This window comes from Heterodontus francisci, chromosome 34 (genome assembly GCF_036365525.1).
Source record: "Heterodontus francisci isolate sHetFra1 chromosome 34, sHetFra1.hap1, whole genome shotgun sequence".
In the NCBI taxonomy this organism is placed as follows: domain Eukaryota; kingdom Metazoa; phylum Chordata; class Chondrichthyes; order Heterodontiformes; family Heterodontidae; genus Heterodontus; species Heterodontus francisci.
The window spans coordinates 45,094,586-45,166,674 of NC_090404.1; positions in this window are offsets into that span (position 1 = coordinate 45,094,586).

The following is a 72,089-nucleotide window of genomic DNA, read 5'->3' on the forward strand; positions in this document are numbered from 1 at the left end:
TGGAATCTATGGAATCATAGGAATCTCCTTTCTCTCGTCCAGCCACGCATTCATATGTTCTGTCCTCCCATTTCTATACTTACCAACACATTACAACTGGATGAAGCAGAAGATTCTTTCCTTTGAGGTCCTGTTTGCTCGTCGGTTTCCTGGTTGTTCGCCCTCCTCACTCAGAGTTGTGTGCACTTATCCTAAACTCACAGACTCCACTGCTTATGCTCTCAGTCTAATTCTCAGTGGTTCACTCCAGCTCTCATCTTCCACATTAGCTGCTGCTGACGGTTCTACAATGCCCGCTGCTGAGTCCAAGTGTCCCTTTTGCTCCTGGTATCTGACAACGCTATAACAGCTTTCCCCTCTTCACTCTTTTCTCCACGAGTGAAGCCGTACAATTGTTGACATTTCTCATATGACTCTAATGGTTTTAACTTCAATACCTACTGTGCGACCAAGTCGATTACGTTTCCTGATAGCACAGTGCAGTGCTGAGGACATGCTGCATTATAGAAGGGGCCTTTCCCAACAGGATATCATCACCTTCCAGTTTTGGTGGTTCAAATGACAGTAAACATCCCAGATGGCTATCAGAAGAAGAGCTGGGAGTTTTCATTGCGGTCCACATCAATTTTCCCTCTGCAAAGTCAGAAAGTGCCACTGTCCATTTGCTCCTTGCTGTTTGGAATTTCTTTTAGCTGGTTGACTTTCGTATATTCCAGCACTGAATAATTTTTCAGTAATTCATCGGATGAGGGTGCTTATAGTCCACAGTGGGATACAGCACGTTTTAAATGCAAGACTTTGTTTTCCTACTCTCTTGTTCGTTTCCACACTTATTGACAGTTGTTGTGCTATTTGCCCTCTTGTGTGCTTTCTATGATGTTTTGCTGATGTCATTTCTCCTGTCTATTTGATGTTCGCGTGTTTTCGATGCCTTCTTGTTCTCTATTAGGCTTCATTATGTTATGTTACATTCTGATGTCATTGATCTGTCTCATGTTTAATATGTATGATTTATTTAAACACAGAAACATAAGCCTGTAACGTAAGTGGTAGTGTCCAGTTCAGGATCACGTATCAAAGATGCGAATTTCACACAGAATCCTGTAAAACGGCTGATTTTGCGAGGAGTTGGACCAGTAACTCGCCTCTTCTGGCTCGCTAGCACACATACACTCCTATTTTCCATCACCCTTTCCTTCTCTCTGTTAACGGTAAATTGCCCTACTGGGGATTTCATGTTTGTGCTTTTGGCAAGGGCTATTCATTATTCACTAACACTCCCTCTGCACTAATGCTTTGTCTTTCACCGCACCATTTTCACATTCACTTTGTCTTTGCCCCGTGACCTCCTTGTCAGTTAACGCTGGCCCCCTGTCCTATTACACACCTTGCCTTTCGCTCTCTTCCACCCCCCCACCCCCCCCCCCGCCCACCCACTCTGTACATGCTCAAAACCGATTGCATTTCTAACCTTTGACAGTTCTGAAGAGAGGTCATCGACCTGAAACATTAACTAACAAGTATTTGAATCTACCTATAGCTTATCCAATTTAGATTTGCGGTCCACCACCTTCATTGGCTTTGTTTGCTGATCATTCATAAAGATGTTAAACTAAAGAGGTCCAAAACAGATCTCTGTGGGACATATTCTCCCAGGCCGGTGGCAATCACTGTATTACCACCCTCTGGGTTCTATCGAGCAACTTGTAAAACATTTCCACTGATTCCCAGGCTATTTCTTTTTAGTCCTTTGCTTTCCAGAGGACGTATATAACAGGCTGACTGAAATTCAAATGCACCATATTTACACCCTAATCCCTTTCAAACTCCTTTGACAAGCGTTCAAAGAAAAGGAGTGAATTAGATCGCCACTTCATGGACACTTAATCCTGAGAAGTATGAGATGATGCGTTTTGGGAGGACGAACAAGGCAAGGGAATTATACAATGGATGGTAGGACCCTATGAAGTACAAAGGGTCAGATACACCTTGGTGTACTTATCCATAGATCACTGAAGGCAGCAGCACAGGTAGATAAGGTGGTTAGGAATGCACGTGGGATACTTGCCTTTATTAGCTGAGGCATAGAATATAAGAGCAGGGAAGTTATGATGGAGCTGTATAAAACGCTGGTTAGGCCACAGCTGGAGTACTGTGTACAGTTCTAGGCACCACATTATAGGAAGGATGTGACTGCACTGGAGAGGGTGCAGAGGAGATTCACCAGAATGTTGCCTCAGCTGGAGCATTTCAGCAATGAAGAGAGACTGGATAGGCTAGGATTGTTTTTCCTAAAGCGGAGAAGGCTGAGGGGGGACATGATTGAGGTGCACAACATTATGAGGGACATTGACAGGATAGATAGGAATAAACTTTTTAAGTTAGGGGAGGCGTCGATAACCAGGGGGCATCAATTTAAGGTAAGCGGCAGGAGCTTTAGAGGTGGATTTGAGGAAAACTATTCACCCAAAGTATGGTTGCAATATGGAACACACTGTCTGAAGGGGTGGTAGGGGCAGGAACCCTCACAACATTTAAGAAGTATTCAGATGAGCACTTGAAACGCCATAGCATAGATGCATACGGGCCAAGTGATGGAAAATGGGATTAGAATGGATAGGTTCTTGATGGCCAGCACAGACACGATGGGCCGAAGGGCGTGTTTCTGTGCTATTTAACTCAATGACTGATTGACAATATTATAAGATCATATTTCTATCAAGATGCTCCACTATTTTACCTTTAGTAATTGATTCCATAACTTTACCCGCACTGAATGTTAAATTCTGTGGTCTGCATTTTTCTCAGCCACTTTTGCTGCTTTCTTTCTTTTTTTTAAAAAAAAGGGCATAGAATCTTCCTTTATCTGATCTCCCGGTATCTCCACAGTATTCAATATTTTCTCCTAGATTAACAGCCATGGCCCTGCAATTTTCTCCATGATTTCACATAGAATTCTCGGAAGCAACTTTTATAGCATGTCAGACTGATTCATCTGTAGTTTACACATCTGTTTCTTAACCATACTGGTGGTAATGCGAAAGGTGTTACAACGTCCCTCTGAAACAGCATCTAGATCCTATTTCTAAATTTAAAAACCACATATTTAGCACTTTTGAAGCCTGTGCAGCATCGGTTTGTAAGCGTTTATCCGATCACATTTTCAGTGGCTGCCACTCCATCAGTCGATTTACCTTTACTTTCACTGTAACAAAACATAAAACAAATTATTAAACTTCTCTTCTCTCGCTATAATCAAGCCAAAATCGTACCTTGCCATTGTTATGCCCCTTTTACACTGCAGGCATAGGATTTAGTATTGAATCAATCGACCCGACTTACTGTAATAAAAACAAGAAATGCTGGAATCACTCAGCAGGTCTGGCAGCATCTGTGGAAAGAGAAGCAGAGCTAACGTTTCGGGTCAGTGACCCTTCATCGGAACTGACAAATATTAGAAAAGTCACAGATTATAAGCAAGTGAGGTGGGGGTTGGGCAAGAGATAACAAAGGAGAAGGTGCAGATTGGACCAGGCCACATAGCTGACCAAAAGGTCACGGAGCAAAGGCAAACAATATGTTAATGGTGTGTTGAAAGACAAAGCATTGGTACAGATTAGGTGTAAATACACTGAATATTGAACAGCAGCAAGTGCAAACCTGAAAAAAACAGTGGGTAAGCAAACTGAACAAACTAAGATGAAATGAAATAAATGCAAAAAAAGATTGTAAAAAATGTAAAAAAGAATGTAGAAAAAAGGAAGAAAAAATAACTAAAAATGAAAGTAAAATGGGGGCTGTCATGCTCTGAAATTATTGAACTCAATGTTCAGTCCGGCAGGCTGTAGTGTGCCTAATCGGTAGATGAGATGCTGTTCCTCGAGCTTGCGTTGATGTTCACTGGAACACTGCAGCAATCCCAGGACAGAGATGTGAGCATGAGAGCAGGGGGGAGTGTTGAAATGGCACAAGAAATGCTGGAATCACTTAGCAGGTCTGGCAGCATCTGTGGAAAGAGAAGCAGAGTTAACGTTTCGGGTCAGTGATACGACTTACTGTGTCATGTCAGCAAACTTGGATATCTGACTCTCCATTCCTTCATCGCCAAGAATGTCTTTTGGTATTGGAACCATCTTACTCTGTACCATTTCCTTCTTGAAATCAAATGTTTTATTTCTAAAATGATAAAAACAGAAAATGCTGAAAATATTCAACAGATTCTGTGGGGAGACAAACAGAGTTAAATATTCAGCTCTGTGGCCATTCATCAAAACATTTTAATAATTGTGTTGCTCTCATGTCACCGCAGCTTTCAGGGCACGGTAGCATACAAACATTCGTGACACATCAGGGAGAAGTTACTGGGGAGAAGTGCATTTGTTGGCTGAGACAAAAATCATTAGTAATGCTTGATAATTTCGTAATTGACGATAAATTGCTCGTATACACCCATTGACTTACAATGTAAATTCATTCAATTGCTACATTAAATCCAGGCAAAATGCGATCAATGTGAATTTTCCTTAACAAAGGGGGAGAAATCTGCAAATATTACAGCAAAAGTGGGAGGGGAAAATACAATTGAATATTATAGAAATTCGTCAATAGGTTGTGAGTGCTAAATATAGAAAAGTCACTCGACCTGGATGGGATGGAACCTAGGTTGCTGAGGGGAGTAAGGATATAAATCTCTGAGATTCTGGCAACGATTTTTCAACTATCCTTGGATGCTGGAGAGGTTTCAGGAAACTGGGGGGGTTACAAATGTTACATCACTGTTCTGAAAAGGAGAAAAGAATAACCCCGACATTATAGGTCTATCAGTGTAATCTCAGTGGGAGGAAAAATTCTAGTGAGCAACATCCGAGACAAACTTCATTTTTTCTTGAAAAAACATAGGTTAATATATAACAACCAACACAGATTTGTAAAAGGAAAATCATATCTGACAAATTTGATTGAGTACTTTGAAGAAATAACAGAAATTGTTGATGAAGGTTGTGCGGTTGATTTATGAACTTCTATAACGTGTTTGATAAGGTGTCATGTGATAGATTAGTTAGTAGAATTGAAGCCTATGGGATTAAAGAGGCAGTGGCATAATGGAAATAATTTTTTCTAAAGGTAGGAAGCATAGAGTAACAGTGAAAAGTTATTTTTCAACGATGGGGAAGTATATAGTGATGTTCCACAATGTTTAGTACAATGACCATTTTTTTTCATATATGTTAATGACCTGGCCTGGGCTACCCAGGGAATGAAGTCAAAGTTTTCAGATGACACAGAACTTGCATGTGTCGCAAACATTGAGAAAAATAGTAGCAGGCATCAGGAAGACATAAACAGTGGGTGAAATGGCCAAACACAGAGCAGATGGAATTTAATGCAGAGAACGGTGAACTGATGGATTTTGGTAAGAAGATTTATGATGGACAATATTATATAAATTGTAAAGCGGATTCAGGAAGAGAGACAACAAAGTACATGTACATAAATTTCTGAAGGAATCAAGGCCAGTTGATTAGGCTGTTAAAAAATATGCAGGAATCTAGGATTCATAAATAGTGACATAGAGCACAAGAACAAGGAAGTTGTGCTAAACTTTTATAAATCACTTGTTAAGCATGTAAATGTCATAGTTTAATCTGACATCTAAGCATTTGCTTTATTTGACATTTATACAGAACTTTAAGAAGATCAGCATACCATTCACACCATTAATAAGAGAATAAAAACCCTACAGTCACCTGTGAATTCACTGGAGTGTCAGCATTTGATATGAATGACAGAATCACTCCCCCATACAGAGAATATTTCAATGTCTTCTCTCCCTTTTGAACAGCGGAATGGACCAGTTGAACCCTTTCCAACATATGGAGCAGGTGAACGGTCTCTCTCAAGTGTAACTGCGATGATGATTTTCCAGCTGGCATGGGCAATTGAATTCAGGATAGCCAGCACAGATTTGCAACAGGAAGATCATAATGACTAATCTAATTGAATTTGAAAGCGTTTCAATAAAGTACCAAATACAAGGCAAAAACAAAACTGAGACCCATCGAACAGGAGGGTCAGTGTCCAATTGGGTAAAAAATGACTTAAGGACAGAAAACTGCAAATTGTGGTAAATGGTTGTTTGTCAGAATGGAGGATAGTAGACAGTCGTGTTCCCCAAGAGTCAGTGTAAGGACCACTGTTATATTTTGCTATATATAAATAACTTGGATCTTGGAATACAGTTTCGAATTTCAATATTTGCCAATGATACCAAATTGAGAGGAGTGGCAAACAGTGAAGATGGTACGAATTATCTGCAACAGGACAAAAGGTAGCAGAATGGGCAGAAAAGTGGCAGATGGAATTTAACACAGGCAGGGGTGAGCTGATGCATTTTGGCACAAGGGATAGGGTGTGACAATCTAGATTCAATGGTACACATCTAAAAAGTATGCAGGAACAGAAAAACCTGGGGTGCATGAGGACGGTTCTTTGAAGGTGGCAGGGTTATCAAATTATGCGGCATCTTGCACTTCATACAAGAGGCATGGAGTACAAAAGCGGACAGTTAGGCTGAAACCTTATAAGCTTTGGTTAAGCCTCAACTAGAGTATTGCGTCCAATTCTGATCACCACAGGATGTGAGGGTCCTTCAGACGGTTCACAGGAGAATTAGCTGAATGGTTGCAGGCGTGGTGGATTTTAGTTCCAAGGTTAGGTTGGAAAAGCTGGGCTTGGCCTCCCTGAAGCAAAGGAAATTGAGGGGAAATTTGATAAAGATGTACAAGATGATGACAGGCTTAGATAAGATAGACAAGGAAAACCTGGGCCCATTAGCTAATGGTACAAGAAGTAAGGGACACGGATTGAAGGTTTGGGGAAAAAGATTCAGGTGGAATGTGAGGAAAACCTGTTTTTATACAGCGAGTGGCAATGACCTGCAACTAAAAACAAGAAACGCTGGAAATACTCAGCAGATCTAGCAGCATCTGTGGAGAGAGAAGCAGAGTTAACGTTTCAGGTCAGTGACCTTCTTCAATGACCTGGAACTAGCTGAGCACAAGGGTGGTGAAAGTGGAGACGATCAATGATTTGAACAGGAAATTGGATGGGCACTTGAAAGAAATACATTTTCAGAGCTACAGGGTTCAAATAGGGGAGTAGAACTGGCTGAATTGCTCTGCGGACAGCCGGCATGGGCTCGATGGGCCGACTGGCCTCCTTCTATGCTTTAAATTACTCTATTACTCTATGACCCGATGACAAGCGAATATTGGGAAAGGTGACCGAAAGCATAGTTAAAGAAGTTGACTTTAAGAACAGCCTTAAAGGAACGGAGCGAGAGAGGTAGAGAGGTGGCGTGATTTAGGGAGGGATGTTCAGAGCTTAGATTGCAGACAGCTGAAGGCACGGTCAACAGTGGCGGAGTGCTTAAAATCTGAATGCATGAAAGGACATGGTTGAAGCAGTGCAGAAATGTTGGAAGGTTGTCGAGCTACGGGAGGTTAAATTAATAAGGAGGAACGAGGCGAAGGAGAGATTTGGAACCAATTATGGGGAATTTTAAAATAGAGATGTTGCCAGAGGGCAGTCACTGTAGGTCAAACACATTGAGCAGGTAAAGTTGCAATGATCAGCTATACCTCGACTATCCAGACATCCTGCCCAGTTCAACTGTCCGGGGCCAGGTGATAGGAACATAAGAAATAACAGCTTGAGTAGGCCATCTGGTCTTTCCAGCCGACTCCTCTTTTCAATGAGATCATGGCTGACCTTTTATCTCAACTCCACTTTCCTGCACTATCCCCATATTTCTTAATTTCCTTAGTACCCATAAATCTAACGACCTGTCTTCATGAATATACTCAACAAATAAGTATCCACAGCTCTCTGGGGGAGAGAATTTCAAAGATTCACAACCCTTTGAATGAAGAAATTTCTCCTCATCTTAGTGCTGAATGGCCGACGCTACTTCTGAGTCTGTGAACTGTATTCTGGATTCCATTGGTGGAGAAATATTTTCTCAGCATCTATCCTGTGAAGGCCGTTAAGTATTTTATACTCTTCAACTAGATCACCTCTCATTCTTCTCAACTCCAGGGAATATAGACTGAGCCTCCTCAATCCGTCCTCGTGGAACAATTCCCTCATCCCAGGAACCAACCTCGTGAATATTCATTGCACTCCCTCTAGGGTACATATGTCCTTCAATAGGTACAGAGACAAAAGTTACACACAGTAATCCAAACGTGACTTCAAAGCCCTGTATAATTGTTGTAAGAAGTTATTGCTGTTATACTCCAATCACTCTGTAACAAAGCTAACATACCAATTGCTTTCCAAATTGCTTGCCATGCCTGCATGTTAACTTTTTGGGAGTCATGCAGAAGGAGACCCGAGTCCCTCTGAATGAATACATTTCCCTGCCTTTCACCATTCAAAAATATTCTGCTTTTTAATTTGTTTCCGAAATGATTAGGATAATTCACATTTCTATACTTAAGCTTCACAAAAGTGGTGTGGCTGACACCTGGAACATAGTGTTCTGGTAATTTTGTCCGACCCTAATAACCCGCAGTGTCTGCAGTTCGGACTCCAGCTCACCAACTCTGAGCCGAACTTCTGTGAGCTGCAGAAGTGCTTGGCTGGGAGCGAAATGCTCTTCAAAAACTCCCACTTACTGCAATTACGACATGACACCTGCTCTGTCAGGTCGGTCTACATTTATTTTTTATTTACAAGATTTGTTATTTTTTTAACTGAAACGTCTATTTTATTGTTTTATCAAAAAGGAAATGGGAAGGGTACAAGCCCATCATGTTCCTTCGAGGGTAATAGGTAGGAGCAACAAGCCCAGAGAAACACTCAGGGTACGATGAGAAGGAAAAGAGAGGCTTTTTTAGCAAATACAAGAAGAGCAAATCAACGGAAGCAGTAGCATTTGACTGGATTCACTGCATTTTAACACCTTCTCTCCCATGCATTTTAATTTTACTGCTCAATGCTCTGACCATCAGCCAGATTCTAGCACCCAAAAGAGACAGCAGGAGACTCCAGTCCCACAGTAATGGAGAGACTCAGAGTGACCCAGAGATGGAGAAAAGGAGGATGTCCATCGTTTTACTTTTTGCCATCTTAGGCAGATTCATCCTATTATATTTGTTATATTTTATAACGATCCTCTATGTCCGAATTGCGAATCTTACTTATTTTTCAGGTTCTGATTTCAGTGAATAAACATTTATTTTGGATGAAAATGGATATATGCTTCAGCTTTTGAGTTGCTGCATTAACCCATTTATTTACGCAGGGACCCAGAGTAAATTCAGAGAGGAATTAAAGAATGGGGTGAAATATCCACTGAGTCTAATTGTTAAATTAGTCAGAACATGAAAGCAATAAAATCCACCATGAATTACACTCGATATTCCACCCGTTCCTCTTCTTGTCCATGTTACACACGACCTCCCCTCCCAGATTCACAGTCACTCGCTTCGCTATCCTTTCCCTGCATCAGAATTTATGAATATATATGGAACACTGCATCTGCGTACTTTTCAGAGTTTTAACCTGCTCTCAGTTAGTTTTCAGTTCTGTTGCTGTTGCTGACTCAGGCCTGCTACTTTCCCACCAGTGCCGAGGCCCTCGATATATCTCCTCATTCATATGGGTGACAGAGAGTCCGACCTCTGATCTGTTATTGGATACCAAATTCTAACTGTTTAGTGAAGGAAGCACAATATCGCTGCTGGGAATGGTTTGGATCTTAATGTCAGATAGGCTCTGAAATGCAAACACATACTATCCCCATGTATTGTTCTCCGCTACTAAGCATTACATCACAGCCACAGTCCTGTGTCTGTAAATATAGCAACAGGAAGCGGCTGGAGAAAAAATACAAAACACCATCTAGCTCACATTACACTCTTCCCATTGGCCATATATGACAACATCTACCGTGTCATCGAACCAAAGAATATTAATGAAACAAAAACGTCCCCTTTTTAAAGGACACAACAATGAATAAAATGAAAAAAGGAACTTATAAAATTTAATGTGGATATTCTCTTCACTATCGACTATGTACTCTTGTCAATTGGCCTTCAACAATCATGGCAGTCCTATGATAGTGAACTTGTTGACTAAACACAACAATCGATCTCTATCAATTGGATACAACAGACCCAGACATGAGGTGTGGAATACCCCGCTCATAGATAACTTTTGGATCCATGGGACCACTGTTACCTGTTCCACTGAAGCAATGTTACACTTAGCACGTCATGTCTCAAATTACTAAGGTACTGCATCCCAAATTGGAAATCTGTGAATGAAATCTATTTAATTCGCATTGTAGAAATCAATATTAACTGCTTTCACCATATAGCTAGGGAGTCTTCTCCATAGATCGAGCAAAATATTGTTTTAGCAGATATAGTTTGAATTTACCGCCTTCAAGAGCAGCCTTGTGATCTCTGATTTTACTGTTCTGTACAAGGTGAGTTAACTTGTCAAGTTCAACATTATCCAGTCCCTTTAGAATCTAAAAAATAAAACAGCAAGTTTACCACTTCTCCACTTTTCCAGTAAGAACATGCTAATTTAGATAATAGTTCCTCAATTTACAATTTTTTTCCCAAGAAGATATTTTGTCCGTAAAATTTGTAACAATTACAAAATTACACAACATTACAAAACAATTAACATCGGACATTTAGGAAAGAGCACATAGTCCTGAGTTACAGAGATGCTCAGGATGAACCTCGACAAAGAGCACTCCATCTCTTTCCAGGCCTGCTTTGCACATTCCAGAAGGAGGTGGACGGCAGTCTCTTCCCCACCGCAGTCACCTCGAGGACAGCATGTGGAGACAGTGAGACGTGGGCGTGGAGGAGGATCTAACCGGGGACCCTTCTTACTGCCAGCCAAGCTACGTCTTGGTGTTGGTTTCAAAGTTCACAATACAATATAATCCATCCCATTAATCATTCTGGTTCCTCTCTTCTGTGTCGGTTCAATATCTGCAATCGCCTCTAACAACCAGAACCGTGCAACAATGGTTTATATAGTGGCAGGATTACCTCAATACCTCTGATCTCTATTGACTATTAATGCAACCTTATATAATACAGTCATATCTGCTGTACTCTTTCTTGCAATTGCTTCAATTTATCGGAAATAAGAAACTACAGATCTCTTTTATTTTCAATGTATTTCTTTTACATTCAGTAATACCTCCTATTAAATTTTTATCGTCATGTGCTGAACTTTTCTTTTCTCTACATTGAATGACATCTATCGCCTGCCTGTCCAATTTCCAAGTAGTTTAATCCTCCCGTAGCTTAACCTCATCAGCTTTGCATCAGCTTTGTTTCACGTACAGATGTAGTAGTGTTCTTGTGAATCATAGTTCCAAATCATTTATAAAGATATGAATCAAAAGCAGTCCAAAATAGATCTCCCTGGAAGCCACTGGCAACATTTTCCTCGGACGATGAGAATCCCTATATTACCATCCTTTGTGTTCTATCGATCAAACAATTACAAATCCCTTTCAAAATATTTCCATTGATTCCCATTATATTGCTTTTCAATCCCATCCTTTCCAGCGGAAGTTGGTAAAAGGCCGACAGAAATCCGTGCACTCCACGCCCACCGTCATTCCGCTATCAAGCTCCTCTGTAACATGCTCAAAGAAAGCTTGAGAACTAGGTTGGCAAAGGCTTCCCCTTCATGGCAACATATTGATAATATTTTAAGATAATATTTCTAACCAGATGCTCCATGATGTAACCTTTAATACGTCTTTTCCCAACATTTTCCACAATGGATGTCTAATCTACAATGTTCTGTGTCACTTTTCCAAACTTTAAAAAATAAATATAGACTCAGTAATTGCTTTTCTCTAATCCAGAGACACCTCTCCCGTATTCAATATTTATTTTATAGCGTTATGCCTAATGTCTTTCTATTTTCCCCTGACTTCCATATGGATCCTCAGATACATCACATCGGGATCTGCGATTGATTCATCTTCAGTTTGCACAGCTCTTTGTCAACCATGCTGGTGGTGATGTGGACACTGTCACAACGTCGTTCTGAAACACGTTCCAGATCACATCTATTACCTTTTTTCCCTCCTTGATAAAAGCTGAGATGATAAATAAGAGTTTATGTATGTATTTATTTATTTATTCTTGCAGCCTGTGTATCTGCAGTTGCCACACTGCATCCTTCTTTTAAATTTTTCTCTTAATGTAACTAAGAATAAAATTGGCCTTCTGTCCGCTTGTCATATTCAAATCCAAATTTTCTATTGCCATCTTTATGCCCTTTGTACACTCCATGCGTGCCTTTTGGCATTGAATCCATATACACTGCTAACTGTGGTTCCCTGTTCCCTCATCTCCAGGCATACCTTTAGGTATTGAGTCCATCTTAATTCTGTGTTATTTCACTTCATGAACTTATTATTTAATTCATTGCACTCATGGCAGCGCAGCTTTCTGGGCCATGGTAGCAAACAAACCTTCCCAGCACATCAAGGCACAGACATTCTGGAGTGGTATATTTGTTGGTGGAAACACAACTTCATTGATAACACCAGATAATTATGTAATTGACAGGAAATCGTTGTCAACTACACATTGAATTATAATCTAAAGTCATTAAATACTTAAATTAAATTCAGATAATATGTGATGAGTTTGAATTTGTCTTCGCAGACGAGGAGAAACCTGCCAATGGTATGGTTGAAAAAAAAAGACGGGCGGAGCAATTGGATATTATAAAAATAGTTAAGTGGCTTGGCTGTGATCAACATGGAAAAGTCACCGAGTCTTGATGAAATGGATCCTTTACCATTGAGGGGAGCAAGGGTGGAAATAACGGATACTCTGATCACAATATTTCAGCCTGCCGTGGATATATGAGAGGCGCCAGAGGATTGGGGGCCTGAAAATGTTAGTCTGATGGTCAAAAAGATGGAAAGTGATAAAGCCAGTAATACTGGCCCACCAACCTTACATCAATGGAAAGAAATGCTCCAGTGAGAAACATCCTAGACAAAGTTAATTCCCACTCAGAAGATCATGGCTTCACAAATGACAGCCAACACGGATTTGTAAAAGGCAAATTGTGTCAGGGAAACTTGCTTGAGTACTTCGATGAAATAATGGAAAGTGTTGCTGAAGATTGATATCAGTATGGACTTCCAAAGGGTGTTTGATGAAGTGTCCTCAAATAGACTTGTTGGAAAAGTTGAAACCAATGGGCTTAAAGAGGCAGTGGCTGCGTGGATACAAAATTGACCAAAGAGAGACAGCAGAGAATAGTGCTGAATGATTATTTTCAGACTCGGGTGAAGTATACGGTGCTGTCACCAAGGGGCTGGTATTAGGACCACTAGTCTTTTTGATGTATACTTATAATTTTGGTACTTGGGTGAAGGGTGTGCAATTTTGCAGATGCACAAAAATGTAATAAACTGTGTGGAGGATAGTAGCAGGCTCCAGGAAAATTTAGACAGACAGGCGAAAAGAGCAAACAAATGGCAGATAGAATTTAATGCAGAGAAGCGTGAAGTGAGGAATTTTGCTGAAAAGAATTAGCAGAAAGAATATTACATAAATTTTTCGATTTTACAGGCGATTTTGGAACGGAGAGATCTGAGGGTGCATGCACACAAATCTTTGACGGAGGTAGAACAACTTGATAAGATTGTTAAAAAATGCCAGGAGCTGGGCTTTATAAATAGAGGTACAAATCGCAAAAGCAAGGAAGTTATGCTAAGATTGCATCCATCATGGGTTCAGCCTTTCAAAGTTTGAACCTGACCCATTACCATTTACTTTATTTGACAATTATCCGGAATATTGAAGAGTCCCGGATACGATTAACATCATTAATAATAGCAAAATCCAACCTATGCAGTCACAGGTAAATTCTGCAATTGGTATAAAGGACTGAATCCCTCCCCACCCAAGGAACATTTAAATGCCTTCACTCCCTTGTAAATATGCTGGGGTGTGAGCAATTGGGAGGACTGTTTGAATCTTTTCCCACACACGAGGCAGGTTAATGGCTTCTCTCCACTATAACTGCGCCGATGAGAGTACAGCTCAGGTGGGCAAATCCCTTTCCACATTTCCCACATTTCCCCAGATTCTCCGTGGTGTGGGTGGCCTTGTGTCTTTCCTGTTGGATGGTCAGTTGAATCCTCGTCCACGCACTGAAGACATGTATGGTTTCTCTACACTATGAATAGTGTGGTGTTTATTCAGCCTGTGCAACTGGTTAAAACTCTTTCCACCGCCACTGCACTGGAACACTCTCAGTATGGTGTATATCTGTCGTGGTGCTTTTCCAGTCACACTGATGTTTGAAAGTGTTTCCAAAGACAGAACAGACAAAGCGTTTTCTTCTCTGCTCGGTTCTGCAGTACACGCAGGAATCCCTTGCCTCACCTTCCCCTGAAGGTACTGTGATGAATCAACATAGGAATGGAAGGAGACCACCTGGAGAGTGTTCTGCAATCAATTAGGTCATGGTTCATCTGTGTATTAATTCCATTTCCACACCTTGCTTTCGTAATCCATCAAATCCTTGACTAACCAAAGGTTTATCAATCTCATTGTTCAAATTCTCAGACTCAACAGATATGTGGGGAGAAAAGTCCAGATTTCCACTGACTTTTGTGTGAAGGAATGCTTTCTGGAATCACTCCTGAATGGCTTGGTTTTAATTGTATATTAAGCCCCCTTGTCCTGTACTCCACAATCAGAAGCAAGCATCTCTCTTTCTATTTCATAGTCATCGAATCATGGAGTCAAAGAGTTATTACAGAACAGAAGAAGGCCATTTGGTCAGTCGTGTCCATGCCAGCCCTCAGTAGAGCAATCCAGTCAGTCCAATTCCCCACGCCATCCCCATAACCTTGGAGGTTTATTTCCATTAAGTGCTCATCCAATTTCCTTTTGAAATCATTGATTGCCTCTACTTCCACCACTCTCGTAGGCAGCGAGATCAACGTCATTACCATTCACTGCGTAAAACAAAGTTCTTCCTCATATTCCCCATTCATCTCTTGATAGAATATAACTTTATGGAATCATTTGCGTCCATCTGAGAGGACAAATGAGGTCTTGGTTGAAGGTGTGAACTCAAAGACGGGACTTCTGACAGGGCAACCTACCTTTGAACCAACCTGCACAGGCCTGATCCAAATCAGCCCAGTGCACCCCTTTGTTACGAAACCGGTGGCCCCTTAGCACAATTGCTCACTCTTCCCAGTGCAGTATTGTCTGCTAATAGTGCCTCACCTCTCGGAGCGCCGTTGGGAATGTCTGCCACCCTCGCAAAATGCTGTTGTAGTCCCAAGCTGAATCTGATATACTTCCAATGTGCCTTAAAAGCTCAAAATCTTCAAAAAATATTAACTGCCACCACATTGAGTTTCCTTCTCATCTTCAAACACAAACTTTTGAATCAGTTAGCTAGCTCTGGTATCCTATACTGAGACTTCTTTAATCGAAGATGGTAGTAGTATACAAATATTGCTTGGGAGCTCTTACTTGTGCGTCTTGTTTGGTCAACTAACACATTCCAACTGCTGTGTCACCGTGAAGGACAACATAATTTCTGTCTAATAATGTAGACAAGTTATGGACATACTCATTGAAAGACAACGTCCACCTTTAGGGATCTGTGGACGTGCACACCAAGGTCGCTCTATTTCTCTCTACTTCTACCAATTTTATATATTCCTTGCCTTGTCACTCTTTTCCAAATGCATTCCCTCACAACTCTCCGGATTGAATTCCATTTACCAATGTTCTGCCCGTCTGTCCATTGATATCTTCCTGTAGTCTACAGCTTTCTCCTTCATTATCAACCACAAGGCCAAGCCTCCTTCGACAGCGCCTTCCAAACCCGTGACCTCTTCCACCTTGAAGGACAAGGGAAATGGACGCATGGGAACACCACCACCTCCAGGGTCCCCTCCACGCAATGCATTAACCTGACTTGGAACTGTTCTTTCACTGTCACTAGGTCAAAAGCAATAACTCCCTCCCTTACAAATCTGTGGGTGCACCTACTCCACATGGACTGCAGCAGTGGTGCAGTGGTTAGCACCGCGGCCTCACAGCTTTAGGGTCCCCAGATCAATTCTGGGTAATGCCCGTGTGGAGTTTGCAAGCTCTCCCCGTGACCATGTGGGTTTTTGCAAGGTGCTCCGGCTTCTGCCCACTGCCAAAGACTTGCAGGTGATAGGTCAGTTGGCCATTGTAAATTGCTCCTTGTGTAGGTAGGTCGCAGGGAATATGGGATTACTGTAGGGTTGGTATAAATGGGTGGTTCTTGGTCGGCACAGACTCAGTGGACTGGAGGGCGTGTTTCAGTGCTGTATCTCTAAATACATAAAATAAAAAAGGTAGTGACTCACCACCACCTTCTCATGCGCAATTATTGATGGACCAGCGAAGCTCATATCCCATGAACGAACATAATAGGGAAAGTCTTAGAACCTCAATTCTCCTGGGTGCCAATCAGTTGTTTGCTAATTTGAGCAAAAGGCAGTAAGCCAGCAAAAACATACAATATAGTTTCTGAATGGATTCCAGCTTTTTATATTCTTTCATGGGATGTGGGCATCACTGACAGGGCCAGCATTTGTTGTCGATCCCTAATTGCTCTTGGCAAGTGAGAGGTTTGCTAGGCCATTTCAGAGAGCAGTTAAGAGTTAATCACTTCGCTGTGGGTCTGGCTTCAACAACAGCTCAGGATCCCTACTCCCAAATCCAGCCACTGTTGGTCCAGGCCTGAGCTGCTTGCGGGAGCTGCCTTACTGAATGTGTCACGGAATCATATTTATTTTCTCCTCGGATTAAAACAGTGCAACTTTAAGAGAGAGAGAGAAGCTTTTAGATTTCTGAGGCATAGTGTGCCAGAAGCACTTGTTACCTGGGCCACAGCAGGAGAGAGAGAGAGAGAGGACACATGGTATAATGTTTCCACTTAACTGTGTAAACAAAAAACAGTCTGAAACAGGTTTGAGAGACTCACCAGCCAAGCATGTGACTAAAGAGAAGGGCAGTCTATTTTTCCCAGCAAAAATTCTACAAGAGGCGATAGGCCGAGTTAATTACCTAAGGAGGAAATAACCATTTGAAGAGACCGTTTGTATTGCTGAAGTAACGTTTCAACTGAAAAGTTGTCAGTTTTAAATTCAAGTTGACCTATTACTGTGCTCATCGCTGAAAGAACTGCCTGCTGCAGCCGAAGTGTTTTGAATGCCTGGCGACTGAAGGACTGATACATCAAATCCACCTGGAGACGTTGATTGGTATTTGATTATTTTCACATGAGAATACTTCACCCATCAGGAACGTAACCCACAAAGGCGTAGTTATATATTTATTCTTAGGAAACACTTTCTTGTTTTAAACACCACTTTTTAAAACTGGTTAACTGTTAGTTTTGAATGTTTGTGTGTGAGAAGGGGAATTAGGTTAAAGTAAGACGTTTAGACATAGGTTTATCTCAATAGTGTTCAGAGTTTGTTTGAATAAATAGTTAATTTGTTGTTGTCTAAAGATGGTTTGGTCTGTTTTATTCTGGACGTTGCTAGAGTGCTTAATTTGGCTGTTTTCTAGTTAGGTGGGAAAACTGTATTAATATGCTATAACCTGTGGAATTAAACGATTGAATTGATGGTGCATTGCTTCCGTCTCGATCGTAATATATTTAATTGGACGTCTCATCTGTGATCAGATTAATTGGGGAGCTCGCATTTGGAATCATTTAATTGCTCCTCTCTGGGATAACACCAAAATTGGGATTTTGCATCTGGGGTCATATTAATTGGAGTGCTCGGTTGCCGGGCTCCACATCTAATGCCAATTACTAAAAAAAAATGGAATTAGATTTCTTGTGCAATAAGGTACAGTCTAAACCATCAGAATGGCATTATCAGTTGCAGCAGAATTTCTGGGAAAGGAGAATGTTTCTCTCAGTGACTTGATAACTTTAACTAAGAAAAGACTAAATGAATTGGCAGCGCAATTGGGGTTAGAATTAAAATCTGGTGCTAAAAAGCAGAGCTAACTGATGAAGTAGCCGAACATTCAAAATTAGAAGAAGAAGAAGAAGATAGTATGTCAGAGAGTAATGCAATGATATTGGGTAGTATTCAGTTAGAAATGAAATAACTTGGAGCTGAAAAGGAATTAAGAAAACTTGAACTTGGATTAGCAAAAGAGGAAAGGGAGAACGAGAGAGCACATCAGAGAGAAAGAGACGAAATGGAATTTAGGTTAAAAGAGATGGAACTAAGATAAAGAGGTAAAATTGGCACCAGGGAATATTGTGGTCAGGAAGAACCTGAACTCATCTCAGGACCCAGTGAAAACCTGTTTAAATTTATACAAGCCCTTCTTAAGTTTAAGGAAGGGATACAGAGGCATTTTTCATATCGTTTGAAGAAATAGCCAAACAGGTGTAAAGGCCAAAGGAAATCTGGACAGTGCTTATGCAAAGCAGCTTTAGAGGCAGAGCTCATGAACGTAACGCCATGCTTCCTGAAGAGGCTTCTGCAGATTATGAGATGGCAAACAACTGCGTGTGAGTTTGTCCCTGAAGTTTACCGTCAGAAATTTCAGAACTTACAGAGATTTGCTGGGCAGACGTATGTAGAATATGAAAGGGTGCAGCAAATTACTTTTCACCTTTGGATATGGGCATTAAAGATGGAAACCACATATGAGACACTTCGAGAGTTGATTCTCTTGGAAGTGTTTAATAATTCCATTCCTTCATTAGAGAAACTCATGTAGATAACCTGAAAGCTTTGAAAGCCAGGCAAGCGGCGGAAATTGCTGATGATTTTGAATTTTGAATAAGCAAAAACCTTTTGTCCATCACCCACATAAACCCGAGAAGGATAGAAAGTGGGAGAGTGAAAGGAAGGATAGTAGCCGGGGACATGAACAAACAATGGGCAATGCCCCAGCATCATCTCCTCAGGCCAGAAAGGAAGGTGCTGAGGGTAGAAGTGAGATTCGCCAGCTGAAGTGTTATCATTGTCACAAAACAGGTCATTTTTTAATTTTTATTTTGAGATACAGCACTGAAACAGGCCCTTCGGCCCACCGAGTCTGTGCCGACCAAAAGCCACCCATTTATACTAACCCTACAGTAATCTCATATTCCCTACCACCTACCTACACTAGGGGCAATTTACAACAACCAATTTACCTATCACCTGCAAGTCTTTGGCTGTGGGAGGAAACCAGAGCACTCGGCAAAAACCCACATGGTTACAGGGAGAACTTGCAAACTCCGCACAGGCAGTACCCAGATTCGAACCCGGGTCCCTAGAGCTGTGAGACTGCGGTGCTAATTACTGTGCACTGTGCCTCATCTTCACTCAGAGTACTGGAAATTAAGAAGTAAACCCATAGAACTTGTTGGGGTATGCAAAGTTAGTGCAGAGGAAAAGCCTCTGACTGAGAGTCCAGCAGACCGGGCTATAACGTTAACGGCAGCTGTGAAACCGGATACAAAAACTAAAGTGAGTGCAGATGTTAAGAATAAGATACCGAAAGTTATAATGATTTTTTGTCAAAGGGGAAAGTAACTCCATATCCTTTAAGTCAGGCAGGAAAACCTAACATTATACAGAGGGCGACAGGAGCAACACCCACACTCTTCTGGAGAAATATATAATGTTTCCATCAGAGATCACCTTGAAAACTAAAGTTTTAGTGAATGGAATTGGTGGGGAGTATATACCCATACCTTTATATAAAGTGCACCTAAAGAGTGACTTAACATATGCGATTGTCACTGTGGGAGATGCCATAGTTTTCCATTAAAGGGAATTGCTCTCCTTCGAGGAAATTATTTGGCCGGATCAAAAGTATCAGTTTCTCCGATAGTTACAGAGGAACCAAGTGAAGTTAGGGAAACAGAGCAATTACAGGAACAAGTTCCAGGAATATTCCCTGCGTGTGTAGTCACCCAAGCAATGGCTAAAAGGATCCATTGCCGGAGATAAAAGTGTCACCAAAAACAGAGAACCAAATATCTGAAACCTTACTTGAGGATTTAGATAGTCCGAACGAGCTACTTAATAGATCTTCTATTATTGCAGCACAGCAAGCTGATCCAGAATTCCACCGAATAGCATAGACATCTTTGACAGAACCTGAGGTGAATGAGTACCAAAAGGCTATTGTATGGGAAGCGGGGTTTTGAGGACAAAATGGAGACTGGCTCATAGACCTTCAGACAAAGACTGGGCAGTTGTTGAACAGATAGTGGTACTGCCGAAATAACACCTGGAATTATTAAGGTTGGAACATGACATTCCTTTTGCAGGCCATAGGGGAATTCGCAAGACCAAACCACGTATAAGACGACATTATTACTGGCCAGGCCATACAAAGGACGTAAAGCAGTGTTGTGGGGCTCATGAACACCACAAAACATCCCAAGACAATATGTAAAAATCAAGAGACAAGAATGCAAAAACCCATAACATTCAACTAGAGGATGAAGTATTGTTGTTGTTACTGTCACAGGGGGAACCATTAAAAGCCCAGTTCAGAAGCCCATATTGAGTGATCGAAAGTGTAGATATGGTAGATTACTTTACTGATGCCTCCGATCGCCAGGAGAAGAATCGGTTGTGTCACATCAATATGCTAAAGCAATGTTATCACAGGGAGGTGGATAAGCCAGTACAGGTATGTTAGGTAATCGGGACTGTTGAGAAGGAAAAGGATAGTGAGACTGAGGGAGAAGGAGGTCTAGATAATTTTCAGATTGAACCTCCAACTATCAGATTCGCAAATGCAGAATGGCTAGGAAAATTGGACAACATGCTTTTGCACTGACAGACAAAACAACGTGAAGCCCTGAACCAGGCTTTTAAAAACATTTGAAAGAGTCTGTAGGGGTAAGCCGGGATATACCAGCTTAGCCACACATGAAGTGGTTATAAGGGGATTTTTTTCCCTTTAAATCAGCATCCTTGCCACTTAAGTCTAGCCAAATAGGCCGAATTAAAAGCAGAGATCCAATGCATGTTGGAGGGCAGCTTACTTGAGCCTAGACAGGGCAGCTGGATTTCACAAGTGTCCTTGATGCTTAAACCTGATGGGTCAGCCCAACTTGGCACAGACTACAGAAATGTCAATGAAGGCAGGCTCCTACCCAATTTCTCATTTAAAATAATTTATAGACAGAGTGGGCAACAGCATGTGTCTTGACGAGATATATTTGTTGGAGGGATACTGTCAAATTCCTTTGACACCCCAAGATAAGGAAAAGTCATTTTTCTGGTTACACAGGACGGATTTTCTTTCACTATCACGGAGGTTAATGTGTGCTCGAGAAACATTTCGGAGAATAGTGAAGCCAGTTGTGGCCAGTGTTCTTAGCTGTGCAGCGCACTTAGCTGAGGTGATGGACTATAAGGACACTTGGAATAAAAACATGAAACAATTGGGAACCTATGTTTGGAAGGTTACAATGGCCTCGATGGGACAACTTTTGAGTGGAAAATAAATGTCCAAATATTTTGATGGAGTTTATTATTGCAGCCTTATCATTTTGAAAATTTACATATTTCTGGAAAAACAATGTTATTACCGATGCTTTGTCACGAATTTAAACATGTTAAGTTATATGGATGGCAATAGTATAAATACAAGCCTGTAATTATCAGTAGTGAATGGGTGGAATGAGAAAAAAATATTAGAGTATATTTTTCCCAGTTTCCTTTTTTTTTGCATTTTAATCAACGCAATCTTAAGAATGGCGAATGATTTCGCCAAGGGCAGAGGTGACATCGAACCATATTTATTTTCTCCTCGGAATAAAACAGTTTCCCTTGAAGACTCTGTAAAAATAGAATAAATTTAAAACAGAGAGAGAAGCTTTTGGATTTCTGAGTCACAGTGTGCCAGTTGCACTTGTTACCTGGGGCACAGCAGGAGAGAGAGAGAGGTCACATGGTACAGTGTTTCCACTTGGCTGTGTAAAAGCTGGTCTGCAGAGAAGAGCGATTTATGTTTCTCAACAAAACGTCCACAAGGAGGTACACGCCAAGTTAATTGCTGAAGGAACAAATAACCCTTTGAACAGACCGCTTGTATTGCTGAAGTAAAGTTTCGACTGAGAGACTTTCGGTTTTAAAATTCAAGTTGACCTATTGCTGTGCTCATCGTTGAAAGAATTCTTTGATGCTTGCTGCAGCTGAAGTGTTTTGAATGCCTATCTACTGAAGGACTGTTTCATCAAATACCCGTGGAGATTTCGAGTGGCAATTGATTATTTTCACATTAGAATACCTCACCCATCAGGAACATAACCTACAAAGACCTACTTATTTTTTTATTCATAAGGAACAGCTTTTGTTTTAAAAAAAAACACTTTTAATACTGTTTAACTGATAGTTTTGAATGAATGTGTGCGAATGGGGGAGTTAGGTTAAAATAAGAAGTTATAAGGCCTCTAGACATAGGTTTATCTTCATAGTCTTTCAGAGTTAGTTTGAATAAATAGTTTATTTGTTGCTCTCTAAAGATATCTGGTTTTGTCTTTTTTATTCTGGGAAGTTACAGAGTGTTTAATTTGGCTGTTTTCCGGTTGGGTGGGAAAACTTTAATAATATGCTGTGACTTGTGGAGTGATGGGACTGAATTGACGGTGCATTGCTCCCGCCTCGGTCCTAACAAACTGAGTCATCAGAGTCATCAGACTGAGTCATCAGAACAAAATATTTCAAAATCGATCTTTCCAGCCGGGTTTCTAAAACCAGTATAATTTCCTGTCTCTTGCAGAAATCCTGAGGGTTGCTCTTTATCCCTGAATCAGCATCACTTAAAGAAAAACACATTATCTTGTCATTATCACATTGCTGTTTGTGGGATCTTGCTGAGCGTAAATTACCTACCATTTTCTTAATTTACAACAGTGACTACATTCATAATGAATTCATTGGCTGTAAAGCACTTTAGGATGTCCTGGTGTGATGACGGAAATGACATCAATGCTGTCTCTGTCTGTCTGCCTGTTTCTCTCTCTCTCTCTCTCTCTCTTTCTATATATATATATATGTATGTATATACCCCTTGCACCTTTGTGTGTGCTCAGAAACATTCAGACCAGAGGTTTTGTCTTCCCTACTTTTATTGCTTTATCAACCAACTCTCCATTTATGTCTTCTGATACATCCTGAACGTTCTCTTTACTATCTGATACATCCTGAACATTCCTTATCCTATCTGATGTATGCTAAACGTTCCTTATCCAATCTGCTGCATCCTGAACGTTCTTTATCCTATCTGCTACATCCTCAAGGTTCCATATCGTATTTGATACATCCTATTCCCATTTGGAAGAAAATGGGCTCATCAGTGATAGGCAACATGGTTTTGTGCAGGGAAGGTCATGTCTTACTAACTTAATAGAATTCTTTGAGGAAGTGACAAAGTTGATTGATGAGGGAAGGGCTGTCGATGTCATATACATGGACTTCAGTAAGGCGTTTGATAAGGTTCCCCATGGCAGGCTGATGGAGAAAGTGAAGGCGCTTGGGGTCCAAGGTGTACTAGCTAGATGGATAAAGAACTGGCTGGGCAACAGGAGACAGAGAGTAGCAGTAGAAGGGAGTTTCTCAAAATGGAGACGTGTGACCAGTGGTGTTCCACAGGGATCCGTGCTGGGACCACTGTTGTTTGTGATATACGTTAATGATTTGGAGGAAAGTATAGGTGGACTGATTAGCAAATTTGCAGACGACACTAAGATTGGTGGAGTAGCAGATAGTGAAGGGGACTGTCAGAGAATACAGCAGAATATAGATAGATTGGAGAGTTGGGCAGAGAAATGGCAGATGGAGTTCAATCAGGGCAAATGCGAGGTGATACATTTTGGAAGATCCAATTCAAGAGTGAACTATACAGTAAATGGAAAAGTCCTGGGGAAAATTGATGTCCAGAGAGATTTGGGTGTTCAGGTCCACTGTTCCCTGAAGGTGGCAACGCAGGTAAATAGAGTGGTCAAGAAGGCATACGGCATGCTTTCCTTCATCGGACGGGGCATTGAGTACAAGGGTTGGCAGGTCATGTTACAGTTGTATAGGACTTTGGTTCGGCCACATTTGGAATACTGCGTACAGTTCTGGTTGCCACATTATCAAAAGGATGTGGATGCTTTGGAGAGGGTGCAGAGGAGGTTCACCAGGATGTTGCCTGGTATGGAGGGCGCTAGCTATGAAGAGAGGTTGAGCAGATTAGGATTATTTTCATTAGAAAGACGGAGGTTGAGGGGGGACCTGATTGAGGTGTACAAAATCATGAGAGGTATAGACAGGGTGGATAGCAAGAGGCTTTTTCCCAGAGTGGGGGTTTCAATTACTAGAGGACACGAGTTCAAAGTGAAAGGGGAAATGTTTAGGGGGGATATGCGTGGAAAGTTCTTTACGCAGAGGGTGGTGGGCACCTGGAACGCATTGCCAGCGGAGGTGGTAGATGCGGGCACGATGGAGTCTTTTAAGATGTATCTAGACAGATACATGAATGGGCAGGAAGGAAAGAGATACAGAACCTTAGAAAATAGGCGACATGTTTAGAGAGAGGATCTGGATCGGCGCAGGCTTGGAGGGCCGAAGGGCCTGTTCCTGTGCTGTAATTATCTTTGTTCTTTTATCTTTGTTCTAAACGTTCGTTATCCTTTCCGCTACATCCTGATGGATCCTTATCCTATCTGATACATGGTAAACGTTCCTTATCCTATCTGCTATATCCTGATCATTCTTCGTCTGATCAGATACATCCTGAACGTTCCTTATCCTATCTGCGACATCCTGATCGTTCTTTATCCTATCTGATGCATCCTGAAAGTTCCTTATCCTGTCTTCAACATTCTGATCGTTCTTTATCCTATCCGATGCTTCCTGAACGTTCCTTATTCGGTCTGATACATCTTGAAATGTCCTTATCCTATCTGATACATCCTGAACGTTCTCTATACTATTTGATACATCCTGAACTTTCCTTATCCTATCTGATACATCCTGAACGTTCTCTATACTATTTGATACATCCTGAACTTTCCTTATCCTATCTGATACATCCTGAACGTTCTCTATACTATTTGATACATCCTGAACTTTCCTTATCCTATCTGATACATCCTGAACGTTCTCTATACTATTTGATACATCCTGAACTTTCCTTATCCTATCTGATACATCCTGAACGTTCTCTATACTATTTGATACATCCTGAACTTTCCTTATCCTATCTGATACATCCTGAACGTTCTCTATACTATTTGATACATCCTGAACTTTCCTTATCCTATCTGATACATCCTGAACGTTCTCTATACTATCTGATACATGCTGAACTTTCTTTATCATTTCTGATGCATCCTGAACCTTCCTTATATTATGTGATACATCCTGAACTTTCGTTATCCTATCTGCTCCATCCTGATTGCTCCATCCCCTATCTGATACATCCTGATTGTTTCTTACCCTCTCTGATGCATCCTGAGCATTTCTTACCTCTCTGATACATCATGTGTTTTCCTTCTCCTCTCTGATACATCCTGAACGTAGCTTCGCCGATCTTATACATCCTGAGAATTCCTTAGATACCTTGATTCTTTTTATGCTCATGATCTCTAATATGCTCTTCCTCTAATCTCTTCGATATACTCAGAGTCCGTTACACTCATTGGTATATGCTTATACCCCTCATTTCACCATATATTCCCTCATAGCTTCGATGCTCCCCTTGCCTGTTGAGATCACCCCTGATGTACTGTGCATAGTTCTGGTAATGGCATTTTCCAAGGATACACATTGGGATTGACCTTGGAAACAGAGCAGTACAGATCCAAACTCGACAATGAAGATCGACACAAAATGATTATTTAGTTTCAATTACAGTATTGCCTGTGTCTGTCTTTAAGGGATCCAAATTATGCTCAGCCACTCTGTGAGATGGTGCATAATTATGTCAGTCTGCATCAATAAGCCCATAAATTGCTGTTACTGACACCACAAAATGCTCATACGTCTGCGAGTGATAGTCAAAGCTTAGATAACTTCTTCTGCTCTGTGTGCCATGAACATCTACCCCTTCTCATATTGCAACTCTATTTTAAGTGCAGGGTTATAAAGAATCTGCTGTTGCCGTTGGTAAATTTAAAGGAATTTTAGCCCCTTTCACACAAGAAGAAATGTAATTCAGGAGCAAGTTCCCACAACTTGTTTCCACCAGAGATTCACCATTGAAGCTCAATGAAAGTTTCACTCACTCGGCTATTCTGTAAAAGCTGCTCACAGGTTTTGTGACCAGGCTATAATATGTCTGCATTTTCCCGAGCCTGTGTTAGGGGTATAGAGATATTTGGCCAGCGTTGTAGTATTTTACAAGCTAGGGATGACCAATAACCCACTGATTAAGGCTGTAGGCGCCATTCACTGATGACAGCGGTTAATTGGACAGTGCAGGGCAAAATATTGCTGCTTGTCCCTGTCTCACTCACTGTGGAATGGGGAGGAGCGTATACTTGACTTTTGTGCCCAGCCTGAAATGAGGCTCAGACCTGCTGTTAGTCACCAAGCTAGTGCTGGTTGATTATTTAAGACACCAAACTGTGTAACAGCCCCGACAACCAATTTTATCTGTAGCACCTGTGGAAGAGTCTGTCACTGTAGAATTGGCCTGTATAGCCACTCCAGGCGCTGTTTCACAAACCGCTGACCACCTCCAGGCGCTTACCCATTGTCTTTCGGGGCAAGGAGGCCAAAGCGAGAATGAGCCTGAATGTCCAAGTTTTGGAAGAACTTTCTGCACCGTCAGGGCTAGAAATGGGAGCAAGTGAAATGCATTGTGTAGTGTTTGAGTGTGTACAGACTGTGCAGAGAATGAGTAAATGTAACAGGGCTTTGAGATGTTGTGTCTTGTTAAAGTTTAAGAACAAATGCGAATTATTCATTTTTTCCACATACTTAACCGAACAAGTTTGGAAAATGCTTCTGCTCTGTTTTGAACCCGTGTGTTAGACTCACGTGATGGACACTATACAACAGAAACGATGACTGCTGGTCGCAAGAGGAACCTGCCTATGTCACAAATACATCGACTCCTAATGAATAATCACTTGATCTTGAGCTTTAACTGTGTTTTTCAGTTCATGGATACTGCCAGATCTGTTGAACAATTCCCATTTTCATTCAATAAGTAAGTCATGTTGGTTGTTAATATTCGCAGCAGCAAGAAATGTTCCCAGTTACATGGAAATTCTAACCACCATACCACCAGGCAACTGTGCCAAGCCCATGCAGGTTAGCTGATCCACGCTGTTTTTTCGATTTCTTCATTTCAGGGGAGTGTGCCACAGCTAATTTCAGGCACAAATTGACATCGTTGGAACAGAAGTCTGTACAGCCGGGATCAGCAACGAATGTGGTCGGCATAAGCATGAAATGGACAGTGAGGTGAAACAGTACCACAAGCTATCGATCATAAAATCATAGAATAGTTACAGCACAGGCCATTAGGCCCGTCGTTTCCATACTCTGCAAGGGTAAATCACCTCGTCCCACTCTCCTGCCTTTTCCCCACGGCCCTGCATTTCTTTTCCTCTTCAGATCAGTTCTCTTTTGAAGGCCTCGATTGAATCTGCCTCCACCGTAGTCTCAGACAGTGCATTTCAGATCATAACCACTCGGTGCTGAAAAATGTTTTTTTCTGCCATGTCGCTGTTGCTTCTTAATTTAGTGTCCTCTGGTTCTGGGTGCTTCTGCCAATGGTTATAGTTTCTCTTCATCTACTCTTTCCATACCACTCAAAATTCTGAACACTTCCATCAAATCGGCTCTTAATCTTCTCTTTTTCATAGGAGAATCTTGCCTTTGGCCTCCGTGTCCTGAGAGACAATGGGTAAGTGCCTGGAGGTGGTCAGTGGTTTGTGGAGCAGCGGCTGGAGCGGCTAGAAAGGCCAATTCAAGAGTGACAGACTCTTCCACAGGTGCTGCAGATAAAATTGGTTGTCGGGGCTGTTACACAGTTGGCTCTCCCCTTGCGCTTCTGTCTTTTGTCCTGCCAACTGCTAAGTCTCTTCGACTCGCCACACTTTAGCCCCGCCTTTATGGTTGCCCGCCAGCTCTGGCAATTGCTGGCAACTGACTCCCACGACTTGTGATCAATGTCACAGGACTTCATGTCGCGTTTGCAGACGTCTTTAAAGCGGAGACATGGACGGCCGGTAGGTCTGATACCAGTGACAAGCTCGCTGTACAATGTGTCCATGGGGATCCTGCCAGCTTCCATGCAGGTCACATGGCCAAGCCATCTCAAGTGCCGCTGACTCGGTAGGGTGTAGGTGCTGGGGACGTTGGCCGCCTAGAGGACTTGTGTGTTGGAGATACGGAATAGCTACAAGCAATCCACATAGCTGAAGTTCCTGATCCCTGGAACCATTCCTATGAATCTTTTCTGCACTCTATCCAATGCATTCACAAACTTCCTATAGTGCAGTACACAGAACTGGATGCAATACTCCAGTTGAGGCTGATACAGGTCATCATAACTTCCTTGTTTGGTGCTATATTTGTTGATGCCTGTATTTATGAAACCCATGATTGCATATGGTTTATTAACGGCTTTCTTAACCTGGTCTGCAGCATTCAATAATTTTTGCATACATACCACCCCCCCCTTCCCCCACCTCCCCTCCGGTACCTCTTGCTCCTGCACCCTCTTTTGAATTGCCCCATTTAATTCCTATCGCCTCTCCTCATTATTTCCTACCAAAATGAATCATGTTACAGTTTTCTGGATTAAATTTAATCTGCCACTTGACTGTCCTTTCAACCACCCTGCCAATGTCTTCTTGAAGTTTATCAGAATCCTTCTCACAGTTCACAATACTTGCAAGTTTGTGTCATACGCAAATTTTGCAAATATACCCAATCATTAATATCTATCAAGAAAAGCAGAGGTCCCCACACAGACCCTTGTGGAACCCCTTCCTCCAGTCCGAAAACAACTGTTCATAACCACTCTATGCTTCCTGTCACTCAACACATTTTGTATCGATGCTGCCACTGCCCCTTTTACACCATGGGCTGCAACTTTGCTGACAGGTGAACTGCCTTTTGGAAGCCCATATACACCACATCAATCGCATTTCATTCATTAACCCTTTCGCTTACCTCATCAAAAAACTCAAGCAAGTTAGTTAAACACGAATTGCCCTTGACAAATCACTGCTGGCTTTCTCTAATTAATTCACATTCGTCCAAATGACTGGGAATTTTGACACGAATTATCACTTTTGTTTATTTGTTCATGGGATGTGAGCGGCGCTGGCTTGGCCAGTATTTGTTGCCCATCCCTAATTGCCCTTGAGAAGGTGGCGGTGAATTGCTGCAGTCCATGTGGAGAAGGTACACCCACAGTGCTGTTCGCGAGGGAGTTGCAGGATTTTGAACCAAGTCAGGATGGTGTGTGACTTGGAGAGGATCTTGCAGCTGGTGGTGTTCCCATACATCTGTTGCCCTTTTCCTTCTAGGTGGTAGAGGTCAAGGGTTTGGAAGGTGTTAACGACGGAGCCTCAGGATGTTGCTGCAGTGCATCTGGTAGATGGTACACACTGCTGCCACTGTGTGCCAGTGAATGTTTGTGGATGGTGTGACAATCAAGTGGGCTTCTTTGTCCTGGATGATGTCGAGCTTCTTGAGTGTTGTTGGAGCTGCACCCATCAGATAAGTGGACAGTATTACATCACACTCCTGACTTGTGCCTTGCAGATGGTTGATAGGCTTTAGGGTGTCAGGAGGTGAGTTATTTGCCACAGGATTCCTAGCCTCTGACCAGCACTTGTAGCCATGGTATTTATATGGCTACTCCAGTTCAGTTTCTGGTCAATGATAAACCCCTAGGATATTGATAGTGGGGGAGTCAGGAATTGTAATGCCGATGAATGTCGAGGGGAGATGGTTAGATTCTCTTTTGTTTAGATGGTCATTGCCTGGCAGTTGTGCAGCATGAATTTTACTTGCCACTTTTACTTACCACATGGTAAGCCTGGATATTGTCCAGGTCTTGCTGCATTTCTACATGGACTGCTTCAGTATCTGATGAGTCGCGAATGGTGCTGAACATTATGCAATCATCAACGAACATCCCCACTTCTTACCTTACGATATATGAAGCAGCTGAAGATGGTTGGGCCTTGGACACTACCCTGAGGAACACCTGCAGTGATGTCCTGGTGCTGAGGTGACTGATCACAAACAACCAGAACCATCTTCCTTTGCACTAGGTACGACTCCAACCAGCTAAATGTTTTTCCCCTGAATCCCATTGACTTCAGTTTTGTGAGAGCTCCTTGATGCCATACTCAGTCAAAAACTGCCTTGACGCCAAGGGCAGTCACTCTCACCTCACCTCTTGAGTCATCTCTTTTGACCATGCTTTAACCATGGATAAATTGTGAGAAGTGAGGGTTTGCCATTTATCCCTTAATCAGCATCACTTAAAAAGAAAGCTGATTATCTGGCCATTATCACACTGCTGTTTGTCGAATTTCATCAGGTGCAAATTGGCTGGCATGGTTCATAACTTACAACAGTGACTACATTCAAAAGTACTTCATTGGCTGAAGAACAGCTTGGGATGTCCCGATGCCATGAAAGGAGCAATATAAGTACAAGTCCCTTCGTATATATATTGTGCCTTTGCCATCTCCTCCCTTGCACAATCAAGCGCAGAAGTTTTATCTTCGCTTGCTTTTTTTAAATTATCAACCAACTCTCCCTTTTTATCCTCAATGCCTTCATTTCTTTGTTGATCACGTCTTCTACCGTCATGTCCACGCTGGCAGTGTCCCTGGCAAATATGCAGGTAAATTAATTATTCAATATTATGGTAATTTTGCGGCCATTACCTGTGAGTTTATCCTCTACATGTCTGAGTGTCCTTATCCCTACCCTGATTGTTCCTGTATTGTTCCAGTTTGTGTGGAGTACTTTATTATTTCTAGTTATCCCTCTTTGTTCAGAACTTCACAATAAGATAGGCTCACTCTATCAATCAAATCAATCCAGCAAATCTTAAATGCTCAATCATATTACATTTGAAGCTTCAATACCAAAGGGACCGAGTGAAGCAGTTCGGGTGCGAGAGTGTGCTTTATATTACCAGATATTTCCTGAGTGTAATGTACTCTATCTGATATGTTCTGAGCATCCCTTAACCCCTCTGATTCACCCTGAGTTACCCTTATCCTATCTGATACGTCCTGACTGCCCCTTAGCTTCTATAGTTTTTCCCCAACGTCCGTTACCATCTTTGAAAACCACTGAGTGTCCCTCGTCCTATCTGATATATCCTGAGCGTTCCTTGTCCTCTCTGATGCAACCTGAACGTTCCTTATACTCTTTGATTCTCCTTAAGCTCATGATCTTCTCTAATACACTGTGTCTCTGTTTGTTTGATATACTTTGAGAGTGGCTTTCTTTCCTTGGTGCACGCTTATAGCGTTCAGATCCCGGTGCCCTTGCAAAATCGCTAAGAAACGTTTAGACTCCCTGAAACCATGGGTAAAGGTGACTAATAGCCATGGCACAGGGCGATGTGTGTGGAAACTGCTGATTTTATCTAGTCTGTAGGAAAATAAAGAACAAATTTGTGTGTGAGAAGAGCACAGAAATGTTGTTCCTGGAATAACAGAATTGTTACAGCACAGAAGGAGGCTTTTCGGCCCACCATGTCTGCACCAGCTCTCTGAAAGTGCAATTCCCTCAGTTTCATTCCCTTGCCTTCTCCCCGTAACCCTGCACGTTCCTCATGTTCACATAACTGACAAGTTCCCTTTTGAATGCTTCAATTGAACCTGCCTCCACCACATTCTCAGGCAGCGCTTTCCAGACTTGGAGTTGCGCCCTTGAGGCAAGTCAGAAAAAAGCTGGTATCTTGAAGGCACAAAATTAAAAGCAGAAGATATTATAAATTTTTAGCAGTTCAGGTAGCTTTTGTGGAGAGATACTCTTTACTCAAAAGATCTTTCTCTAACAATCATTGCAGTGATCTGTGTAAGACTGTCACAGCTGGTGTAGTGGGACTGTGACTGTATAATGGTGAATACTCTGTGTTGTGGTCACAGCAACACCGATTCAAACCGAATCAAGGAAGAGCTTGCTTTATGTCTTAAACCAGCTGCTGCACCTGCTAATGAAATGCAGCAAATAACCAATCTTTACTCCATGGAACTGTATTTCTTCTTGATGGAGAAAACCTATTGACTCTTTTCACATTGTCAGATGCCTGTGCTTCATTCTCCACATTCAAACCCACCTCTTCAATCAGACTATTCTTTCCACTATTAGTACTGACTGGCTTCCATTTCATTTCTCTGCAGCTTATCCGACTGCAGCATTCATTCACTTTCGTGTTCTTAAAGCCTTTAACATTGCTCAGCTACCACCGCCGTTTCCAGGTTGCACATGTTCCATTCGCACCAATGTTCATTTTGGCCTTGAACTCCGTCCATGCAATTTGATCTGAGTGACAGGTCAACAGAAATGCGCTAAAAAGCGGGGCTGGGCTTTGGAAGGACAAAAGCGGGTTGTTGACGATATTTCTTTGGGTAATCTTCTGAGACAAGGGATGTGAACTGAGGAACTGTGTTATACTTTCATGGCTGTTGTGCTTCTCTCTAAGCAGTTGATGTGTGTGAGTGACGGGTAGAACTGCATCACAGTGAATGATGGCTGAAAGCTGCACATTTACAACATGGAGGGCGCCTTGCGATCTTATATCAGTTTTCGCAAATCAACAAATTCCTGATTGTCTCCCGGAGGTGTTGAGACTGTAAGACGTGATCTCCATGCCGCATCAATCCATATGTACAATGATGCCCAGGGAAAACGAGTATCTGCTGATTGAAACAAGAAATGCTGGAACCACTCAGCAGGTCTGGCAGCATCTGTGGAAAGAGAAGCAGAGTTAACGTTTCGGGTCAGTGACCCTTCATCGGACCCTTCTTCTTCTTCCGAAGAAGGGTCACTGACCCGAAACGTTAACTCTGCTTTTCTTTCCACAGATGCTGCCAGACCTGCTAAGTGGTTCCAGCATTTCTTGTTTTTATTTCAGATTTCCAACATCTGCAGTATTTTGCTTTCATTATCTGCTGATTGATAGGTGGCTTTCTTGCTGATTACCCTTTGTGTTTAGTGCTTTGCATTAAAAGAAGCGTTGAAAAGGATTCTCTTAGATAAGTTAGCAAAAGTGGAGGAGTCCAGAGGTGGTTGTGAGCTAGAGCTGCACAGCCATATGAAGATACCTACATATGAACGTGCAAATTAAAAGCAGGAGTAGGCCACACAGCCCTCCAGCCTGCTCCACCATTGAACAAGATCATGGCTGATCTGATTGTAACCTCAAATCCACATTCCCGCCTACCCTCAAAAAGCTTTCACCCCTTGCTTATCAGGAATTTATCTACCTCTGCCTTAAAATATTGAAAGACTCTGCTTCCACTGCACATGAGGAAGAGAGTTCCAAAGACTCAGGACCATTTGAGAGAGAAAAAGATTTCCTCATGTCTGTCTTGAATGGCCGACCGTTTATTCTTAAATAATGACCCCAGTTCTAAATTCTCCCAAATGGGGAAACATCCTTTCCACGTTGACTCTATCAGGACCACTCAGGATCTTATACATTTCCATCAAGTCGCCTCTTACTCTTCTAAACTGCAGCGAATATAAGCCTAGCAAGTCCAACCTTTCCTCATAAGACAACCCACCTATTGCAGGTTTCAGTCTATTCATTTTTTTTTCTGCAGTGCTTCCAACACATTTGCTTCCTTCTTTAAATAAGGAGACCAAGACTGTACACAGTACTCCAGATGTGGTCTGGAGATAGAGCTTTATTCGTACCTGTGCTCTGAAATCCTCTCAGTGCTTTTCAACAGCTAGATTAATGAGAGAATGTGTACAATTGGAGAACAGGACTGCTCCCTCGACATTTATAATTATCGACCACTTTATAATAAGCATCATGTCCAAAAGGATCAAGTGAAAAAGAAGTTTCTCTCTATTTAACCTACTAATTAATTTCTTAACCATAAAAAAATTAATCAAATCACTCATTAGCCTCCTATTCTCAAGGAATGCAAGCCTACTTTATTTAATCTCGCCTCAAAATTGAACCATTAGAGCCTTGGTTACATTCTGGTGTACTTTCATTGTCCTGTTTTCAAGGCCATAGTGTATCTTTGATAAAATGCTGTGCCCAGAACTATAGACAGTACTCTATACAAAGTGTACTGTACACTTTGGCAGGAAGAGTTAAAAAGCAGAGTGTGGCTTAGGTGGGGAGTGACTGCAGAGTTGTGAGGTGCGGAGGGATCTGGGTGTTCTGGTGCATGGGCCGTGGTGGGTCGACGTGCAGATGCAGCAAGCAATAAGGATGGCTGATGGAGTACTGTCCTTTATTGTGAGAGTTTATTTTAGAAATAGGGATTTGTGCTTCAGTTGTACAGGGCATTGGTGAGATCGCATCTCGATCCCTGTGTGCGGTTCTGGTCTCCTTGTTTGAGGAGGGATGTGGATGCGTTGAAGGCGGTTCAGAGAGGGTTTACTGGCTTGCTGCCTTGAGTAAACGGGTTGTCTTGTGGGGGAAGTGTGGGAAGGGGGTTTGGACAGACTGGGCTTGTTTTAATTCGAGTTTGGAAGAGTGACGGAAGACTTGATTTGGTTTGTGGGGTTCTGGCTGGTCTTGACAGGATGGATGTGGAGGGGATGTTTCCTCTTGTGGGTGGGCCTGGAGCGAGGGGGCACAGATTGAAGTAGGGGCTCTCCCTTTTGGGACAGCATGAGGGGAGGATTTGTCTCTTGCATAGTTCTACGGCTTTGGGGCTCACTGCCTCGGACGGTAGTGGATGTGGGGTCATTGAGTATTTTTGGGGCAGAGATAGATAGATACTTGCTGGGCAGGGGAGTCAGGGGTTGTCGGGGGTAGATGAGAGTGTGGAGTTCGGGACATGAGCAGATCAGCCATGATCTTATTGAATGGCGAAGCAGGCTGGAGGGGCTGAATGGCCTAATTCAACTCCTAATTCATATAGAACATAGAACATAGATGTTTGTGTATATTTATATATATGTATATATACATATATGTTCGTATATTGTATGCACTCCAGGTGTGGTCTAAACAGGACATTGTGCAGCTGCAGTAAAACTTCCCCTTTCTTCTCCACCTACTGCTCCCCCTTTATCTACCCTTCCAGTTAAATCCTCAAAAAACTATGATAAATGTTTATTCTTAGATAAAATCGTAATGCCAGAGGGATCAAGGGATTTGGAGAGAAAGCGGGAACAGGGGACTGAATTAAATGATCAGCATGATCTTTTTTGAATGGCGGAGCAGGCCCGATGGGCCGAATGGCCTACACCTTCTCCTATTTTCTATGTTTCTATGTTTGTGAAACATGATTCCCTTTGCATAAAACTATGTTGACTTTGTCTGATCCAACTATGATTTTCTCAGTTCTTGTTAAAACCTCCTTAAACACGGATTCCAGCATTTTCCTGCTGTCTGATTTTCGTCTAACTAGCCTGTAGTGTCCCATTTTCACCAAGCTGGAGCGTAGCTCCTGTGGTGCAATTGGTCAGCGCATGATACCTATATGATAACACAGGTACTGAGTTATGCTGAGGTTGTGAGTTCGAGCCTCACCTAGAACATTGATTTTAGAGCTCAGGAGCAGTGTGAAGCAGCTCAGTAGCGCATTGGGCTGTGACCGTTGAGTCTGAACCGAACATCAGGGAAAGAAATCGAAAAATGATTGTGAGGTGACATCACAGGACCAGGAGCTATTTGGAGTAAACGCACTGCCACGCATTTAATTTAATCCACAAGAAATGCTGGAAATACTCAGCAGGTCTGCAGAGATGCAAACAGAGTTAACGTTGCAGGCCAGTGACGCTTCTTCAGAACTGGCAGAGGCTAGAAATGTAATCGGGTTTAAGGATGTAAAGACGGGGTGGGGCAAGAGATAGCAAAGGAGAAGGTGTTGTTAGGACAGAGGATCACAGAGAATAGCTGAGCAGAAGGTCATGGAGCAAAGGCAAACGGTATGTTAATGATGTAGTGAAGACAAAGCGTTTGTACAGATAGGGTGTTAATGGACTGAAAACTGAACAGCCTGGCCGCAAGCACAAATAGGAAACAAATGGCAGTGATACAGTCATCCTGCTCCTGCAGAACTGGAAAACTTTATCAATTTTGCTTCTAATTTCCACCCTTCACTCACCTTTACATGCTCCATCTCCAACACTTCCCTTCCCTTCCTCGACTTCGCTGTCTCCATCTCTGGGGATAAGCTGTCTACTAATTTTCATTATAAGCCCACCGACTCCCAGAGCTACCTCGACTACACTTCCTCACACCCTGCCTCCTGTAAGGACTCCATATAAATCGTCCAGTTTCTCCATCTGCAACGCATCTACTCTGATGATGCAATCTTCCATGACAGCGCTTCTTTTATAACTTCATTTATACTCAACCAAGGATTCCACCCCCTCCCCCACCACACCCACTGTGGTTGACAATGCCCTCAACCGTGTCCAGCCTATTTCCCGCAGTTCATCCCCCCACCTCTTCCCCTCCCTCCCATAACTGCGACGGGGATCCTCTTGTCCTCACTTTCCACCCCACCAACCTTCACGTCCAAAGGATCATCCACCCCCATTTTCTCCACCTCCAGCGTGATGCCACTACGAAATTCATCTTCCCCTCCGCTGTCCTGTCAGCATTGCGAAGGGATCATTCCCTCTGCAGCACCCTTGTCCACTCCTCCATTACGCCTGCCATCTCGTCCCCTTCCCACGCAACTTCCCTTGCAACCGGAGGAGGTGTAATACCTGCCCATTTGCCTCCTCTCTCCTCACTTTCCAAGGCCCCAAACACTCCTTTCAGGTGAAGCAGTGATTTGCCTGTACTTCTTTCAATTTGCTATACTGTATTCTCTACAATGAGGAGACCAAAAGCAGGCTGGGCGGCTGCTTTGCAGTACACCTCCACTCAGTCCGAAAGCATGATCCCGAGCTTCCGGTTGCTAGTCATTTCAACACACAATACTGCTCTGATGTCCACATCTTTGTCCTGGGATTTCTGCAATGTTCCAGTGAACATGAACGCAAGCTCGAGGAACTGAACCTCATTTATCGATTAGGCATGCAAACGTCTGCCGCACTGAACATTGAGTTCAATAATTTCGGAGCATGATGAGCCCTCCCCCCTTTTTATTTTTATTTTTAGTTATTTTTCTTTTTTATGTGTTTTATTTTATTTTAGTTTGTTCAGTTTGTTCCTAGTGTGCCTACCCACTGTTTTCTTCATGTTTATGCTTGAGGCCAGGCCGTTCAATTTTCTGTCAATTAATATCCTCTCTGTACTTGTCTTCACCACATCATTAACATACCGTTTGCCTTTGCTCCATGACCTTCTTGTCAGTTATTCTCTGTGACCTTGTCCTATCAACATCTTCTCTTTTGTTATCCCTTGCCCCACACCCGCTTGCTTGCTTAAAATCTATTACATTTCTAGCGTCTGCCAGTTCTGATGAAGGGTCACTGACCCATGAACGAGCACAATAGGGAAAGTCTTAGAACCTCAATTCTCCTGGGTGGCAATCAGCTTTTTGTTAATTTGAGCAAACAGTCGGCCAAAACGTGCAGAGGACTTTCTGAATGGATTCCAGCTTTTTGTATTCTTTCATGGCATGTGGGCATCACTGACAAGGCAGGAATTTATAGTCGATCCCTAATTGCCCTTGGCAAATGAGAGGTTTGCTAAGCCATTTCAGAGGACAGTTAAGTGTTAACCACTTTGCTGTGGGTCTGGCTTCAACAACAGCTCAGGATCCCTGCTCCTGAATCCAGCCCCTGTTGGTCCAGGCCTGAGCTGCTTGTGGGAGCTGCCTTACTGAACGTGTCACGGAACCGTATTTAACTTCCCGTCGGATTAAAACAGTGCAAACTTAAGACAGAGAGAGAAGCTTTTGGATTTCTGAGGCACAGTGTGCCAGCTAAACTTGTTACCTAGGCCACAGCAGGAGAGATAGAGAGGACACATGGTATAATGCTTCCATTTAACTGTGTAAAAAAACAGTCTGAACCAGTTTTGAGAGCCTCACCAGCCAAGCATGTGACGAAAGAGAAGGGCCGTCTATTTTGCTCAGCAAAAACTCTACAAGAGGCTGCAGGCCGAGTTAATTCCCTAAGGAGGAAATAACCCTTTGAAGAGACCGTCTGTATTGCTGAAATAACGTTCCGGCTGAGAGGCTGTCAGTTTTAAAATTCAAGATGACCTATTGCTGTGCCCATCGTTGAAAGAACTGTTTGGTGCCTGCTGCAACCAAAGGGTTTTGAATGCCTAGCTACTGAAGGACTGATTCATCAAATCCACGTGGAGACTTTGAGTGGCATTTGATTATTTTCACATTAGAATACCTCACCCTTCAGGAATGTTACCCACAAAGAGGTACATATTTATTTAGGTATTTATTCTTAAGAAACAGCTTTTTTTTTTGTTAAGACCACTTTTTAAAACTGGTTAGTTGCCAGTTTTGAATGCATGTGTGTGAATGGGGGAGTTAGGTTAAAGAAAGAAGCTTAGACATAGGTTTACCTTAATAGTGTTTAAGAGTTACTTTCAATAAATAGTTAATTTGTTGTTGTCTGAAGATACCTGGTTTGCTCTGTTTTATACCGGAGATTAATAGGGTGTTTACTTTGGCTATTTTCCGGTTGGGTGGGAAATCTGTAATAATATGCTGCGAACTGTGTTGTGATGGGACTGAATTGATGGTGCATTGCTCCCACCTCGATCGTAACGTATTTTAATTGGGCATCTCATCTGGGATCAGATTAACTGGGGAGCTCACGTTTGGAATCATTTAATTGCTCCTCTCAGGATAACACCTAAATTGGGATCTTGTGTCTGGCATCATCTTAATTGCTCTAGTGTCTGGGATCATATTAGTTGGGGTGCTCGACTGCCGGGCTCCAAATCTAATGCCAATGTAAAAAACAGGAATTAGATCTCTTGTGTAATAAAGTACAGTCTATATCATCAGAAGGGCATTAGCAGTTGCAGCAAGATTTCTGGGAAAGGAGAATATTTCTCTCAGTGACTTGATAATTTTAACTAAGAATAGACTAAAAGAATTGACGGCACAATTGGGGTTAGAATTAAAATCAGGTGCTAAAAAGCAGAGATAACTGATGACGTCGCCCAACATTCAAGATTAGAAGAAGAAGAAGGTAGTAAGTCAGTAGTAATGCAGTGATATTGGGTAGGATTCATTTAGTAACGAAAAAACTTGGGGCTGAAAAGGAATTTAGCAAACTTGAACTTGAATTAGCAAAAGAGTAAAGGGAGAAAGAGAGCACATCAGAGAGAAAGAGAAGAGAGGGAATTTAGGTTAAGAGTGTTGGTACTAAGACACTGAGGTAAAATTGCGTCCAGGAAAAGTTCTGCTCAGGAAGAATCTGAATTCAGCTCAGGACTCGGCGAAAAGCTGTTTAAATTTATACAAGCCCTTCCTAAGTTTGAGGAAAGGGATACAGAGGCATTTTTCATATCTTTTGAAAAATTAGCAAAACAGATGACATGCCAAAGGAAAGCTGGACAGTGCTTATGCCATGCTTCATGAAGATGCTTCTGCAGATTATGAGATGGCAAAAAAGGGCTATGCTCACTGCACATGAGTTAGTCACTGAAGTTAACCTTCAGGAATTTCAGAATGTACAGAGATTGGCTGGGCAGATGTATGTAGAATTTAAAAGGGTGAAGCAAATTACTTTTGACCTTTGGATACGGGCATTAAAGATGGAAACCACATATAAGAACATTCGAGAGCTGATTCTCTTGGAAGTGTTTAATAATTCAATTCCTTCAGTAGCGAAACTCATGTAGATAACCTGAAAGCTTTGAAAGCAGGCAAGCACAGGAAATTGCTGGTGATTTTGAATACGTGAATAAGCCAAAAACCTTTTGTCCATCACCCACATAAACCCGGGAAGGATGGAAAGTGGGAGAGTGAAAGGAAGGCAAGTAGCCGGGGACAGGAAGGAAGAGCTGGGAAGGCCCCAGGATCACCTCCTCAGCTCAGCAAGGAAGTTGCTGAGGGTAGAAGTGATATTCACAAGCTGAAGTGTTATCATTGCCACAAAAGACGTAATCTTTGTTCAGAGTGCTGGAAATTGCGAGGTAACCCCTCAGGACTTGTTGGGGTACGCAAAGTTAGTGCGGAGGAAAAGGCTCTGACTGGGAGTATAGCTGACTAGGCTATAACGGTAATGGCAGCTGTAAAACCAGATACAATAACTAAAGTGAGTGCAGATTTTAAGAATAATATATCTGAAAGATATAATGATGTTTTGTCAAAAGGTGAAAGTAACTCCATATCCTTTACGTGAGGCAGGAAAACCTATCATTATACAGAGGGCGACAGGAGCAACACACACACTCTTCTGGGGAAAGGTATAATGTTTCCACCAGAGATCGCCTTGAAAACTAAAGTTTTAGTGAATGGAATTGGTGGAGAGTATATACCTGTACCTTTATATAAAGTATGCCTGGAGAGTGAGTTAATATCGGCGATGGTAACTGTGAGAGTTGCCATAGTTTGCCAGCAAAGGGAATTCTCTACTCCGAGGAAATGATTTGGCCGGATCAAAGTATCAGTTTCTCCGATAGTTACAGAGGACCCAAGGGAAGTTAGGGAAGCAGAGCAATTACAGGAACAAGTTCCAGGAATATTTCCTGCGTGTGTAGTCACCCAAGCAATGGCGAAAAGGATCCATTGCTGGAGATAAAAGTGTCACCACAAACAGAGAACCACATATCTGAAACCTTATTTGGGGATTTAGATAGTTCAAACGAGATATTTAACAGATCTTCTATTATTTCAGCACTGAAAGCTGATCCAAAATTATGCTGAATAACACAGACAGCTCTGACATAGTTCCGAAGAAGGGTCACTGACCCGAAACGTTAACTCTGCTTCTCTTTCCACAAATGCTGCCAGACCTGCTGAGTGATTGCAGCATTTCTTGTTTTTATTCCAGCTCTGAGAGAACCTGAGGCGAATGAATGCCAAAAGGGTATTGCATGGCAAGCGAGGTTTTGACGAAAAAATGGAGACCAGCTCATAGACCTGCAGCCGAAGACTGGGCAGTTGTTGAACAGATAGTGGTACCGCCTAAGTAACACCAGTGTTTATTAAGGTTGATACATGACACTCCTTTTGCAGGCCATAGGGGAATTCGCAAGACCAAACCACGTATAAGACGACATTATTACTGGCAAGACCTTACAAAGGACGTAAAGCGGTTTTGTAGGACTCATGGACACCTTAAATCATCCCAAGCCAAAATATAAAAATGGGCAGACAAAAATGCAAAAACCCATAACTTTCAACTAGAGGATGAAGTATTGTTGTTGTTACTGTCACAGGGGGAACCATTAAAAGCATGGTTCAATGGCCCTTATCGAGTCATCGAAAGAGTAGGTACGGTAGATTACTTTCTTGATGCCTCTGATTGCCAGAAGAAGAATCGGTTGTGTCACATCAATATGTTAAAGCAATGTTACCACAGGGAGGAGGATAAGCCAGTACAGGTATGTTAGGTAATCGGGACTGTTGAGAAGGAAAAGGATAGTGAGGCTGAGGCAGAAGGAGGTCTAGATAATTTTCAGATTGAACCTCCACTATCAGTTTGGCAAATATAGAATGGCAAGGAAAAATGGACAACGTGCTTTTGCTCTTAGAGGCAAAACAACGTGAAGACCTGAACCAGGCTTTTTAAAACATTTGAAAGAGTCTGTAGGGGTAAGCCAGGATGTACAAGCTTATTCACACATGATGTGGGTACAAGTGGATTTTTTTCCCTTTAAAACAACATCCTTGCCACTTAGGTCCAGACAAAGAGGCCCAAATAAAAGCAGAGATCCAATGCATGTTGGAGCGCAGCTTACTTGAGCCTAGACAGAGCAGCTGGATTACACCAGTGGTCTTCATGCCTAAACCTGATGGTTAAAACTGGTTTGCAAGGAAAGAGCGATTTATGTTTCTCAACAAAAGATCCACAAGGAACTACGCGCCCAGTTAATTGTATGCGTGTGAATGGGGGAGTTAGGGTACAATAAGAAGTTATAAGGCCTCGAGACATAGATTTATCTTCATAGTCTTTAAGAGTTAGCTTTAAGAAATAGTTTATTTGTTGTTGTCTAAAGATACCTGGTTTTGTCTTTTTTTATTCCAGTGGGTTACTAGGATGTTTAATTTGGCTGTTTTCTGGTTGGGTGGGAAAACTTTAATAATATGCTGTGACCTGTGGAGTTATGGGACTGAATTGACGGTGCATTGCTCCCGCATCGGTCGTGACAAATGGAGAGAGGAGTTGTTCGATTCTGAGTCATGAGAGCAAAATATTTCAAAACCTATTTTTCCAGCCGGGTTTCTAAAATCAGTCTAATTTCCTGTCTCTTGCAGAAACGCTGAGGGTTGCTATTTATGCCTGAATCAGCATCACTTAAAGAAAAACAAATTATCGTGTCATTATCACATTGTTGTTTGTGAGATCTTGCTGAGCACAAATTAATTACCACATTCTTATTTTACAGCAGTGACTACATTCATAAATAATTCATTGGCTGTCAAGCACTTTAGGATGTCCTGAAGTGATGACTGACATTACATCAATGCAAGTCTCTCTCTCTCTCTCTCTCTCTCTCTGAGATCCTTCTTCTTTTGCCTCCTTGTCTCGAGAGACAATAGGTAAGTGTCTGGAGGTGGTCAGTGGTTTGTGGAGCGGCGCCTGGAGTGGCTATAAAGGCCAATTCTAGACTAACAGACTCTTCAGGTGCTGCAGGTAAAATTGGTTGTCGGGGTTGTTACGCTGTTGGCTCTCCCCTTGTGCTTCTGCCAATTTTCCTGCCAACTGCTAAGTCTCTTCGACACGCCACACTTTAGCCCCGTCTTTATGGTTGCCCGCCAGCTCTAGCGATCACTGGCAACTGACTCCCACGACTTGAGATCAATGTCACAGGACTACATGTCGCGTTTGCAGACGTCTTTAAAGCGGAGACATGGACAGCCAGTAGGTCTGATACCAGTGGCGAGCTCGCTGTACAATGTGTCCTTGGGGATCCTGCCATCTTCCATGCGGCTCACATGGCCAAGCCATCTCAAGCGCCGCTGGCTCAGTAGGGTGTATATACTGGGGAGGTTGGCCGCCTCGAGGACCTCTGTGTTGGAGATACGGTCCTGCCACCTGATGCCAAGGATTCTCTGGAGGTAGCGAAGATAGAATGAATTGAGGTGTTGCTGTTGGCTGACATACGTTGTCCAGGCCTCGCTGCCATAAAGCAAGGTACTGAGGACACAGGCTTGATACACTCGGACTTTTGTGTTCTGTGTCAGTGCGCCATTTACCCACACTCTCATAGCCAGTCTGGACATAGCAGTGGAAGCCTTTCCCATGCGCTTGTTGATTTTTGCATCGAGAGACAGGTTACTGGTGATAGTTGCACCTAGGTGGCTGAACTCTTGAACCACTTCCAGAGCGTGGTCGCCAATATTGATGGATGGAGCATTTCTGACGTCCGTGATGTTCGTTTTCTTGAGGCTGATGGTTAGGCCAATTTCGTTGCAGGCAGCCGAAAACCTGTCAATTAGAATCTGCAGACACTCTCCAGTGTGAGATGTTAATGCAGCATCGTCAGCAAAGAGGAGCTCCCTGATGAGGACTTTCCGTACTTTGTTCTTCGCTCTGAGACGGGCAAGTTTGAACAACCTGCCACCTGATCTTGTGTGGAGGAATATTCCTTCTTCTGAAGACTTGAATGCATGTGAGAGCAGCAGGGAGAAGAAGATCCCAAACAGTGTAGGTGCGAGAACATAGCCGTGTTTCACGCTACTCAGGATAGGAAAGGGGTCTGATGAGGTGCCGCTATACTGAATTGTGCCTTTCATATTGTCATGGAATGAGGTGATGATACTTAGTAGCTTTGGTGGACATCCAATCTTTTCCAGTAGTGTGAAGAGACCAGGTCTGCTGACGAGGTCAAAGGCTTTGGTGAGATCAATGAAAGCAACGTAGTTGTTCACAGCTTTCTCCTGTACCTGATGAAGGGAGAACAGCATGTCAATGGTCGATCTCTCTGCTCGAAAGCCACACTGTGCCTCAGGGTAGACACACTCAGCCAGCTTCTGGAGCCTGTTTAAAATGACTCGAGCGAAGACTTTCCCCACTATGCTGAGCAAGGAGATTCCACGGTAGTTGTTGCAGTCACCGCGGTCACCCTTGTTCTTATAGAGGATGATGATATTGGCATCGCGCATGTCCTGTGGTTCTGCTCCCTCGTCCCAGCACAGGCAAAGCAGTGCGTAGACTGCTGAGGGGAGAGCAGGCTTGGCACTCTTGATTATTTCAGGGGTAATGCCGTCCTTTCCAGGGGCTTTTCTGCTGGCGAGAGAATCAATGGCATCAATGAGTTCCGATTTTGTTGACTGTACGTCCAGCTCATCCATGACTGGCAGAGACTGGGCTGCATTGAGGCCGGTCTCAGTGACAAAATTTTCCCTGGAATACAGTTCGAGGTAGTGTTCCACCCAGCGGTCCATTTGCTTGCATTGGTCAGTGATTGTGCCCCCTGATTTAGATTTGAGTGCGGCGATCTTCTTGATGGTTGGCCCAAAAGCTTTCATACATTCCTCTGATGTTTCCGGTGACTGAGGCCAGCTGAATATGACTGCATAGGGGTAGTCATTAGCGCAGCGTCTGGCTGATATTTGTGCAGTGCTTCTGGCTGCTTTAAGTGCTACGGATGTTAACTCGTTGGGTGCTTTCTTGTAGTTCAACAGTGCAATGTGCTTAGTGTTTATGGCAGGTTCCAGCTTTTCAAAGTGAGATTGAAACCGGTCTGCACTCTGCTTCACACATTTGCCATAGGTGGTCATTGCTGAGTCATAGATGGCGTGTCTCTGATGTGGGCCCACTTGGTCTCTGCATCCCCTGTGGGACTGTTTTGAAGGGCTTTTTCAAGTGAATTTAGAAATTTATGCAACAGCTGTGGTAAGAAATTCTGCTCGTGTTGATGGGCAGGCGGCCCTTCTGCTTGGAGTGATGCAGCTTTTTTGGTTTGAGTCTAACCTTGCTGCACACCAGGGAGTGTTCGATGTCGCAGAATGCACTGTGGAAGCTGCGTGTGATTTGAACGCTGTTTAAGGAGGCTCGTCTTGTGACGATGAGGGCCAGCTGGTGCCAACGACGTGATCTTGGGTGCCTCCAAGAAATTTGGTGACAGGGTGAAAGAACGAGTTGTTGATGCAGAGGTTATAATAGGTACACGACTCAAGCAGTCTCTGTCCATTCTCATTCATCCTTCCAATGCCATAGCGCCCAAGGCAGGAGGGCCATGAGGAATGGTCGGCCACAACCCTGGCATTAATGTCCCCCAGCAGGAACAGATGTTCGGTATTGGGGATGCTGCTAATGATATTATGGAGTTCCTCGTAGAACTGGTCTTTAGCTTCATGTGGGGAGCAGAGTGTTGGAGCATAGATGCTGAGTAGGTGTACTGGGCCAAAGGTGGTGTGCGGTTGGATGGACAGCATGCGTTCCAAGCCATTTGAAGGTGGCTCTATCATGCTGGGCAACGATTTTCTGATGGTGAAGCCCACTCGATGCTGTTTTGGTTTTTCAGGATCCCTACCCTGCCAGAAGAAGGTGTAGTCGTGCTCTCTTAGAGATCCGCTCGCAGGAAGGCGAGTCTCCTGAAGTACTGCAATGTCAACGTTGAGTCTACTGAGCTCGTTGTTAGTGATGGCGGTCTTCCAAGAATCGTTCATTTGTGAAAGGTCTTCCGACAGGCCAGAACACATAGTTCTGACGTTCCAGCTTGCAAAACAAAGGGCTAGTACCTTCTTTCCTTTTTTGTCGTGCTGTTTGGTGCGGTGTATCAGTCCACCTTTTGGCCAATGACCCTAATCTCCAAGCACCCATCGAAGCAGGTGGACTGTTGCGGGATAGCACCTTATTGACCGGGGGCTGCCCGGTTTGTGCGGGCGGTAGCTGTCCAGTGAGGTGCGATGACCTCTCCCACCGCCCAATGTCTAAGCCAATTGAGCTGGACTTATAACCCATAACTGCTGCCTTCCGTGTTGTTTCGGTCGCTGTGAGGCGACAATGGAGTGACTTCTCCATGGCGCATGCCAGGGTGGATGTATGGAGGTTGTGGGTTGCCCAAGCGTGAAAACCCCTCTCTCGGCCTTCCTGGTGGAGTCCAAAGGAGTGCAGAGCACGACGTTTGGCACCGGTATGGCTGCAGGAACTGCCAGAATCATGCCAAGGGTGAAACATGACCACCGCTCCGGATTTTCTGTTAGGGTTTACTCCCTTCGCCTTGGACTCTCCCAAGACGCCCACAAGGAAGTGGGGTTGTTAGGGCCCCTACTCAGGGATAAGTGGATGCTGGTGGGAGGAGGGGGTGTGAGGGGGAGGGGTGGAGGGAAGGGAGTGCGAGCGGGAGCATGCAAGAGGACTGCAGGGGGATAGGGGAGGGTGTGCAGGGAAAGGGGATACGGGGAAGATGGTGCGAGGAGGGAGCGGGGAAGGGGGTGCGTGGGGAGGGAGGGTGGAAGGGGAGGGGAGGGGTGGGGGAAGTGGGTGTGAGGGGGTAGATGGGATGGGGGATCTGGGAAGGGTAAGCAGAGGGGTGTGGGGGGAAGGAGGTGCAGGTAATAAAACATTTCATCAGCTCCCACCATCGATGCTGAGAAAGCTCAACCGCGTCCTCTGGGAGGTGGGCGACAGCTTCGGGTGCCAGTACCAGCAAGAATTCGCCGACATTGAGCTGCAGATGCGCTACGAGCCGTACACTTCCCTTGGGTGCTTTGGAGTTGTGGCCGAGGAGCTGTTCCGCGATGGAGTCAACTGGGGCCGGGTTGTGGCTTTTTTCACCTTCGGGGGCATATTTTCCTCAGTACTTCCCCTCTGTACTAGTCTTATTTCCCTGACCTCATTACAGGCTTGATTCAAACATGGACAAAAGAGCTGAACTCAAGAGATGAGGGGAGAGTGACTGCCCTTGACATCAAGACAGTATTTGACCGAGTATGGCATCAAGGAACCCTAGCAAAACTGAAGTCAATGGGTTTTGAGGGAAATCTCTCCGCTGCTGGAGTCATACCGAGCTCAAAGGAAGATGATTGTGGTTGTTGGAGGTCAATCATCTGAGCTCCAGGACATCACTGCAGGAGTTCCTCAGGGTAGTGTCCTAGGCCCAACCATCTTCAACTGCTTTATCAATGGCCTTCCTTCAATCATAAGGTCAGAAGTGGGGATGTTCGCTAATGATTGCACAATGTCAAGCACCATTCGTGACTCCTCAGATACTGAAGCAGTCCGTGTAGAAATGCAGCTATACCCGGAGAATACACAGGCTTGGGCTGATATGTGGCAAGTTACATTCACGCGAGACAAGTGTCAGGCATCTCCAACAAGAGAGAATTGAACCATCTCCCCTTGACATTCTACGGCATTGCCATCATTGAATCCCCCACTATCAACATCCTAGGGGCTACCATAGGCCAGAAACTGAACTGGAGTAGCCATATAAATATCGTGGCTACAACAGCAGGTCAGAGGCCAGGAATCCTGTGGCGATTAACTCACTTCCTGACTCCCCAAAGCCTGTCCACCATCTACAGTGCACAACTCAGGAGTGTGATGGAATACTCTCCACTTGCCTGGATGGGTGCAGCTCCGACAACACTCAAGAAGCGCTACACCATCCAGAACAAAGCAGCCCGCTTGGCTGGCACCCCATCCACAAACATTCACTCCCTCCACCAACGACGCACAGTACTGCAGTGTGTACCATCGACAAGATGCACTGCAGCAACGCACCAAGGCTCCTTAGATAGCACCTTCCAAACCCGCGACCTCTACCATCTAGAACGACAAGGGCAGCAAATGCATGAGAACACCACCACCTGCAACTTTCCCTCCAAGCCATACACCACCCTGACCTGGAACTGTACCGCCGTTCCTTCACTGGCGCTAGGACAAAATCCTGGAACTCCCTTCCAAACAGCACTGTGAGTGTACCTACCTCACATGGACTGTAGCAGTTCAAGAAGGCAGCTCAACATCACCTTCTCAAGGGCAATTAGGGATGGTCAATTATTTCTGGCCTAGCCAGCGACGCCCATATCCTATGAATGAATTTTTTTAAATGGGCAGTCTTAATGAGTGGGCAAGAACATGGCAGATGGAATATAATGTGGAAAAATGTGAGGTTATCCATTTTGGTAGGAGGATTTGATGTGCAGAGTGTTTCTTAAATGGTAAGAGATTAGAAAGTGTAGATGTAAAAGGGACCTGGGTGTCCTTGTCCATAAGTCACCCAAAGCTAACATGCAGGTGCAGCAAGCAATTATGAAGGCTAATGGTATGTTAGCCTTTAACGCCAGAGGATTTGAGTACAGGAGTAGTGAAGTCTTGCTTCAATTGTGTAGAAACTTGGTTAGACCGCACCTGGAGTGCTGTGTGCAGTTTCGGTCCCCTTGTTTGGGAAGGATATTATTACCTTCCAGGGAGTTCAACGAAGGTTCGCCAGACTTGTTCCTGGGATGGCAGGACTGTCCTGTGGAGAGTGATTGGGGAAACTGGACCTGTACTCTCTAGAGTTTCAAAGAATGAGAGGTGATGTCATTCAAACCTACAGAACTCATAAATGGATGGACAGGGTAGATGCAGCTAAGATGTTTCCCCTGGTTGGTGTGTCTAGTACCAGGGGAATCAATTCCAAAATAAGGGGGAAGCCACTTAGGACAGAGATGAGGAGACATTTCTTTACTCAGAGAGTTGTGAATCTTTAGAATTCTCTAAACCAGGGTGTTGGGGACGCTCAGCCATTGAGTATGTTTAAAGCAGAGATTGACAAATTTCTAAATACAAATGGCACAAGGGGATTTGAGGACAGTGTGGGAAAAGAGCACTGAAGTGGATGATCAGCCATGATTATACTGAATGGCGGGACAGGCTCGTTGGGCTGAATGGCCTACTCCTGCTCCTATGTTCCTAACAGCCACCTGGATAGTCATATACTGACAACGTAAAACATCAGGAATTTATAGAGGGCAAATCGTCTTTCACAAACTCGATGAAGTTTTTTGATGAGGTAACATAGAAAATGGATCATGGCAGTGCAGTTAATCTTGAGTATATGGACTTTAAAATGCTTTTTGATAAATTGACACAAATTAGGCTTGTTAGCAAAATTGAAGTCTATGGAATAAATGATGCAGGGGCAGAATAGATAAAAAAAATTGTGAAATGATAGAAAATAGATAGAAAGGAAAGATACTGTGAATTTTGGAAATCCGGAAGAAAATACTGGAAATACCCAGCTGGTTAGACAGCACTTGTGGAGAGAGAAACAAAGATAATGTGTCAGGACGATGACCTTACCTCAGAAGTAAAGTAAAGTTAGAGATGTAAGATATTATAAGCACATACAGAGACTGGAAACGTGGGGGAGGGGAAGAAAGAATGAAAAGTAAGTCTGTGATAGTTTGGAAAGAAGCCAAGATTAAAGGGCAAGAGGGATGTTGGTGTGATGGCATAATAAACAGATATTGTGGGAAATGGTTGTTTTCTGGACTGGAGGGAGATGGAGAGTGGCGTTCCTTAAGTTTCAATACATTTTTTTCATTCGCTTGTGGGAATCTCTGGCGAGGCCAGCATTTATTGCCCTTGCTCTGAATGGCTTGCTAGACCAGTTCAGACCGCATTTTGAGAGCCAGCCGCATTGCTGTGGGGTCTGGAATCACATGCAGGCCAGACCACGTAAGGACTGCAGACTTTTTTCCCCTGAAGGGCATTACTGAACCCTGATTGGTTTTCATAACAAGCGATAATGGTTTCATATTTATCACTCGAATCGTTTCTTTAAATTCCACGTTTATTAATTGAACTCAAATTTCAGCATCTGCTGTGGTGGGATGCAAATCCACGTTATCAGAACATTAGCCGAGATTCCGAATTATTAGTTCACTGACAATACCACGACACTACCGCCTCCACATCAAATCACTGGTGCTCTTGATTTAAATGAATGGCTTGTACGTGGTGGTGAGGTGGGGGCCGGCAGTGGTGCTTACAAGACGCAATTTGGAAATGTGAAGCTCACGTGAATCTTGAAAGTGTCATAGGCAGTGTGGCAGATAGGCAGATAGCAATAAACTTCAAGAGGACATAGACAAACTGTTGGAATTGGCGGACACACGGCTCAGAAATTCAACACAGTAAAGTGTGAGGTGAGACGTTTTGGTCGGAAGAATTAGGACAGATCATGCATTCAAAATGCTCCAATTTTAAAGCAGATACAAAAGCAGGGAAATGTGGGCGTGCTTGTGCATAAATAGTTAAAGGTGGGAGGACAGGTTAACAAAGCAGTTCATAAGGCAAATGAGATACTGGACTTTTCACATACAGTCATGGAATACAAAAGCCAGGTTTTTTCAGACGAAGCTTTGTTAAACATTGGTTCAGCCACAGCTGGAGTACTGTGTCCAACACTGGGCACCACACTTTAGGAATGGCGTGAAGGCTTTGGAGTGCGTACAAAGGAGATTTACGAGAATACTTCCAGGGATGAGGGATTACAGTGATGTGCTCAGACTGGAGAAGCTGAGGCTGTTTTCCTTCGGGTAGAGAAGACGAAGAGAAGATTTGATAGAGGTGTTTAGATAGAATATATAAAGAGCAGCGGTTTCAAATGCCTGGAGAGTCGATTACAACATAACAAAGAGTGAAGATCGTTGCGGGAAAAAAAACAGCGTCAACATGTGGAAAATCTTCCTTACAGAACGAGTGGTTAAGATTAAGAATGCACTTCCTGATTGTGTGGTGGGCACAAATTCAGTCATAGTCTTCAAAAATCGTACTGGAGTATTACTTGAAGCAGAAAAATGCAGGGATATGGGGAAAGAGCATGGAATGGCAGAAACTGGATTCCTCTTTAAAACAGTGGCTACAGACTGATTGGCAGAATTGACTTCTGTATTGTCCTTTTCTATGGTTCAATGATTTTATGATAAGAGCAACAAAAACTTGAACTTATATATCTCCTCAAACATAGCAAATCCTGACAAAACTCTGCACAGGAGGGAGCATTATGAAACACCGAGCCACACAAGGTGATATTAGGACAAGTGCCTGAAAGCATGATTCAAGAGACCGTTCCTAAGGACGGTCTTACGAGATGAGAGAGAGCTTTGGAAGCTGAAAGGTTTAGGGAGCGAATTTCAGAGCTTACGGACCGGACAACTGAAAGCACCCCTGCGAGATTTGGAGTGATTAAACTCGGGGTTAGATGAAAGGCTAGAATTAAACGAGTTCAAAATTGCACAGGATTGTAAAGCTGCAAGAGGTTCAAGATATAGGGATAACCGAGACCATGGACAGCTATGAAAACAATGATGAGAATTTTAAAATTGAGATGCTCCCACACAGGCAACCATTGTAGGTCAAACATTTCGGAAAGGGAAGTTGCATTGATCAGTTATTCATCTATTATCTGGACAACTTGCCTGGGTCACCAGTCTCCTGTTTCCAGGTGATAATAATAATAGGAGCTGGATAGGACATTTAGTCATTCGAGCCTGCTACATCATGAAGCGAAATGATGGCGAATCTTCTGAACACCAGCTTTCCGCACAATCTCACATCCCTTAATACTAAAGAAACTATCGACCATTGTCTTGAATATACTCACCGGTTGGGCAGCCACAGCTGTCTGGGGTAGAGAATTACAATGATTCACAACCCTGTGACAGAATAAATTTCTCCTCATCTCTGTCCTGAATGGCCGACCACTTATTTTGAGACGGTGACCCCATGATTTGGAAGCCCCAAGCAGGGGAATGGTTTCTCAGCATGCTCCGCTGTCAAGCTCCTTAAAAATGTTGTGTTTCAAATAGGTCATCTCTCATTCTCCTAAACTTAGGGCGGCATAGTGGCGCAGTGGTTAGCACTGCAGTCTCACAATTCCAGGAACCCGGGTTCAATTCTGGGTACTGCCTGTGCGGAGTTTGCAAGTTCTGCCTGTGGCTACGGGGATTTTCTCTGGGTGCTCCGGTTTCCTCCCACATGCCAAAGACTTGCAGGTTGATAGATAAATTGGCCATTATAAATTGCCCCTAGTATAGGTAGGAGGGAGGGAAATATAGGGACAGGTGGGGATGTGATAGGAATATGGGATTAATGTAGGATTAGTATAAATGGGTGGTTGATGGTCGGCACAGACTTGGTGGGCCGAACGGCCTGTTTCAGTGCTGTATATCTAAATAAAAAATAAATAAAAATACTACGGGGAATATAGGTAATCTCCTCACCACAGGAACTAGGCGAGTGAACCTTCGTTGCACTTCCTTTCAGGAAAGTATGTCCTTCCTTAGGTGATGATGCCAACACTGCACAGAGTACTCTTAGTGTGGTTTCATGGATTTCTTGTGCAATTGCAGTCAGACGGATTTATTCTTATACACCAATTTCCTTTGTAAGAAAAGGTAACATACCATTTTCTTTCATAATTGCTTGGTGTACCTGCAATCCTGCATGTTAACGTTCTGTGAATCATGTGCATAGACGCCCAGTTCCCTCTGAATGCAGACATTTCTCAATCTCTCAATATTATTTTTTCCCGACCAAAATAGAGAACTTCACACTCTGCCACGTTTTATTTCATCTGCCATGTTCTTGCCCACTCACTCAGCCTAACTGTATCACTCTGCAACATCTTTTCGTCCTCCTTATCGTTTACTTGCCCACCAAAATGTGCATCTTTAACAAATTTGGACACATTCCAACATCAGAAGCAACAGCGATTTATATAACGTCTTTAAAGTCATAAAACGTCCCAAGGTGCTTCATAGGAGCATCATAAAATAAAATATGACACTGAGCCACAAAAGGAGATAGTAGGTCAGATGACCAAACGTTTGACCAAAGAGGGAGGCTTTCAGGAGTCTCTTCACAGAACCACAGAATCACAGAGTAATACAGTGCAGAAGAGGCCCTTGGGCCCATCTAGTCCCCGGCTACTTGCTTTTCTTTCACTCTCCAACCTTCTATGCTTCTCGAGTTTGTGGAGGCTGACCAACAAAAGGAATGTACTTATACACAAGCTCAAAGTCATCAGCAATTTCCACCGCTTGTCTGACCCTTGTAAAATAGAAACATAGAAACATCGAAAATAGAGGCAGGAGTGGAACATTGGGCCCTTCGAGCCTGCTCCGCCAATCATTATGATGATGGCTGATCATCCAACTCAATAATCTTTTCCTGCTTTCCCCCCATATCCTTTCATCCCTTTTGCCCCAAGAGCTATATCTAACGCCTTCTTAAAAACATACAATGTTTTGGCCTCAACTGCTTTCTGTGATGGCGAATTCCACAGGTTCACCACTCTCTGGGTGAATAAATTTCTCCTCATCTCAGTCCTGAAAGCGTTACCCCGTATCCTTAGACTATGACCCCTGGTTCTGGACTCCCCCACCACCGGGAACATCCTTCCTGCATCTACCCTGTCAAGTCCTGTTAGAATTTTATGGGTTTCTATGAGATCCCCCTCAGTCTTCTGAAGGGGAGACAGTGGCATAGTGGTAATGTCATGGACTAGTAATACAGAGACCCAGGCTAATACTCTGGGGACATGGGTTCCAATCCCACCATGGCAGATGGTGGAATTTGAATTCAATTCGCAAATCCAGAATTAAAAATCTAATCTAATGGTGGCCATGAAACCATTGTCAATTGTTGTAAAACCGCATCTGGTTCACTAATGTCCTTTCGGTAAGGAAATCTGCTGTCCTTACCTGGTCTGGCCTACGTGTAATTCCAGACCCACAGCAATGTGGTTGACTCTTAAATGCCCTCTGAAATGGCCTAGCAAGCCACTCAGCTTCGCAAGGGCAATTCGGATGGGCATTAAATGCTGCCTAGCCAGCGACGCCCACATCCCATGGACGAAAAATAAAACTGCAGCGAATATAATCCTAACTGACTCAATCTCCCCTCATACGTCAGTCCCGCAATCCCAGGAATCAGTCTGGTAAATCTTTGCTGCACTCCCTCTATGGCAAGAACATCTTTTGGTTGTCTACATGAGTTCTCACGACTGGATGGAGTGAATGTTTAAACACTTCCAGGAGAATCAGTTCGCTAAGGTACTTATACGTGGCTTCCATCTTTAATGCCCGTATCCAACAATCAAAACTGATTTGCTTTACCCTCTCAAATTCTACATAAATCATCCCAAATAAATCTCTGGAGGTTTTGAAACTGCTGTCAGTCAGCTTCAGGTACTAACTCATACAGAGTGAGAATCTAATAATCGGCAAAAGCCTCTTCAGAAAGCATGGCATAAACGTCATGAGCTCTGCCCATCAACTTGTTTTGCATAAGCAGTGCCGAGCTTTCCTTTGGCCATTTCATTTGTTTGGCTATTGTTTTCAAAGGACATGAAAAAATTGCCTCCAAGTCCCTTTCCTCAAACTTAGGGAGAGCTTGTATAAATTTAAGCAGCCTGTTATAGGGTCCTGAGCTGGATTCAGATTATTCCTGACCAGAAGTTCCCCTGTAGTCAAGACCACCGTTTTGTCTTAGCCCTGTGTCTTATCTGTCTTAATTGGATTTCCCTTGCTTCTCTTCCACTTGCTCTCAGAAATGTTCTCCCTTTCTCCTTTTTCTCTTCTACAAATTCAAGTTTTTTTCGATACCTTTTCGGCCTCAAGTTTTCTTCTTGGCTTTTTCTCATGCGTCCCTGCTGAATTTATTTTTTTTTGAGATACAGCACTGAAACAGGCCCTTCGGCCCACCGAGTCTGTGCCGACTAACAACCACCCATTTATACTAATCCTACGTTAACCCCACATTTCTCTACCACATCCCCATCATCCTCCTACCACCTACCTACACTCGGGGCAATTTACAATGGCCAATTTACTTATCAACCTGCAAATCTTTGGCTGTGGGAGGAAACCGGAGCACCCAGCAGAAACACACGCAGACAAAGGGAGAACTTGCAAACTCCACACAGGCAGTACCCAGAACCGAACCCAGGTCGCTGAAGCTGTGAGGGTGCGGTGCTAACCACTGCACCACTGTGCTGCCCAAACTGAATTTTAACTAATTCAACTGCATCACCCTTTGACTTACTTTCTTATTATTTTTTTTCACATTTTGGGCTATCACTTCAATTATCTCTGCTGTTTAGCACCTGATTTCAATTCTAACCTCAATTTTACTACCAGATCGTTCTGTTTAACCTTAAATATGATTCGCAAGTCACTGAAGGTACATTCTCCTTCCTCAAATAAGTTTTGGCAACTGCTACAGACATTCCAGTGTTATAGACTTTACCATATTACACAAGAAACCTGGTTCATTTATTTTCCTCTTTTAATAATTGTTACTCCCTGACAATTGAACATTATTAGCGTTTGATTTAATCCCGACAAGAGCCCGCAGTTAATATGTTACAACCAAGGCGGGAGGAAAGCATTGTTAATTCAGTCCCACTTCTCCACAGGTCAGAGCACATCAATCAATTTTCCCACTTACAGGAGCAGCCAATTAGATATTCTATTGGTCCCCAGAATAAAGCACACCAATCGGTTTTCTTGTATCAGCAACAAAATTAACCATTTATTATAAAACAAAGTCTTAACCATTAATGAAGTAAATCGACATATGAATTGAGATAATAAAGTTTCCTAATTTCCATAGCCCTCATTCACATGCAAAAACATTCAAAAAATATCGGTCAACAGGGGGTTAAAGAGATTTTGGTTTACATCTGTTTCATAGGAATGAAAGGAATATAAAACAAAACGAAAACTCTCACGATCTGGAAGGAAGCTCTTCAATTTGGCGAAGTGTTCCAAAGTCGAATATTTGGATGCCACTCGAAGTCTTTCCAGGCGATATTGATGAAGGTTCAGGTGATGGGTAGGTGTTCAACGAAGTTCAACAGGAGAAAGCTTCACATAAGTTCTTCCATCAGGTGTGCAGTAAGAAGGACCTTTTTAGGTCATGCAGCAGCAGTATTCCAGCATCATGTTTCTTCAAATAATCAGGATTTCTTCAAACACAGGAGGCAACAGGAACCACACTTGATGCAGGGATTCTTTACTGAGAGGTTCTGATTTCCCTGGGTCTTCTTCTGATCTGCAGGCAGGTCAAAATCAAATTTCGATTTCCTGGTTTTTAAGCAGTTGAAACTGTAACCAAAACCTTCCACAACGAAGTCACATGCCCCGTCATAAATCCTCTCTCGTCACTCAAATTGAAACTCTGAGGTAAACCCCTGCTGGTTTCCTTGCAAGTACCTGTTTTCCAGTCCTTGTTTACAAGTTCAGCTTTTGTTGTTTCAAAAAAGTGAAATGAATTACAGTGGACATTGAGACATCTGGAAATAGCTGAACCCGATGGATATTTTGAAAAGAAGTTCATAGAATCGTAAGCTTTAATACAATAAAATCCTCATAACAAGGGAATAGCTTGCAAGACTACTTGAATAGAACTGGGGAATGGGACAGAGTGGATTGTCCTATAGAAGCTCGACATGGGTTCGATGTACCAGATGGCTCCTTCTGTGCTGTCATGATACTATGATTCTACGACTTTGTTTTTATTCTGACAGCCTGGAGCCTAACACCAACAGCACATTTCATTTAAACAGGACATTTAACACAGTAAAACATCCCAAAGCGATTCAGAGTTGTGTTATTGAGTAAAGCTTGGCACTGGGTTACCTAAGGAGATAGTAGAACTAAGTACTGGAAACTTAGTTAAAAAGATAATTGTTAAGGATCGCCTTAAAAGAGTAGAGGGAGGGACAGAGGCAGAAGGTTTGAGGGAGGGAATGCCAGACTTGTAAGTCGAGGTGGTTGAAGGCACGACCGCCAGCGGTAGTATGATTAATATTTGGGTGTTTATTTACTTATCATTGATTCATTGTTTATGGGCAAGGACAGCATTTTTGGCCCACTCATCATTGTTCTTGATATGTGATGGTGAGCTGCTTTCTTGAACCGCTGCAGTCAGGGTGATCTAGGAACATCCACAGTCCTGTTAAGTAGGGAATTCCTATGATAAAGGAACGGTGACATATTTCAAAGTCAGGATAGTGTGTGAGTTGGAGGGGAACTTGCAGGTAGTGGTGCTCCCATGCACCCATTCCACTTGCTATTCTCGGCGGGAGGCGTTGCAGGTCGGGCTGATAACTTGGGGAATTGTTACACCGCATCTTGTAGATGGTAAAACTGCAGTTACAGTGCGCTGGTGGTCGAGGCAGAGTCTATTTAAAGTGGTGGATGGGCTGCCAATCTAGCGGACGTTTTTTTCCCTGGATAGTGCCGAGCTTCTTCAATGTCACTGGAGCTGCAATAATCCAGACATTTGTATAATATTCCATCACACTCATGACTTGTGCCTTGGAGGTGTTGACAAGGCTTTGGAGAGTCATGAGGTGAGTCATTCGCCACACAATTGCCGCTGACATGCTCTTGTAGATACAGCATTCATATGCTCGTCCAGTTGCATCTCTCGAGAATGCTGTCACCAATAATGTTGATGGTAGGAGATTCGACGATGGCATTGCCGTTGAATGTCAATAGTATGTGTTAACTCTATCTCTTGTTGACTCTTAAAATGGATGGAAGGTCAATAATAAAGCAACGAAAGATGGGTAGCCTGGAATATTGCCCTGAGGAGATTCTGCAGCGATGCCTTGGATATGATGCGATTGGCCTAAAACAACCACAGATTCTTCCTTTATGTTAGATATGACTCCAGCCAGTGCAGATTTCCCCTGCCCTGTCACCCCGATTTGCACTTACTTCAATTTTGCTGGTTCTCCTTGGTGCCACACTTGGCCAAATGCTGCCTTGATGTCAAGGGCAGTCACCCACATCACACGTCTGGAATTCAGCTCATTTGTCCAAGTTTGACCTCGGCTGCAATGATGCCTGGAGCTGACTGGTCTTCGTGAAACCCAAACTGAGTACCAGCAGTTTGATTATTGGTTAGTAAGTCGGCGATCCCAGCCATCATTTTGTTGATCATTGAGATGAGACCGGTGGATTGGATTTGCACTGCTGCTGTGATCAGGGCAAACCTGAATAATTTTCTACTTTGTCGGTTTTGCCAGTGCTTAGCTCGATTGGAACAGTTAGATACGGCTAACTCTGGAGCACGTCTTCAGCACAAGAACCAGGATGTTGTCAGGCTCCGTAGCCTTTTCTGTATCCGATGAGCTTAGCCGTTTCTATCACATGGACTGAATTGAAACGGCTGAAGGATGGTATCTGTGATGTCTGGGATCTCTGGAGGAGGCCGGGCTGGAACCTCCACTCGCCACCTCCGGTGGAATATGTGACGAGCACGTGCTGGGTCTCGCGAGAATTGAGGATGGGGATGTCCAAAGAATCTCCTCTTTCCATTAATTGCTTCATTGTCAACTAAGATTTACAACTGGATGTGGCAGTTCTGCAAAGCTTTGATCGGGTTTGTGGGTTCAGCACGTGTTTAGTTCTCTCTGAAGGAAACTGCTTGTGCTGTTTTTCAGGCAGGTAGTTCTGTGTTGCCGATTCATAGTTTGGCATCTCGTGTTTAGGCATGCCGAGTGTTGCTTCTGGCATGTTCCTCTGCACTGCATATTGAACTAGTGTCAATACCATAACTTAATAGTACTAGTCAAGCGAGGGATATGCCAGGCATGAATTTAAAATATATGGTGACAGACATTTCGGTTGCCGGACTACGGAGAGTGCTGATTCTGGCTGGGTTCAGTTTTACACTCATTGGTTCATCACCCTCTCCCTCTCTGAAAGTTTCCACTTTGGGTCGTTTCTAAATTGCCTGGCATGGCGCTTCATTGAAGTCCACCACCCAGAGTATATCCTATTTCTTTGTTTCCTTCGTACTTTTTCCAAGTGATATCTAACAGGAAGGACTACAGATTCATCAGCTGAGGGAGGGTTGTAGGTGGTGATCAGCAGGAAGTTTTCTTGTTTATGATGCGTTGAAACTTCATCAGGCCCAGCGTTAATTTGAGGACTCCCACAGCCCCTCTATTCTGTGTGCAAAGCATTGCAGTGACCCCTGGCATGTCTGTCCAGCCGGCGGGGTAGGACATATCCAGGGATGCTGATGGGACGTTGGCTGAAAGGTACATTTTTGTGAGTATCCCTGTGTAAGGCTGTTGCTTGGCTTGGCTGTGGTAGAGATCTCTCAATTTTGGCCCTCGTCCCCAGGTGTAAGTGAGGAGAATTTTGCAGCCTCGATTGGGCATACAGTAGATTTGTCATGGCCATTGACGAGGTTGATGCTGTGAGGTCGGTCCTGTTTAATTCTTATTAGATGTTTTCATAGTGCTTGGATGAAAAACAATTCCTTGCTCGTTCATTTCAGAGGGCAGTTGAGAATCAATCACGTTGTCATGGGCCTGTATTCTCATGCAGCTCAGATGGGGTAAAGACAACAGATTTCTTTCCCTCAAGGACATTGGGGAACCAGATAGTTTTTATAGCAACCCAGCAGCTTCATGATCATTATTACTAATATTAACTTTGCATGCCGGATTTGTTTAATAAACTGAATTAAATTTCCCAGCTGTCGTGATGGTATTGAATTCATGCCTCTGGTTCATTAGTTCAACCTCAGTATAATTAGTCCAGTAATATTGCTACTAGGCTGCAATACTCTGATGTTATTCTCTACCACCAATAGCTGTCGAAATTTGGAGTCAATTAAAAATTACAAAAGAACAATGGATAGAATTTTAAGGCATATTTATTAAGTGTTACGGAACTAAGGTGGGTAGTTAGAGATACTATACAGATCATTCATGTTCTAATTGAATGACAGGGCAGACACGAGCGGCTGACTGACCAACTCCTGTTCTTACATGCCGTCCTGTATGCCATCACCTTAAAGAGAGGAGGGAGTGCCGCCGTGCCAGACAATTTAGAAATTAATCTAGGCCTAGACTTTGGGGAAGGGAGGTGGAGAAGCAGAGGAACAAATGAGTGCAGAACTGAACCCAGCCAGAGTCAGCACCCTCAGTGGAAGATGGAGAGGGGACCAGTAAGTGTAGACCTGAACCCAACAAGAGTCAGTACCTTATGGGGAGGAGAGAATGGGGAACTACTTAGTGTAGAACTGAACCTTGCTAGAGTCAACATCCTCAGTGGAAGATGGAGAGGGGAACCAGTGAGTATAGAACTGAACCCAACAAGAGTCAGTACCTCGGCTGCGGGGGGGGGGGGGGCGTGGGTGGCGGGGGGGGGGGGGGTGGATGGATGGTGGTGGTGGGGGAAGTGAATGACTGTAGAACTGAACCCAGCCAGAAAGGAAATAAAGGGTCACAGACCTGAAACGTTAACTCTGTTTCTTTCTCCACAGATGCTGCCAGACGTTGAATATTTCTGAAACTTTCTGCTCTCATTTCAAATAGAAAAAAAGTTCATCTGAACTGTCAATGGTAAAAGATTTCAAAAGTTAGTGTGGCTGGAAAAGCATACCCACACCCGAGTGAGAGGGTTCCAGTGCACTGACTGTGGGAACAGCCTAATCAGTAGTACAGACTGAAAAAAATGTACAATCACAGCAGGCAGAAACCACGCACGTGTGATGTATGTGGGCGAGGAATCAACTGATCGGCCAACATGGAGGGACACAAGGACACTCGTACAATGGAGAAAGCATGTAAACAGAAGACTGGGCAGGAATTCAATTGCCCATCCCCACTGGAAAATTACACTGGAGAGAGACCGTTCAGCTGCTGTATGCATGGGAACGGGTTCAACTAGCCCCTCCTTTGTTCAAAAGGTAAGGAAAAATGTATATCCTCCATGGACGGGGAAGGATTCAGACATTCATATCAATTGCTGGCACTCCAGTGATTTTACATGTGACTCCATAGGTTGCATACTCCTCTTATTAATGATGTTCATGACATGCAGGTCTGCTTAATGTTCTGGATAAATTGCACGTAAAGCACATGCTAATTGGTCAAGTTCAACCATGGCATTCAAAAGCATAACTAGTGATTTATAAAAGTTTAGCCTAACTTCTTTGCTTTTGTACTTTCTGTCGCTATCTATAAACCCTAGGTTCCTGCATACATTTTAACAGCCTTATCAACTGGCCCTGCTTCCTTAAAAATAATTGCGTACATGTACTCTGAGATTTCTCTTTTCCTTCATCCCCTTTATAATTGTACCATTTGTGTAATATTTGTGACCAAAATGCCTCACTTCACCCTCTGCCTATGATTCTTCATTTCACCCACTGCCTCTGTCCTCCTGAAGTCTTCTACTATTCTCCTCACAGTTTGCAACATATCCAAGTTTTGTGTCATCTGGAAATTTTAACTTCATTCCATGTGTAGCCGAATCCACTTCTTTAACATGTATCGAAAAGATCTCTGGTCCCCGTACCGAATCTTGTGGAACTATATACCTCCCACGGTTGAAAAATAACTTCACCATTCCTCTCTGCTTTCCATCTGTAGCGGAGTTTGTATCCATGCTGCATCTTGAATCCTCCAATTCTGCTAACAAATCTATGACATGATACCTTGTCAAATATTTTTTGAAAGTCCATAAGCACATCAACTGCACAACCTTCATCAACACTTTCTGTTACTTCATTAATGGACTCAATCAAGTTTGCCAGACACGATTTGCCTTATACAAATCCGTGTTGGTTATTATAGATTAGCTCATGTTCTTTCAAGTAATAATGAATTTTGTCTCGGATTTTGCTCACTAGAACTTTTCCTGCCATTGAGCATACACTGACGGGCTATATGATCATCTCTATAATTTTCTCCTTTTAGTATCAACGACGTAACATTTGCCACCCTCCAGTTCTCTACAACCTCTCTGGCATCCAAGGATGGTTGAAAAATTGTGACCAGAGTCTCGGCAACTTCCACCTTACTTCCTCAGCATCCTAGATTCCATTCCATCATGGTCCAGTGGCATTTCGACATTTAGCACTCTCAATCTGTTGACAATTTTCTATAATATTCAATTGTTTATCCCTCCCCTTTACCGTAATATTTGAAAGATTCTCCCCTTTTGTGAAGGCAAATTCAAATTAATTACATATTCTGGAATTACATGTCCTGTGTGGGTAAAGTTATGGAAACTTAAAGATAAGATCATGGAGTATCTGAATAGAAATATCATCTTGTAACACTGTCAATAGGTGCATGAAGTAGCGGCCTTGTCAATCTAGTTCACTAGTTTTCTTTGAGCGTTTGTCAAAGGAGCTTGATAGGCTAAGGGTGTTTTTGTGGTGCGCTTGGATTTCTATTGGCCTTTTATATATTTCCTTTGAAAGCCATTGTACTGAAAAGAAATCCAGCAGGAATCAGTGGAAATATATTAAAAGGGATTCATAATCAGTTGATCGATAGAACCCAGAGGATGGTGATGCAGGGGTTGCCATCGGCCAGGGAGAATATGTCCCACAGAGATCTATTTTGTACCTCTTTCTTTAATATCTTTATAAACGATCAGTAACTAAGAACAAGAACATTGGTTACATTTTCAGACACAACAAAGCTGAAACGGGTAAGTTACAAGAGGATTTAAATATAGTCGTTTGGTAGTACAGAACTTGAGTACTGCTGAAAATAGAGACAGGTTGTCGAAGCTTTTCGTCTTGCACTCATCAGTGTCTCGATATTTATGATTTCAATACATCGGAATTGGGTAGACAGGCGGCAGGTAGCAATGAAAGTAGAAAATGCAAAGTGCGATACACGGAGGCAAGAAATCTAGGAAGGGACTATCACATAAATTATAATACATGAATTTACAAGGAAAATGAAAGAGCTCTGGGAATTCTGATCGCCAATAAAGTGAGGCTATCACAACAATCAGTAAAGATAATCAGACCTTTAGTTGTATTAAAATGTCAATATTAAGACGTGACAGTGAGTAATCCTGCCATTTGGTGTAACTGTGTTTACATTAATATGTACAGTTCTGGACACCATTAGATACTGCAGCTATTGAACGGATGTAGAAGAGAGTAACTGGAATGATTCAGGGTGTGGATGGATTAGGAGGAATGATTATGCAGATTAAGCATGTTCTCATTGTAAAATAGAGTATGGAAAGGCAATATGATTGCTGATTTTCAGCTTTTCAGCTTCTGAAGTGCCCTGAACAGGAGAAACAGAGGTCCTGGCCTGCGCTTCAAGGGAGAAATTTTTAAAAAACAAAAAATTGCTAAAGCAATATTTCACTGAGAGATCGATCTATGACGTAAACTCCATACAGGTAATGTTAATTCTTACAATATCAAGTAGACAGTTTTCATTAACAAAATACCATTTTGTGATACAGTATGCATGTAATTTTAGTCATGACATGTGGGAAGTGTATAATGATTGAGAGGACCAGGCAAATGTGGACCTTTGGTTCCTAACGTTCTCTACTAGTTTTCCTCGCCTGATATCTGAGTATGTTGTAGACTAATTTACAGAGATTAATTCCTGTGATTAGTCAACAACTCCATTATTATTACATTATGCCACTGTCAGGAAGGTAGAAAGAGAATTAGGTGTGAGTCGATGGTGAAGATGATATTCTCATTTAATTTAATTTGCTAAGTTTCGCTTCCCTGATTTGAATGAATATTTTTATCCCCCTTTAAAAGGGGGCATTGATGTTGCATTAATTATATATTTTTTGATAACATTGGGTGGGGGCTGGCGTGTCATCCTAATTTTGCAACAAGAAGAGTAAAGGTGAGCTAGATGGCCTTTTGTCTTTTTCCTCCAGCAAGTAGCTGTGGGTCGGTGTCTAGTGATGGGAGAGCAATGCATCGGGATAGTATGTGTTCCCATTTCTGTTGTATCTAACCTCAAGTTCCAAATCATTCCAAGGAATGTATTGTGCTCCCTTCATTAAACAGTTCACCTTCATTGCAAATAACAGTTCAGAGGCTGACTCTCTTCTCCCACGTCAATGTAGAAATACGCCAAGGGCCTTGGAGCTGGTGTGACTGTACAGTTCTGAGTCAACACAAGCAAGAGAAGTGGAAGCCAGGAACAGGTTACAAAACAGAAATACCGCCGATGCAGAGTTACTATACATTTTTTATTTAAATCACAAAATGGGTAAGGATCTCAAAGCGAGTGAATGTATCTGGGAGATAAGGCCAAGTGTGACATGAAAAACAACAGCAATAGAGGCAATACAATGCACAATTCGTGTTGGATTTTACTATTATATCATTTAAATAATTTAACAATTAGATCAATGGATATTTCATGCTATTCTTTAACCCTTCCTTGAATTTTCTGCGGGTCCCTCCATAAATAAATGCGTTGATGCATGAACTCAAAAACTGAAGAATAAATCTGCTTCCCTCCAGAATAAAATGTGACCCATTGAGATTTGAAGTGGAGAAATAGCTAATATTGCCGATTCAGACATAGAGGATCATTATAAAAAATAACAAAGATAACAGGATGAAACTGCCTGATACGGTGAAGAGTAAAATGATGGACTTGCTCCGCTTTTCCATCTCTGAGTCTTCGCATTGCTACGGCCCAGAGTCTCCTGTGGTCTCTACTGACGTTAGAAAGATCATTGCACAGTTAAGTCAAAATGAATAAGAAACTAGGGGGTAAAATGGTGAGAATCCAGTCATATGCAGCCCATGCAGATGACATACAAAAAATTAATTTTATGCTGCAGAACCAGAGTATGTTGTTAACTATATCCAATGATGACTGGTTCATATACAAGCAACAAGAAGATATTTTCAAATAGTTCAGTGCATAGACCGTTCCTGTAACCACACCACCGATTCCTCAGTGCAATATTTTATTTTCAGCTTCTGGCAACAAGTGGTAATAAATCGGTCACACCTGAAAGCAACCATTAACCAGGCAGAACGCCTAATTTTGCATAATTTAGGGCAGAAGGAAGACTACATACCAGTGTGATAGACAGGAACGTGAGTGGGAAAACAAATCCCAGCAATCCAGTTTCATATCACAGTGGCGATAATGACCACGAGATCCATTACTACCATCGACACCAGGTAGTAAGTGATACATGTGGAGAGACAGCATCTTCCTCAGGACAGGATTACAATCACTGCCGAGTTAGCAGTAACAGTGAGAAAGGGTCAGAGAAAGCAGGAGAGTGTATGCATGCGAGAGAGTGAGAAGAGGAAGGTTACTGGTCCAACTCTGAGCAAAATCAGCTGTTTTACAGAATTTTGTGTGAAATTCACATCTTTGCTACGTGATTCTGATTTGGACACTACAGATTACGCTGCAGGCAAGTGTTTTTTGTGTTTAAAACAATCTTGCGGATTAAAAATAAGACGAACCAATGTCATCAGAATGTAACATAATGTAATTAAGCATTATAGTGAACAAGAAAGCATCGAAAATACATAGACATAAAATAGACAGAAAAATGTCGTCACAAACATATCATAGAAGTCAGGCAAGAGGATAAGTAACACAGCAATGGTCGGTATGTGTGGAAAGTAACTAGACAGTAGGGAAATATCTTGCACTTAAAACGGATTGTGTTGTAAAATATGGAAGTCAACTAACTCAAAAAGATTCCAAACAGCAAGGAGGGAATGGACCTCTGGCACTTTGTGACTTTGCAGAGCGAATATTGTTGAGGTTGCAATGATAACTCCCAGCTCTTCTTCTGATAGTCACCTGGGATCTTCGGTGTAATCTTAACTACCAGAACTGGCAGGTGATGAGATATCATTCGGGTAAAGGGCACTTCTATAATGCAGCACTTCCTCAGTACTGCACTGTGCTGTGAGGAAACGTAATCATCAGAATTGAACTTAAAACCTATAGACTCATAGCAGAAATTCCAACAGTTATGCGGCCTCACTTAATGTGGAGAAAAGAGTGACAACGGGAACACTCCGAAGCATTGTCAGATACCAAGAGCAGAAGGAACACTTGAGTTCAGCAGTTGCCAGTGTAGAGCCGTCAGCAGAAGCTAATGTGAAAGAGGAGTCGGGGTGAACCACTGGGAGTTAGAGAATGAGAGTAGAAGCAGTGCACTGTATTAGTATAGGGGAAGTGCAGAAACTCTGAGCCGGAAGGGTGAACAGCCAAAGATCGTGGTCCATATTGGTACCTTTGACATAGGTTGAAAGAGGGATGACGTCCGTCAATCTGATTATACGGAGCCAGGAAAGAGATGAGCAAACAGCACCTCGTGAAGGGATCTCCAAATTACTGCAGGTGCCATGTGTTGATCAGTATGGAAATAAAAGGATAGAATAGATGTATGTGTGACAACAGGTGGTGAAAGAGGGAGGTCTTTAGATTCCTGAGACATTTCGACAAATTCTGGTGGAGGTGAGACCTATATAGGCTGTATTTAAACACAGCCAGGAACAATGGTCTCGGGGGTTTGGTTTGCTAGTGCTGCTAGAGATGGTTTAAAGTATCTTGGCAGGGAGGTTGGAAACCAAGATGTAGTATGAAGAAAACGATGACCAAGGTGCACATAGAATTAGGAGAAGCAGATAGCAATAGAGTAAGAAAAAGTAAGGCATTAGGTGGGATCAGAGGAAGAGGGAATTCGGTAAGATCTGAATTCGTTTTACCACGCAGATATGTAAACACACAGAGCATGGTAAACTAAGTTGGAAAGTTGCAAGTGCAATTAGCCACATGTGACGCTGTGATGCTGTGACTATAAAGAAGACTATAAGGAAGACCTGGCTGAAAAAGTGAAGGATTGTGTACCAAATATTCCTGGACACAAAATGTTTACTAAAGGTAAGGATGGATAAAAAGGAGGATGAGTAGCTGTGATTATTAAGAAGAATATTTCATTCCTGCAGAGGAAGCATGTGATGGAGGATTTTAGTTCTCCATCGCTAGCATGTTACTCGTCTCATTTCTCGGTCTGTTCTATGCCAGTTTATAGCAATTACTGTGATTAGTCGAAAACTCCGTTAACACTGAACCACCAGTATGGTAGAAGGCAAGGTTCCTGGAGTGCATAGTTGATAGTGATGATAATATCCCCATTAGATTAAAGGCGGGGCTAAAGCGTGGCGAGTCGACGAGACTTAGCAGTTGGCAGGAAAAAAGTCAGAAGCGCAAGCAGAGAGCCAACTGCGCAACAGCCCTGACAGCCAATTTTATCTGCAGCACCTGTGGAAAAGTCTGCCACTCCAGAATTGGCCTTTATAGCCACTCCAGGCGCTGCTTCACAAACCACTGACCACCTCCAGGTGCGTACCCATTGTCTCTCGAGACAAGGAGGCCCAAGAAGAAGAAGAAGATAAGTTTATTTCTATGATTTGGATGTTTATTGTTTGTATCCCTTTAAAAAAGAGCACTTTTGTTTGAATACTTTTATTTTGTTTGATGACACAGGGGTGTTGTCCAAATTGGCCAATGAAAAGAGTAGAAGGCAAACAGATAATGTTTTTTTTTTCACCAACATTTACTCTGTTCCTATGTTTATGTGCACAAGGGAGCGGTTGTGAGGAAGTGCCTATGGATTGGAGAACAATACATGGAGCATTACACGATTCCATTTCAGAGTCTATCCTCCCCTTAAGACCCAAATAATTCCCAGCAGCTGTATTGATGTTCCTTCATTGAACAGTTAAAGTTGATATCTAATAACAGATCAGAGGTCGGACTCTGAGTCTCACATGAATATGGCAATACTCCGGGGCCCTCGGGACTGAAGGGAATGCACTCAGCTAAAGTCAGCTCAGGAAAGAGAACTGGAAACTAAATGAGAACAGGTTACAACACTGAATTGTGTGGTGATGCGGCATTATACATTTCTAAATTCACAGGATGGATAAGGATCTCAAAGCAAGTTTTCTGGGAGGAGAGGCCACGTGTGACATGCACAAGAACAGCAATGCATGAAATATAACACGCAATTCATGTTGCATTGAACTATTTTACTCATTTAAAAATATTAACAATTAGACACAGTGGATACTTCACGCCATTCTTTACCTCTTGTCTGAATTTTCTCTGAGTCCCGACATAAATAAATGGATTGACAAAGGAACACAAAAGTTGAAGCATATATCCGCTTCGCTCCAGAATATAATTTGATTCATTGAAATTAGAACCGGAGAAATAATTTAGTTTCGCAATTCGGACATAAAGGAAGTTTATAAGAAGTAGCAAATATAATAGGATGAAACTGCCTGAGATGGTGAAGAGTAAAACAATGGAGTTTCTCCGCTTCTCCATCTCTGGGTCACTTTGTGCCTGCCAATTACTGTGGGCCCGGAGTCTCCTTCGGGCTCTACTGGCTACTAGAATGTGTCTGACAGTCAGAGCATTGAGCAGTAAAATCAGAATGAATGGGAGACAAGGGGTTGAAATGCGTCTAATCCAGTCATATGCGGCCCATGCAGGTGATGTATAGAATATTAATTTTATGCGGCAGAACCAGGGCATATTGTTAATTATATACAAAGGTTCATATATAAAATACCAGAGGGTATATTTTAAACAGCTTAGTGTAGACACGATTCCTATCACCCATGATGCAGTTTTCTCAGTGCAATATTTTATTTTCAGCTTCTGGCAGCAGATGGCCACAAATCGATCAAAGGTGAAGGCGACTGTTAACCAGACAGAACAGTCCATAATCGTAAAGTTTAGTACAATACGCAGACTGCATACAGGTGTGATGAACAAGAAACTGACTGGAAAATAAACAGCAGCAATCCGGTTTAATATCACAATGTTGATCATGATCAGGAGATCCGTCACTGCCATGGACATCAGGTAGAAAGTGATACATCTGGAGAGACCGCATCTTCCTCGGGACAGGATCACAATCACTGCCAAGTTAGCTGTAATACAGACAGACAGACTGAGCGAAAGAGGGAGAGTGTATGTGTGTGAGCGAGCGAGAACAGGAAAAGTACTGGTCCGACTCCCAACAAAATCATCCAATTTATAGAATTCTGTGTGAAATGTACAGCTTGGACACCTGATCCTAAGTGAGAAACTATCGCTTAACCTCGGGCACTTGTTTCTGTGTTTAAAATTATCTGAAGTAAAAATCAGACAGGCCAATAACATGGGATTTTAAAATAATATCAACAAACATAGTGGAGAACAGGAAGGCATGGGAAACCAATTGAAACCAAAATGGAAACCTCAAACAGCCAAGAAAAATAGCATCAGTAACTTTTTCCAGAAGATATTTAAGAGGTTAAATAATACAATAACCGGCAATGAAAGTGTAAACTAGCAGGAAATCAAGAAACACTTGAATTTGAAACTGAGTATACACTGCTGAGGACCTAAAAGGCCCTAATCCAAGAATTATTGTAAAATGATTCACTGCTGGTAAATCCGACTGTCAACCTTTCGAAAGAATCTTCAATCAGAGAGACCTAAATGGACAATTAGTGTTTTCTGACTTCGCAGAGGGGATTTTTTGACGCAGTGACAATTCCAAATGCTTCTCCCGTTACTCAGCTCGGAACTCCGATGTCGATCTGTACCAGCGGAAGTGGTGAATCATGAGGTTTCATTTGAGGAAAGGGCCTGCCCTCAATGAAAGCACTTTCTCAGTACTGTGCTGCATTGTCGGCATACATGTTCAGTTTAGTCCTATAGTGGGTGTTGAAATTAAAACTTTAAAAAAAAATTCTGATGCAAGAGATACCATCAGTTATGCAGCCTCAGGAAATATGGAGATATAATTGATGATAGGAACAGTTGTCAGGGGCTTGGAGCAGAAGGAACATTCAGACTCAGACATGATCGCTGTAGAACAGTGAGCAGCAGTGAATGTGGAAGAGGAGAACAGGCTTCAAGCAGTGCGAGTTAGAAACTGAGAATAGAAACATTGAGTGCTGTGAGTTTGGCATATGTGCAGATTCATTCATAAAACGGCCACCTGCCACTTGGCTTATATTTCTGTAAACAATTTGATGGCGGATAAAGTCCCTTTAATGACTTCACTCATTAAATCCTGTCAGGAATTCTTAATTTCAATCAGGGAATCATTTGTGAAAATCAGACAGCTGCTGCCAATGCCATTAATATAGTAGAATTCCATGTACACTGTGGTAACAGTAATAATTCAGACAGTGACAGTGTCAATAACACAATAGAATTCCATTTACACCGTGGTGACAGTGTGATACTTCACCCACAGTTACAGTGTCAATAACGAATGGAACTACACTTACACCCAGATCGCAATGTGATAATTCACCCACAGTACAAATATCAATAATATAATAGAACTACATTTACACAGTGATAACGGTGTGATAATTCACCCACAGTAACAATGTCAATAACGAATAGAACTACATTTATACTGTGGTAACAATGTGATAATTTACCCACAGTAACAGTGTCAATAACACAATAGAACTACATTTATACTGTGATAACAATGTGATAATTCACCCACAGTAACAATGTCAATAACGAATAGAACTACATTTATACTGTGGTAACAATGTGATAATTTACCCACAGTAACAGTGTCAATAACACAATAGAACTACATTTATACTGTGATAACAATGTGATAATTCACCCACAGTAACAATGTCAATAACGAATAGAACTACATTTATACTGTGGTAACAATGTGATAATTTACCCACAGTAACAATGTCAATAACGAATAGAACTACATTTATACTGTGGTAACAATGTGATAATTCACCCACAGTAACAATGTCAATAACGAATAGAACTACATTTATACTGTGATAACAATGTGATAATTTACCCACAGTAACAGTGTCAATAACACAATAGAACTACATTTATACTGTGATAACAATGTGATAATTCACCCACAGTAACAATGTCAATAACGAATAGAACTACATTTATACTGTGGTAACAATGTGATAATTCACCCATAGTATCGGTGTCAATAAAACAAGAGAACTACATTTGCACCGTGATAACTGTGTAATAATGCACCCACTGTTGCAGCGTCAATAACAAATAGAAATGCTTGCACACCGTGAAATGTCATACATAAAGGGGAGAACTTATACAGTTAGAAGCACTAAATTATACTTTGGAAGAGAAGAAGTTACACTGGTTAATGGGGAAATGATACCACTGACGTGGAAAAATGTACTGCCAAAGTGAAAGTGATACTGGAAAGTGGGAGAAATTGGGCTGGTAATGTAAAGAAATTATAACCGTAATGGCAAGAAATAACACTCCTAAAGTGGAGCAATTATAGCATTAATGACACAAATTTATAGCAATAAATTCCCAATAAATCATATCATTAAAATGGAGAAATTAAAACAATTGGATGGATGAAATCTTCCTATTAGAGACATTATCCATTAAAAGGAATAAAGGATATCCATAACCTAGAGAAGCGCTATTGGCAAATAAGAGCAATACAAAGCCAAGCAATTATTTCCTAACTAATAAATGATAATACTTTACCTGGAACCCCAACAGCTGCAAGGACGGAATAGTAAATGTCAAACACCAGACCTTTTGCCGAGACGTGCATTTCTATCAGAAACTATGAGTAAACTCTGAACTGCATCGAAAGATCATCATATTTATACCTGCTCCAAGGGAGATAATTAGATCATTTGATCCTTCACATTAATTACACTAATTGAAACAAACGGTTTAGTGCAGCTGCTGCCAGGATTGTGTCTTTGTTTTGACGGAATGGAATGTTTTTAAGGGACCTGACACAGCTCTAACTGTAATATTCAGAAATTACAATATGATCCCAGTTGCATTTGCGATAATGAAAAGGTTAACAGGCGGTTGCAATGGTGAAAGTGAACCTTGTATACGAGGAATTCCCATGTTTAAACACTTTAACGCCAAGCTAAATGCTCACAGCACAAGGTACAACTAATATGCAGTATGGACAGG